The sequence below is a fragment of the Pinus tabuliformis genome, chromosome 6 (genome assembly GCF_031772625.1).
Source record: "Pinus tabuliformis cultivar Carrire ecotype Pingquan chromosome 6, CPIR1, whole genome shotgun sequence".
Lineage (NCBI taxonomy): Eukaryota > Viridiplantae > Streptophyta > Pinopsida > Pinales > Pinaceae > Pinus > Pinus tabuliformis.
Genome location: NC_142292.1, coordinates 982,710,036 through 982,782,124, shown reverse-complemented (window position 1 = coordinate 982,782,124; position 72,089 = coordinate 982,710,036).

Here is a 72,089-nt window from a genome sequence, read left to right as displayed (position 1 = left end):
AAGCAGATTCTCAGTTTCTCCCTGGTTACAACTTTTGTTAACATATCTGCAAGATTGTGGCTAGTGTGTATCTTTTCCAACTTCAACTGTCCATCTTCCAATGTTGACCGTATGAAATGGTACTTGAGTTGTATATGTTTAGTCTTGGAATGAAATGCAGAGTTCTTTGCAAGATGTATGGCACTCTGGTTGTCACTGTATAACCTGCCCAACTCCTGCTTCTTGCCCAATTCATCCAGAAACCTTTGTAACCAAATCATTTCTTTACTAGCCTCTGTAGCAGTAACATACTCTGCTTCTATTTTTAAAAGTGCAACAACACTTTGGATTTTTGAAACCCAAATGATAGTTGTTCCACCTATAGTGAACACATACCCTATTGTGCTCCTCCTATTATCTCTATCACCTACCATATCTGCATCAACATATCCCTGTAGAGTGATGTTTGAACCACCAAAGCATAATGCTTGATTTGTGGTACCTCTCAAATACCTGAGAATCCACTTCACCGCCATCCAATTTTCTTTTCCTGGATAGTTCATGTAACTGCTTACAACTCCCACTGCATGTGCAATATCAGGCCTTGTGCAGACCATTTCATACATTAAGCTTCCAACTGCTGATGCATATGGAACTTTAGACATATTAGCCATTTCTTCCCGAGTCTTGGGACACACCTCCTTACTTAATTTGAGATGGCTAGCCAAAGGTATACTAACTGGTTTTGCATTCTGCATATTAAACCTTTTCAACACCTTTTCTATGTACTCACTTTGAGACAATGTTAATTTGTGATTCTTCCTGTCTCTAGTTATTCTCATACCAAGGATTTGTTTTGCAGCGCCCAAGTCCTTCATTGCAAATGTGTTTGTCAATTTCCTTTTGAGCACATTTATTTTCTACATGTTAGAACCTGCAACAAGCATATCATCTACATACAATAACCATATAATATAGCTGCCATCATTTTGCCTTTTGAGATAAACGCAATGATTAGAGTGACATCTAGTATAACCTTGTTGATACATAAACCTGTCAAATTTTAGATACCACTGCCTTGGAGCCTGTTTCAAGCCATACAAGCTCTTCTTCAACTTGCACACTAGTTTCTCCTTCCCTTTTACCTCATATCCTTGTGGTTGCTGCATATATATCTCTTCCTCCAAATCACCATGGAGAAAGGTTGTCTTTACATCTAACTACTCAAGATGAAAATCTTCAACTGCTACTAGACTTAAAATAGTTCTCATTGAAGTCATTTTAACAACAGGAGAAAATATCTCATCAAAATCAATACCTTTCTTCTGTGAAAACCCCTTCACTACAAGTCTAGCTTTGTACCTCTGTTTTCCTCCATCTTCTTCCTTCAGCCAATAAACCCATTTATTCTGCAATGTTGTTTTACCTGCAGGCAACCTGACTAAGTCCTAAGTCTGGTTATGTGCTAAGGAGTCCATCTCTTCTTTCATGGCTTTATCCCACTTCTTCTTGGTTTCTACCTACACTGCCTCTTCATAACATTCTGGTTCACCAGAATCAGTCAGAAATACATAATATAATGAAGGATAGTATTTTTTAGGGGGTCTACTTATCCTGGTAGATCTTCTAACACCACTTTCAGGTGTTTGAAGTGCTTGTTGTTGTTCTGGCTGTTGATCATTATGATTTTCAAGAACCATCACTTTTCCTGTGATATCATCAAGCATTGTGTATTCTCTGTTTTCTTTTTCTTGTTTCTTTTCTTGCAATTGATTCTTATACAAGACCTTTTCATTGAATATTACATCTCTGTTCCTAATGATTTTGTGATTTTCATAATCATATAAGAAATAACCAAAATCATTAACACCATATCCAATAAAGGTACATTTCTTTGATTTTTCCTCAAGCTTTGTTCTATTTTCTTTGTTAATGTGGACAAAAGCTTCACAACCAAAAGTCTTTAAAAATGAGTAGTTTACCTTTTTACTTGTCCATGCTTCCTCTGGAATACCACCATCCAAGGAACTTGAAGGCCCTCTGTTTATTAGATAAACAATAGTATTTACAACATCTGCCCAAAATTGTAAAGGCAATCCTGCATGCAATCTCATGCACCTTGCACGCTCCATGATTGTCCTGTTCATCCTTTTTGACACGCCATTTTCTTGTGGTGTTCCTGGAATTATCTTCTCTCTGCGAATTCCATTCTCTGAACATTACCTATCAAACTCTTTGCTGCAATATTCACCTCCATTATCTGATCTAAGACACTTCAATCTTTTCGTTGTCTCATTTGCAGCCAAAGCTTTCCGTTTCTTGAAAGTATCAAATACATCAGATTTATTTCGAATACAATAAATCCAGGTTTTTCTGGTTGCATCATCAATAAAAGTAACATAATAATGAGAGCCACCAAGAGATGATACCTGAGCAGGTCCCCATACATCTGTATGCACAAGCTCTAATTTTTCTATCTTCTTTTCTTTCCCAACTCTAAGGAATCTGACTCTCTTCTGTTTTCCATAAACACAATTCTCACAGAATTTTAAATCAACATGCTTCAAACCTAGCAACAAGTTTCTTGAGTGAAGAATCTGCATCCCCTTCTCACTCGTGCCTGAGCCTATGATGCCACAATGCCATATCTTCTCCTGTAGAGGTTAAAGCATTAAAAGAATTAGAAATGCCATTGCATAAATACAATGTACCAACCTTTTCTCCTTTCACTATTACCAGGGATCCTTCACTGACCTTCCAGGTTTTATCTGTGAAAGTATTTATGTAACCTTCACCTCCCAACTACCCTGTTGAAATCATATTTTTCTTCAGATCTGGAACATGCCTAACCTTCTTCAATAGCCACTAATTTCCATTTTGCTATTTTATGAAAATTATACCCATTCCAACGATTTTACAGGGTTTATCATCACCCAATCGAACTTGTCCAAAATCCCCTTGAAAATAATCATGAAAATGTTTCTTATCAGGTGTGGTATAGAATGAGACCCCTAAATCTACCACCCAGGCATCAATAATATTTTCTAATGAAAGAATCAAAGCATCTTACAACACATCACCTATTACATTCGCTTCATGATTAGTTTCTTGTTGTGCATCTCCTTCTTTTCCCTTCCAAGACTTGCAATCTTTCTTCAGGTGTCCTTTCTTCCCGTATTTCCAACACACTATCCCCGATCTGGACCTGGATCTGCCTTTTCTTGACTTACTGCAATATCCTGGGCTCTTTCCTCTTTCCATTTTTTTTCCCCTAGTCTCTGCAGTCAAAGCATTACCTGATGTCTCACCGGAGCTTTTCCATTGCATTTCCTCGCTAAGGATTGCAACGACAACATCATTAAACTTTAAAGTACTAGATCCAGAGACAGAGTTACTAATGGCCATAACTAAACCATTCCAACTTTCTGGCAATGAGCACAAAAATAACAGAGCCCTAACTTCATCATCAAAATTTACCCCTACAAAACTTAACTGACTTGTAACTGTATTAAAATCATTTAAATGATCTGCAACAAATCCACCTTCTGACATCTTCATATTAAATAAACGCTTCATAAGGAATACCTTATTTGAGGCCGAGGATTTTTCATATAGTTTGGCCAATGCCGACATTAAGCCCTGTGTTGTCGTTTCCTATGAAATATTAAATGCTACCAACGCTGCTAAGCACAGTTGTGTTTTTCCAAGTGCCTTTCTATTTAGAATATCCCATTCTATGTCTGTGATACTCGTCGGCTTCTTTGTCTTTCTGCTCAATGGTAGGTGTTACACAGTAATTTTTCACTGTCTTCACTCCAGTCTTCCTACTGTGTCATGTGTCCAGAGTCATTCATGCTCATGTTAGACAAATGCTCTCTGACGTTGCTAAATGACCTACTTTTCCAAAGGTTTCTGCCTCATCGCATCTGTTGGCTAAATAAACACACTGATGGGCACTCCAAAACAGTCCAGAAGCGCTGCCATCGTGGAAGTACACCTGATTCCCATGATGGTCGGATTTTATGTGCCAGCGTGACTGTCGCTTGTAATCCTGAGCGATGATCTGACTAGCTACGTTATTCAATAGCGATGTCAGCGCGGAAGGCCAGTTATGTGCCCGCGATGATCCAGATTGGGTGAATTTGTTCCAACAGTCGGCCTTCCAGATGACTCCAGACCTGGTTGTTGGCCTAGTTTATGTTGCCCTCCTTTCTCTAGTTTGGTTGTTCCGTCAATTGTGCTACCTTCCTTGGAGAGAAGCTCATCTTCCCACCTTTCATGGAGACTCCTTCTCCTATTTAAACTCTCACCATTGCTATGTGATGCTAGTTCTTTTGGAGTTCTTAGTCTTTGGAGTGGTTGCTGATAGTACTGTTAGTGCTTGTGATTTTGCTAGATAGATAGTGTGAGTGTGACAAGTGTGGGATTGTTGATAGCTTGAGGAAGGTTGTGAAGTGCCCTTAATATTGTGTAAAACTTGTGAGTGAGAGAGACTTGTGTTGGGAGATCCATCTTCAAATAGTGAATGCTTGAGGAACATGCTGGCTAGATCCCTCTGAGAAGGCTTGTGACATCAAGACTTTGGTTGTAAGCTTACTCTTATTTCATAATTAATGAAATCAACGATGTTTTCCTATGTCTTGTATGTAATGTACTTGATAGCTCATGACTTCTTGACTTTGTGAGTAAATAGATCATTTGTTGTTGCAGTTACGTGCTTTGTTGTATTTCCTTTGCATTGTTTCAGGTTGATCACTCATTAGGAGAAGGAGGCAGAAGCTGGAGTAGCGCAACGGAACTCCATCGACCACCGATTGTTTGTGACTAGACCCACTCTAGGGCTAGAGGGGTTGCCTCTGTCCACAGAGGGAACACTTTCCTACATCACAAATTAGCGACTCCACTGGTGTTGTGGGGAAAAGTATCCGATGCGGATGACACTAACCCTTTCTAAAGGTGACAGACTTTAGCAACAACTGAATGACAAAGTTTTCATGTTCATCTTTATGAAAGCACAGAGAGAATAGAAAGAGGATCAACCAACCTGGTGTCTTGCGCTTAGTCGATCCTTGTCCTTCTCGCTTTGTATCCCGTTCCCAGCTCTTTACTCTCCAAGCCGATCCAGCTACACACAGAATCTGCACAACAAAAGGGAGCAAACTACGAGATACAAGCAATCATAATTGAAGCATGGATTAGGTTGCATCAAATATACATGTAAACACAAAAGCATCTATGTAAAACAAGTATATAGAAGAACATGCAAACTTTATTGATAGAAAGTAACAGGGTTCCAGAGGAAGTTACAACCAATGATGTTGGCCCCAATCCAGCAGCACCTCCTCGGCAGCAAGAACTCTCTTCTTCACCTCTAGTAAAACAATCACCCAATAATCCTGGCAGTATACCAACAACACCTCCTTGCTTATACAAAATTCCAGCCTCCTTAGACCTCATAGAAGAGCTCTATATATAGGAGAGAAGAAGAGAGGATGAGTCAGCTTGAGGCTGGCATAGAGCTGACTAGTGTCCTCTCCCTCTTCAGTTAATCTTCAGTTCTTGAGTCCACTTGGAGATCCTTGGTTACACATGGTGATCAAGTACCTCTTACTCATCACAAGGCGAATCTGATGAACCAAGTGTCAGTTTGGAAGCTTCCTGGGCAATTGACACCTTGCAGGAGGACTGTGCCACTTGGCCAATCTCGCCCAGCGCAGGTAGCCTTCATTGTTTTTGACTTCCAGCGCAGGTACAGAGTGGGACAGTTGCAATACAGCGCAGAAGCTCAGTTAAGCAGCTGACATGATCCAAAATAAGCCTGTTTTGAAGTGTTTTCAGGTGGAGAACTGATTGGAAGTGCTGTTGATTGATGACCTTGTTCTTTTAGGGGTAAGAACAACATGTTTAGGGACTGAGGATCCCTGTAATTATCGACATTTCCTGCTCCTTGACGCGAGGCACAAAAATGTCTATAACAGTTGCCCCCTAAAGTATGAGGCCGTTAATCGGGTGAAATGCTTTAGCTAGAGGGTCCGAAGTTCGTTCCAGTGCTGAGGAGAGTGCCCTGTAATACAATACAATACAATACATTATCTTTCATTCATCATTATTCTCATGATCTAGCTGAGGCGGGTATTCCCATGCTCAGCTTTCTATAAATACATTTTGGTACATATGACAGACGATCGTCTGAAGACAGACTGATAATCTTCCGCTAAAATTATCATCCTTTGAGGAGGATGATCATCTGCTGCAATGATGTACATGGCAAATGCTTTTATATTTCCTGAATATATATCGCAGCTCGGATGGATGAAACTAGATCCGGGGTCTTCAAACTCGTTCGATCTTCACTCTAAGTACAAGTCGATCCATGTGAGAATTACCCTGAAGTCGAACATGGAAAGACATCGCTTGATTACCGGTCAATAATGAAAACCGTTAACAAGAGCGAGAGGAATCACCAATAAGGACGATGACCCTCAAGGTACGGCAGTACAATTCACGTGGCGTGAATAAAGGACTTGGTGTCGAACGCCACGCAAAATCTTCTGGTCGAAGGTCATTGATGTATACCTGTCGCCGGAAGTGAGAAACTTGCCATTGAGGCATGCAAGCTTCAAAGTACTGATGGGGGTGTTCCTAGATCGACTTCTTGGATAATGAGCTGATGTCGACAAGAAGCGATCCGTCAAAGGAGGGCCTTAATGAATCCCACATCAATGACACGGAACGGAGCTAATGATTTAGTGGAGGTGAAACAAACTGTGACATATGATTCAGGGTGGCGATCATGAAATGGATGAAGGAAAATGTATGGTAGTGGATGGGACACGGTTGACACTTTCTGAATGACCCCTCTTGAACATATAACGACACTGATGCGATGGATCGGTAGCATTACCCCGAATGGATGGTGTGGCGAGGACCATGGTGATGAAACCGGTGAATGAGACAACCCAACCCGATGTGATACGGAGGAAAAGTGTCATGTTCAAGAGTGACTTGCTACCTCTAAACTTTGATGTTCTCCCAATTTTTCCCCAGTCATTTCTGACCAGTACCTCTTTATTTTTGTCAAGCTTGAGGAGGATAACATATGCTTGTTCTATAACCTACCCTTCGGGCAAGCCCATCGCTAAGATTTAACGAGCCTAGCGATAGGGAAACTCGTTCTCGTCTAAAGACAAGTTTGTCGCTATTTAATCATTTTAACGAGTCTAACGACAAGGAAAACTCGGTCCTTTTCATTTTTAGAGAGTCTAAAAAGGTACAGAAAGTCAACTCCATAATTCCTTTTTCGTCAGCTAATCCCTTAAGTCCGAAAAAGTATAAAACAATACAGAAGGGATGGCTGTTGGTATTTTTAACGAGCTGAACCAGGCAAGCGCTCGATCCTTTTGTGCAATAATCCCTCAAGTCCAAAAAGATTAAAATTTAGAGGAGGGATAGCGTTCCGGTCATTTTAACGAGCTGGAAGGCCAAAACTCGGCAAACTTTTCATATTTTACGAGTCAGTGAAAAGAGCTGAAAGAAGACTCGTCTTTTGAGGAACAAGTGATAAACAGGGATAGCTACAGATTCCAGGTACAGGTTGGAATTTCCAATCACGGCAGTGTCACAAGGATGGCTAGGTGAAATCACTCTTCGCAGCTGTTTCTCAAAAGAGGTAAACACACCAATGGAAGTGAATGATCGGCCAAATGAACGGTGGAGGTGGTGGATGAAAACACGATCAAGGTTCTTATGGCTAATGAATTTACGATCAAAAGGTTATTTACCGGTTCATTTTTTCCATGAGCTTGAACTCTGGGGGAAACATTTGCTCACACTTTTCTATTTTTTAACGAGCATAAATTCAGGCCTAAAACTGCTCGAATTTCGTGTTTATTTTTTAACGAGCATGAACTATATGCTAAAACTGCTCGATATACCAGTCATAAGAATGCCTCCTATAAGGACCAATTTTTATAGAGCTTATGCCTTACTACAGCTATGCTCTTATTTTGGCAAATTTTACTTCTGCCCCACAGGCTTTCTTTCATGCAAGTTTGGAAACGGCTAATCTTAAAACCAGATAAATAACCGCCCCTAGCTTGCACTCCAGAAAGTTTGCATGCTCCAAGGTATAGGATAGAATTTCGAGGTTGCCCCTCCTCTCTCCTACTTCTGCTTTTCTTTGGGTGTTCACAGTTATTTGTCATCTTGCTAATCTAATGCTAACGATACTTGTCTTCTCGTTATTTTAAGGGGTCTTACGCAGTACTCAGACTTCCTGTCGGCCCACTTTTTAACAAACAGCTATTGTGACAATAGAAGAACACTACTCAAAGATAAAACATTGGTATTATCGAGGGAGGCTTGCCTCTTTCTTATTATCCGAAGAGTGGTTCTATTCGCTGCCGCAAATCAATCTCTTTCTTCGGCGGTGTCTATCATTGGGTTGTCCAAAGATGGTTACCCTCTGTCATAACAATACGGTCTCCTTCTTAGTTTACTGCCCCTGCTTATCCTTCAAAACATATGTTTCGATGGGCGAGGCTTGAATTTAAAGATGGTGACTCTTGTTACAATAAGGGAATTCCTACTTGGGCATTGCCCACTTTTTTAGACAAAGGTGAATGATTCCCAAACACATAACTTTAACAAAAGATCATTATTCCAGAACAACCCCACTTCCTTCGGACGGGGTACGGACTAGTCATGTTCTCCTGCGGAAATTCTTCCTTATACCCGGAGTTTCTTCTGCCCGAAGCAGACCAGGGTGCATGCCCCCTGGGTCCTAGTCTTTCTTTCCGAATTACTCGCGCTCATCGGGAAGGAGGACTGGGGGCGGAGGCGAATCTTGAGTGAACAGACCATTTAGGATTGGTATTTGACTATTTGCGATGCGAGATCCCGGAAATGAAAGCTGGTCCACGAGCTTGACCACCCTTCCTTCGTGTGGAAAACACATTACTCTAAAGAGTGAGGAGACTATCGCTCTCATGCAATAAATATAGTCGCGTCCAAGGAGTAGGTTATAATCCAAGGGTCCTTGAACTACCAACACGTTCATCCTGATGGTCTTCCCCTTCAATGTAACAGGTACATCGGGGAGGATTCCTAATGGTCGACTGGTTCCTTTATCAAAACCTGAGAGATTTCTCAACTCAGGTAAAAGCGCTGGGGAACCCAGTGCTTTCCAAGCAATAGAGGAAAGGATACTCACAGACGCCCCTTCATCAATGATAGTACCAGCCATAACCATTCTATAGATCTGGACAATGATTCTAAATGGTGTACTGGCTGGTAACCGGGGTCTGCCTAGTTGATTCCAATCAAAGGATACAACCAGGTTGCTTGGTGGTGGGACCGAATATACGGCCGGATACGACTCAGATGATGTTCCTTCCTGCGATAAAGGAATGGGCGCATTGCCCGGATGCTCGTCGGAGTCGGTGCTGATAAAGAGAACCTGGATGGTGTCATCCTTGTTCTCATCAGTGAGGGTGTCACATGAAGACGACACTTCGGTGACGGTGTCATTTGAAGACGGGTCTTCAATGACGGAGTCATTGGACGATAGAACCTTTGAAGGAAGAACCGGGTCAACTGCCGTTTCGACCTTTAGACTTTCGTCTGGTCTAGATTCAGTAGGTTCATTCTCAATGACTGACACATCAGCTGACCACTTGAGTGGTTCAACTGGATTTTCAACTATCGAGGGATTAGGCGCGAGTTTTCGGTATCCAGGCGGAAGTTGCACCGGTGACACCGGGCGATCTTCCAAAACTCTCTTTGCCTCATCTAAGAATGGACATTTGTGGATGGCATGGTGACCTTCACACAATAGACAGGGTGATCTTGGTCCCCTTCTTCGTCCTTCACTCTCGCTAGTTGAGGGAATGCAATCAACTTGACAACCAGAGGTTGATGCTACCGGATTGTGCAACCTCGGGGACCAGTCCCTTAGTATCCGGGGAATACAAGGACAATCACGATGGAAATGGATCCCTTTGCAAATGACACATGGTGATTTAGGCCCGGTCGGTGCAGTGTGTGGGTTTTTGTCAGTTTTCTTCTGCTTGCCCCCAGTCGCCTTCGCCAGAGGCTCCTTCTGCTTCTTCCCTTTCTTCTTCTTTTCCTTCTTCTCCTTGGGAGGCTGACTTTTGCCGGCTCTACCCTGCGAAGATGAAGGATCAGAGGAAGTATCACAAGAGGTAGAAGGCTGGTGGGTAGTTCTAGATTGTTCTGACAGTTGATTCGACTGCTCAGGATTAGTGGCGATTTGGACAACATTAGTTGAAAAGAGCCAAACAGGAAGGCCGATTGTCAATCCTGGAAGTGACAATGTAGCCATATGAGGCGCACCAACATCTCCCCAAGAGGAGAAGGGATTTGGACTTCCGCCAAGGTTACTTCCTTGGTTGGTGGGCTCCATACTTTTCAACTGAAAGATCAACGTGGGAATAACAGGTGATTATGTTCCGCTTTAAAATAAGTTTTATTTACGACGCTTTTAGACACAAACTTGCTTTTTCATGTCTTAAGAGTCGAGAAAAAGCGAAAGATGACTCTAGTCGCCTTCGATGTATTAGCGAGCCCGAAGTGACAAATGCTCGGTTGGACCTTTTCAGTTATAGAGTTTGAAAAAGGCCAAAAGAAACTGCTCTGGAGATCTAGGCAGAGGGTGTGCCAAACCTTTCGCGAAACCACAGAATACGTTTTACGGTACGGGTGGTCGATCTTCGTGAATGCTGTGTTCACTGCATCGCGATCAGTAGGGTGGCCGACACGGTTTCCTAAGGATAAAGGATAAAAGCCTATAGGGGTCTCCCAATATACGCGACGGTACGCGGGAGCTCAAATCCGTGTTAGTGCCACCGACTCTCAGGAGGAATCACCCACCTTCGTAGAGATCGACAGTCACTATGTTTAACGACGCCGGAACACGTCTCTACCTAGACCTCTAGATGTTTGCGTTAAATTCCAAAGCGTTGTTATGTAAATTGAGTTTATTTTAATGTTGATCTTCCTTAACAGTTTGCCTTTCAGGTTCGCCACGAGATGTATATATACAACTTCCTACATGCAATCTAAGAATGAGAAGCAAAATCTTTTCAATCTTTCAACTTTGAAAACCTTAATCTACTTGAGGAAAGAGCAAGACACAACTTTTTCCACAGATCAAAGAACACACACTAAAATGCACATTTTCCTAAATCGTCAAGCATACAGTCAAATGCAAAATGCACAATGCATGTATTTCTTTTCGTTATCCTTAATGTTGATGCTTAACAAAAGGAAACTGTTGTATGATTTTTGAATCAACTTTCAAGTAAAAATAAACAAGCTTGTCCACAATCAAAAGAACACCTTATGAAAGACTTGTTTTAAATTACAGGAAAAGTATAGATTCAAACCATAAAGTGAGAAGCAAACCAATCCAAAACAGCTATGAACAGCAATAACACTAACTCATAAGATCGCAATCTAAGAGGCCACAGCTACTAGGTTCGCTTTTCACAATGGGAAATTGTAACTGAAACAAGAAATACTGAAAGAACGTTTACAATTTCATCACACAACTGAGGCGGAATAATGTCAAGGAGAAGTGGTCTACAGCAAATACAATAACCAGCAAGCAATCAGCCAAAAACAAGTGCAAACAGGGCCAAGACACAAAGGAAGAGCTGAGCCAGACTAAGGCCAACTGGACCAGCGCAGGCACTGGTCTGCCAGTTTCACTCTCAGCGCAGTTCCCGAAGGGAGCACCTGCGCTGTAATGCAGACTGCCTGTGGACAGCCTGCACTGACTTACGAGAGTTACGTCTGCTAAGAATTCCGGGTCATAAAAAGCTCAAAAATGTACTGTTTTGACTGAAATAAAATGCTATGGGTTAAGTACAGGCTAAGGGATGATCAAGAGGATAAAGATCTATCACTAAGAGTAAGGATTCATCTGTAGATTAGCTCTTTAAATCTTGAATTTGCTCAGCAAAGGAGCAAGAGTAGAAAAACCCTCTACTTCGCTTTTGATAGAGTCAAAAGCTTTTCGATTCGGTACTCCTTTCTTCAAGAAATGAATAGCAAAATACTACAACAACAAGATACTAGGATCTCCCCAGTGGAGTCGCCAGTTTGTTGTGGGGAAAAGTATCCGATGCGGATGACACTAACCCTTTCTAAAGGTGACAGACTTTAGCAACAACTGAATGACAAAGTTTTCATGTTCATCTTTGTGAAAGCATAGAGAGAATAGAAAGAGGATCAACCAACCTGGTGTCTTGCGCTTAGTCGATCCTTGTCCTTCTCGCTTTGTATCCCGTTCCCAGCTCTTTACTCTCCAAGCCGATCCAGCTACACACAGAATCTGCACAACAAAAGGGAGCAAACTACGAGATACAAGCAATCATAATTGAAGCATGGATTAGGTTGCATCAAATATACATGTAAACACAAAAGCATCTATGTAAAACAAGTATATAGAAGAACATGCAAACTTTATTGATAGAAAGTAACAGGGTTCCAGAGGAAGTTACAACCAATGATGTTGGCCCCAATCCAGCAGCACCTCCTCGGCAGCAAGAACTCTCTTCTTCACCTCTAGTAAAACAATCACCCAATAATCCTGGCAGTATACCAACAGCACCTCCTTGCTTATACAAAATTCCAGCCTCCTTAGACCTCATAGAAGAGCTCTATATATAGGAGAGAAGAAGAGAGGATGAGTCAGCTTGAGGCTGGCATAGAGCTGACTAGTGTCCTCTCCCTCTTCAGTTAATCTTCAGTTCTTGAGTCCACTTGGAGATCCTTGGTTACACATGGTGATCAAGTACCTCTTACTCATCACAAGGCGAATCTGATGAACCAAGTGTCAGTTTGGAAGCTTCCTGGGCAATTGACACCTTGCAGGAGGACTGTGCCACTTGGCCAATCTCGCCCAGCGCAGGTAGCCTTCATTGTTTTTGACTTCCAGCGCAGGTACAGAGTGGGACAGTTGCAATACAGCGCAGAAGCTCAGTTAAGCAGCTGACATGATCCAAAATAAGCCTGTTCTGAAGTGTTTTCAGGTGGAGAACTGATTGGAAGTGCTGTTGATTGATGACCTTGTTCTTTTAGGGGTAAGAACAACATGTTTAGGGACTGAGGATCCCTGTAATTATCGACATTTCCTGCTCCTTGACGCGAGGCACAAAAATGTCTATAACAACTGGGGATGCCCTTGTTCTTTTCTTCTTTATTCTTGTCTTGATTTTTTTTTGGTCACTTTTGAAGTTTTGGGGATTAGTTACTAGTCTTTTGAGTTTCCTGGCCTGATCTGGGAAATGCCCTTATTCGATTAAAGATTGATTATCTTTGATTTGGGAGTTTTTGGTTTGCCTGTTACTGTTTTGGACATCATCATGGATTTTAATCTAACAGTCACGTTGTCATTGCATCACCCCTTTTGTATTATCCTATTCATCGCGTAATTATACCTAACAGTCGCGACGGTTCTATAAATCGACCATCACGGAAAAGTCGTGTACTTTCGTGCTGACATCGCTTTGTTGCTGCAATGTGCTTCCTATCGGCGCTTGTTTCTTGTGTATCACCCACGCTGATTGCTGTAGAATTGATTTTTTCAATTCTGCCTCCTGAATCCATCAGTTTTGCTAGTCCCTTGTTGTTCTCACTTGTTTGATAACTTGTTTTTCACTATTTATAGGTTGAGGCACTCTCTTGTGAGCTTTGTAGAATGAATCTAGTTTTTCTTGCTTTGTGACCTAGTGTCATTATTTCAAGTCTTTTGGATCAGTTTGGCTTGGTTGCTTGTTTGTAGAGATTTGTTTGCAGCTTGCTGTTGGTTTGATATAGCCTTCCCCTTTGCTTACTTTTGGTTGATTGTTTAGTGATTGTTATTGGACCAATCTCGGTATTGATTCGATTTCTCTTCACTACCCGGACATAGATTACAATTGTTTGGACGAACCATTTTTCCACATTTGTTTGTTGCTCATTGGTTTCTTTTAGATAAGAGACATCAAAATCAAAATATTGCATTTCATTTAACATGCGAAAGTGAAAGTGAATTTGCATTTCAAGTTGTATATTGAAAAGTGAAGGATTAAATCTCTCATTAGTAGTATCCGTGCACTTTAGGAATTGATGTCTGTTTGCATTGAGTGACTGTTTTTTTGCCTTGGTTTTCTTGGTTTGGGAATGATCTCTCTACCCTCCCATAGGTAGGTGTTCATCGAAAAAAAGGATATTTCATTCATTCTAGCTGCATCCTAGGTTCTGTTATATACATACGGTAAGGCCTAAAAACTGAAACATAATCCAAGATCAACTTTAAAATGAACTGAATAAATCTAACAATGCATTGGAACATAATGTACACATTTAGAGGTCTAGGCTAGAGATGTGCTCCAACATCGTTAAACCTAGTCACTTTTGTTTCCACTCAAGGTTGGGTGATTCCTCCTTCAGTGACTCAATAGTGGTCTAGCACGGATTTGTGCTCCCATGTACCATCGAGTATATGCTAGGAGACCCCACTAGGTTATCATCCTTTATCCATAGGAAGTTGTGTTTGCCGCCTTACAAGCTGTAACGCACCAAACACAACATTTAGGAAGATTGACTACCATACGGAAAGTCCTTGGTTTTCATATGACTGCCAAGGTGTATATGCAGTTTTACGGGTTGTTTAGTAAACCTTTTGCCTAGTTATCTAGAGTAGTCACTTTCGTTCCTTTCCGAACTCCCTAAAAGAAAAGGTCCATCTGAGCACTTGTCCTTTTAGGCTCATTAAACCTCGAAAGAGATAGAGTCATCTTTTCGTCCTTTTCTCAACTCTTTAAAGATGAAAAGGTCTAGTTTTGTTCCTGCGTCATAAAATTTACTGCCCACGAAATATTCCTGGTAACAGTTAGAGTTCTTCATTACAATTTGATTGTTTTTTCAGGTTCATTCCCGATGGAGACATTCCCTGAGTCTACCGGCCAAGGTCTTTCCCTAGATTGGAATCCCAGTCCATTTCCTCCTTTTGGGAATGTCGGTGCTCCGTATATGGCAACACTGTCCTTGCCTGGGTTAACCATCGGTTTACCAGTTTGGTTGTTTTTAGCCTCGATGGTCCCGAGTGTCATGACTCCTATTCCACCGTCTCCTTCATCCAAACCATGACATGTTGATTCCAAGGTTGAGCCTACGCCTTCTTCCCCTATTTCTTCCTCCTCCTCTCCTCCTTCGCTTGGTGAAAGTTTCACATCTAGTAACTAGGAGACTAAGAAGAAGAAGAAGAAGACGAAGAAGAAGAAGAAGTCCAATAAAAGTGAGGCCACCTGTGCAGCTACTGCTCCAAGTACATCTTAGGTCGGAACACCTTCTACTCCTTCGCAGAAGGTTAAGTTTCCTTGTAAATTGTGTAAGGGTGACCATATTCTTCATGATTGTCCTGGCATTCCTAGGATCCTAGAAGTATGGTCTCATGATCTGGCCCGTCCCTCATCATCCTCTAAAGCTCATGACGATGCCACCCTATCAACTGGAAACGGCAAGAAGAAAGGGAAGATTCGATTCCCCTATAGGCTATGTGAAGGCAACCATCCCCTTCACCTTTGTTCGCTAATGGATAAAGCTTCCGCCATTTTGGAAAGTCTTACGACTTCTTCACCCCAACTTCCCATTGGTTATCAGAGGCTCTCTTCAGACCCTCCCTCCATCGACAAAGAGATTGACTTAGATTCTTCTCTTTCTGTCCTCCTCCTTCCGAGCCTGGCTGTGCTAAGCCTGTTCCAAACACCATTGGTCGGGGAGAGTGTCAACTTAGGTTCACCACCTATTGATCACTCTGTTTCGGAAGAGTGTCATGCTCATGTTCTTCTTGTCTCGTCAGATTCTCCTAAGTCCAAGAACAACCCTTCGATCCCTGTTGATCATGAGTGTCCTTCTTCGGTTCTTGTAGAGTAGGGAGGCAATCATATGATTCCCCCACCAAGTAGTTCAGTCGTTTCCTTCGACTGGAGTCATTTGACTACATTCCACCTTCCATCCTATGTGCCTTTCGAGATTACAGTACACACCTACGATAAGGCAGTACCTGGCACTATCTTGGATGAGGGTGCATCTGTCAGTCTTATGCCTTCCACTACTTGGCAAGCTTTGGGCTCCCCACAGCTTGTGCTAGTCACACAAAATCTGTTGGCGTTTGACGGAGGAACCAGTCAACCTTTAGGGATCCTCCCGAAGTTTCCTGTTACTTTGGGGGAAAAACCGTCTATATAGACGTCATGGTTGTCCCAAGGTGCTTTAGATTTCAGTCTTCTCCTTGGCCGTGACTATGTTTATGCCATGGGGATCGTGTATCTTCACTTTTCCATGTGGTTTGTTTTCCACATGATGGAAGAATGGTGACCATAGATAAATTATCGTTCTTTAGTCCCCCGGTGCCTCCTGCACAACCATCGTCCCCTCTCAGTTCTTGCTCGCAAGTAGTACCTTCCTTTCCACAGGTCAATTATATGGTTACCCATTCCATCTCTGCCTCTGCTAATGATCATGCAAATGGTCTGGTACATCATGTACTGGCGGCGTTGGAACCCGATCTGTCATTGGTGCATCATGACATGTATTCCTCCCAGAGTGTGTTTCTTCCATCCCACGAAGGCCTCTTGGGCGCCATGTTCTCATATGGCCCATGAGCAGGTGTGACGAGGATAGTATGTTCCTGTCTCAACCTCGTTAAAAAATGAAACAAGGTGTGTTGAGCATAGTTCCTGATCTTGTGTCAAGCTCATTAAAAATGAAACAAGGGTTATGAGGATAGTTCTTTTAATGTGTCAACCTCATTAAAAAATGAAACAACTCCCTTTCCAAATTGAGTCTTTGCTTAAGATCTCGTAAAATCCAAGTCGAGTCTTTCCAAGATATCGAAAGTGAACCTTCATTCCATCCACCTTGTTGAATGCAATGAAGCTTTGGGGGCATGTACCTCGATTTGCGTCATTATGCTGGGGGCATGCGAACTTATAACGAGCATAGTTTTTAGTTTCAAGCTTGTGTAATCATGAAAGCGAATCCAAGTAGAGCTCTCCATGGTTCAAGCTTGTGTAAAAATGAACCCATACCTGATTTACACCTTGTGATTGTCGTTTATCCGCTAAATTCTGCTAGATGAGCCTTGGTCGTTTCATTCCATTGCCACCATCTCTTTGGCTGATCATATGCTTTCACTTGGTTGTTTTCCTTTCCTGAGGAACCACAGCGATGAGTGGTTTTATTAGCCAGCCTCTTGACCATTACATGTTTTGAGTAGTTCTACCATTGCCGGAACCAATTGCTCCCCATTATACCACTCATTCCTCCAGGACAAGTCTCCTTTAAGCTCTTTTCTGACTCGTAAAAGATGAAAAGATTACCGAGTATTTTTCCCTTTTTGACTCGTTAAAGAGAATAAAAATGGGGGTCTGCTTTCAGCTCTTTTCTGACCGTTTAAAGACAAAAAGATTGCCGAGTTTTCCCTTTTGACTCGTTAAAAGTAATAAGAGGCAGTCGCCTTTAAGCTCTTTTCTGACCGTTTAAACACGAAAAGATTGTCGGGCCTTTGTCATTTCAAGCTCGTTATCGGTTACGAAATGACATGCTTCCGACCGCTTTTCTACTTTTTCGGGTTGAAGTCACTAGTTACGAAAAGTACTCCTCGATCGTAATGGTCGGGCAGTTCTTTTGAGTATCGTTTTATACTTTTTCGGGCTCAAGAGACACAACTCTACGAAAAAGGACCCCCCTGGAGTTTTCTTTCCTGTGTCTTTTTCAAACTCTCTAAACATGAAAAAGACTCCGAGTTTTACCTATGTCAGACTCATTAAACCCTGACGACATTGGACTCGTCACCATGATGAGACTCGAGCTTCTCCTTCCTAGGGCTCGTTAAATTATTACTAGGTTGGACTCAAAAGTCGGTTTATCATTGATTGTCTATGGCAGCTAGTCACTCTTGAACATCAACACTTTTGCTTCTTGTCAGGTTGGGACTTCCATACATCGTCATTTGGCCTTCTGTGGGTTTGGGTTATCATTCTGGCCTCATTCCATTTGATTCATGCCGTCTCTATCGAGCCTCTGATCCCTTGGTGCCTGAATGCTACCACCCTCCAGAATCGTGTCACCGATATGTTCAAGAGTATAATCCTGCTGCAGTTTACACCCTCGTCTTTTCCTCTGGTACTTTGTTTCACCATCTACCACTCATTCCTTATCTCATGTCATTGATGGGGGAAACATTATGGCCCTCCTGCAACAGGTCGTCTCATGTTGACTTCAGCTCATTATCCAGGAGATTGATCTAGAGATCCCCTTTGGTACCTTAGAGCTTGCATGCCTCAATGGCAAGTTCTTCGCACCTGACGGTCGACTTTCATCATTGGTCATCGATTGGCTGATTCCGCAAGTGTTTGACTTCAACCCCTTTTTCACACTTCGTGGATTGTGCTGGATAGTACCTTGAGAGCCATTGGCATTATTGGTGGTTTCTCTTGCACTTGTTAAAGATTTTCATCATTGACCGGTAATCAAGCAATGTTCTATCATGCTCGACCTGAGCACATTTATTCGCATGTTAGAATTTGTACTATGATCAGATGCGTTCAAGACCCCGAACTCAGATTACACATGTTCGGGCTGCGTGGATTGGTTTTATGATTACATCACTCATTGATGGATGGCTGCAACCATACCTAAGTCTTCATGGATGGCTGCGACCATACCTTTATCATCATCATGGTCTCATTAGCTGGATGGCTGCGTCCATACCACAGACCTATTTCGTATGTCTTTTGGATGGTTGCGCCAATGCCTAGACTACATGTACTTCATTATCAAAGATATCAGTTGTACTTGCATGCAGGTTCTTCCATATGGTGTTCCAGTTCAGTCAGTTTCATAAAGAATTTCACCCCTCCCTCTCTCTCGGGATTCATACTTTAGGGGGCATCTGTTACACAGTAATTTTTCACTGTCTTCACTCCAGTCTTCCTACGGTGTCATGTGTCCAGAGTCATTCATGCTCATGTTAGAAAAATGCTCTCTGATGTTGCCAAATGACCTACTTTTCCAAAGGTTTCTGCCTCATCGCGTCTGTTGGCTAAATAAACACGCTGATGGGCACTCCAAAACAGTCCAGAAGCACTGCCATCATGGAAGTACACCTGATTCCCGCGATGGTTGGATTTATGTGCTAGCATGACTGTCGCTTATAATCCTGAGTGATGATCTAACTAGCTACGCTATTCAATAGCGATGTCAGCGCGAAAGTCCAGTTATGTACCCGCGATGATCCAAATTGGGCGAATTTGTTCCAACAGTCAGCCTTCTAGATGACTCCAGACCTATTTGTTGGCCTAGTTTATGTTGCCCTCCTTTCTCTAGTGTGGCTATTCTGTCATTTGTGCTACCTTCCTTGGAGATAAGCTCATCTTCCCACCTTTAAACTCTCACCATTGCTATGTGCTGCTAGTTTTTTTGGAGTTCTTAGTCTTTGGAGTGGTTACTGATAGTACTGTTAGTGCTTGTGAGTTTGCTAGATAGCTGGTGTGAGTGTGATAAGTGTGGGATTGCTGATAGCTTGAGGAAGGTTGTGAAGTGCCCTTAATCTTGTGTAAAAATTGTGAGTGAGAGAGACTTGTGTTGGAAGATCCATCTTCAAAGAGTGAATGCTTGAGGAACATGCTGGTTGGATCCCTCTGAGAAGTTTTGTGACGTCAAGACTTTGGTTGTAAGCTTACTCTTATTTCATAATTAATGCAATCAATGATGTTTTCCTATGTCTTGTATGTAATGTACTTGATAGCTCATGACTTCTTGACTTTGTGAGTAAATAGATCATTTGTTGTTCCGGTTACGTGCTTTTTTGCATTTCCTTTTCATTGTTTCAAGTTGATCACTCATTAGGAGAAGGAAGCGGAAGCTGGAGTAGCGCAACGGAACTCCATCGACCACTGGTTGAGGTAGGCCTCCAACTATGACTGTTTAAGGAAAGCTATTGCTGATCTGTCCTTTTTTGTGACTAGACCCTCTCTAGGGCTAGAGGGGTTGCCTCTATCCGTAGAGGGAACACTTTCTTGCATCACAGTAGGTAAAAATCTCTCTGATACAGATAATCTTCCATATGCATCTTCCATAGCTAGTAGTTTTGGCCGTTGAATTTTTTGACCCTAAACCTACCATCTTCCGCCATTTCTCCCACTCGAACCAAGAACCCTTCTCTCCTGTGAGTTTATCAGCCAATTAGACCTTCGGCTCTGATACCCGTTGTTAGAAAATTATATATTACGGAGCAATGAAACACATAAAATATTGCAGAAATATAAACAAAGAAAACACATAAAACAAGAGAGACATAGATATACGTGGTTCACCCAGTTTGGGCTATGTCCACAGAGAGACAACCGGTCCTTCCTTTATTATTATCTAGCAAATTGAAGAGATACAACCTATAGCAGATCCACTGTAACACCCTCTTCGCTCTCAATCTCCTCTCTCTTCCTCACTCGGAATCTAGATATCCATAAACACAATACAATTCCCTCATATATAGTGAAGGGTTGCCTTCTAGGGCAAAAAACCATAAATTAAACATAACTTCTACCGTTATATCATTCGCCTAATGAACGACCCATATTGACTAGAAATTACTAGACTTCTATAAGGCAATTTTACATCTATTTTTAGCATCGGGGGCACTACCCCTACCAGGGGACCGCTGGCCCTTGAACCCCCGTGAGGGGGACAAGTATTCACCCATTACATATTTGTACCAAAAACCCAAAAGTTTTTCTGCCTTTCCCTCATAGAGCCTTGCTCTATTTATACTTTTCCTTGGCCCGTGATCTCACCATGGGCCAACTCTATTACTATTTCTTTAAATTATTTGCAGGCAGATTACCATTTGACTCAACCTACTATAGCTCGTGCTCCGCACTTTTCCTGGAGTCTTTTACCATGCTATTACCCAAAATTCTGGGCTTCGCACCCCACACTCATTCTGTGGGGTTTCCGCTACCCAACACATCACATGCCTTACAATATGCTTTTGAGTCTTGATGGAGGATTGACCACCAAAACCCTGTGCATAGAATCTTCTACGCAATTGCTCTCCCTACATAATTTCCTCCCATAGTGCCTCCATGAGTGTCTGAGAGGATGCTGCTTCTTTTGAACTCAGGTACATACAATCGCAATATCTCATCAGTCACCATCTTATACAGATGCCCATCAATGACAGAGAAATCTGCCGCGCGCACCACTGATTCCTTTTTCTGCTGGAGAGTGTATCCTTCTAGTGCAATACCTGTTGTTAAGAAATACACTATATCCTCAAAATGACCATCCACGACGCACACTGCAAATAGCTGTGTGTCAGGAAATCCTTATTCCAAGTTAGTGGGTCCCTCCCCTATTTTGATGTGCGACAGGTGGTCGGGTCCCGCGTTTAGTCATCTAGGCTTCGCAACAACTTCAAAATAATATTTCTGGAACAATAAGAGCCACTTGTATATTCTCCCCCTGAACACAAGCTTATTGACCAGGTACTTCAGCACAGAGTGATCTATATACATCTTAAAATGGCCTCCCAGCAAGTAGTGCCTATGCCTCTGGAGCACATACACCATAGCTAGCCCTTCGCGCTTGGTGGCAGAATAATTCTTATCCTTTTTGGATAATATTTGGGTTGCAAACGTGATATTATGGTCCAAGCCTTCTCCACTAGCCTATGTCAGTACTGCTCCCAGTGCTATACATGACGCATCGAGATGTACATGAAACTCTTTCTTCCAGTTCGGGAAGACTAGAATTGGCATGATGACCATCTTTTCTTTCAATATATCTAGGCTCTCCTTATAGTCATCATTCCAACAAAATGTGACCTCCTTCTTCAACAGTTTCTCCATAGGTGTGGTGATCTGAGCATAGCCTTTGATAAACTTTATGTAATATCCCGTATGTCCCAGGGTAGCACGTAGTTGTTTCACACTCCTCTGCGCATCCAAGTTTAGTATCACTGTGATCTTCACGGGGTCTACCATCAGTCCTTGTCTGCAAACCACATACCCTAACAGGTTCCCAAAAGGAACAAAAAATAGACAGTTCTTGAGATTGAACGCGATCTGGTATCTTCGATAGGTATCTAGCATCAGGCGCAAGCTTGCCACATGGCATTTAACCAGCCCAAATATAGTGCAGCAATCAAAATATACCTCTAGGAACTTATGAATAAATTCCTTGAATGCGTAAATAACTATGCACGAGAATATCGCAGGTGCATTCTTCAATCCAAATGGCATTACAGTGTACTAAATACAACCCTACTCAGTCGTGAAGGTTGTCTTGCTCCTACCCTCCAGCGTGATTTTGATCTGGTGGTACCTAGAGAACCCATCAGTGAACAGAGTTGGGAAAGGATCATGTACACAAGCATCATTAAGCTTTCTGAGATCCATGCATATCCTTATTTCATCCTTCTGCTTCTTTTCCTATACCACCATTGGACTTACCTAGTCAAATTCTTCCATAGGCTCAATGATGCCTGCCGTGAGCATCTTTTCTAGCTCTAAGCAGACCTTTTCCATATATTTCAGATTGAGACGATAAGACCTTTGCTTAACCAACTTCGCATCGGGTTTCAATGTAATCTTCATCATTCCTAGGTCCTTGATTATCCATTTCAGATCCATAAACTTAGTAGGGAATAAATCCTTGTATTCGTGGAGAAATTCAGCGACCTTATCCACCATCATGTCATCCCAGTAGTCTCCAATCTTCACGAATTTGGGTTATGCCTCAGTACCAATGTTTACTTGTTTTGTTTTCAATGGCACGGTTATGTCAGGGTTCTCAATATGCAGTCCTTGAACCTCACAGTGACCTTCTGTTTCTGGAATGTTAATCTTATGTGGATCCTTGTCCTCTTCTTCAGCAGTTACATTATAACATTCTAGCGTGTGACTCAGCTAAGTATTCCATTTAGGCTGAATCAGATCTAAAGGATCCAGCGGTATCCTAAAGATTGATGTCTTCACCTCTTGTAGTGCTTCACCAATACTATCAAACCCATCCTCAAAATTGAATGTTATCATGAATCCCTCGCACAAGATATCCCATTCTCCTATCCTATGGCAGAGCTCAGTTTCTATATACCAGTTCATTGGGACAATATCTAGGGTGTGACAAAAAAAGTGTACCCATTCAGGTTGGGGCTTTTCTCCATAAGCCTGGGTCCATTTGGCCAAATGCGCATGTGGATCATCCTGCCCATCATACTTTTCTGTCATTCGGATATTCGGTTTCCCAAAGCGAGTTCTCATCATTCTCCTACATTCATGCCAATCATCGAAACTTCCCTTGTGTGTACCCCACCATCTTGCGGACATAGCGCGTAGTGCCTAGTCCAATGCCTAGAAGCACCGCTTTTCTGGTAAATCCCTTTCAAATGCATCCAAAAATATATCTACCTCATTTAGGCCATCATAAGTACGTAGATTTCTGACCTCTGAGGACACACAGTGTAGCGATCGAGTCATCATGTTGCAATTCAACATAGTTACTTCATGTAACCGATTCTACCAGTGTTCTAACTCTTCATCGGAGTCTGAAGTGCAGGAAGTCTCACAATCCCATGTAATCCATCCATTCATAGGGGGATTCACCCAATCTTGGTGTCATGTTGTTATCTTATAGATACAGTCCAGATTATCATTACTCTCATAATTGCAGACTGGTTTTGTATAGTGCGATCCTTTAGCAGGATCAAGGGGTATTATTACATGCAATGGTTTCTTCTCAAAGATCAATTTTCAATTCTTCATATTGATTACCCCATTCATATCAGTGGCCCAGTCAATTCCTAGGAGTAGAGGATAGGGATTGTTGGCATCCACTATCTATATTACTTCAAAATAAGCTAGCATGCTCGTTCCCTGTATATCCATGGCCACCCCCTGTAGCCGCCCCATGGGGATGCTATTCCACTGATTGGCCATCCTTAGTTAAATCAGAGACCATTGCAGTGTGGGTGTACCCCCTACAGCCACCCCATGGGGATGATATTTTGCTCATTGGCCATCCTTAGTTGAATCAAAGACCATTACAGCGTGGACATCCCCATTCGTTCCCAAGTTTGCTTCGGTAGGGTTCGCGTCTGAACCCAGGTCCAAAAGAACCTGATCCATTTCATACTCTCCTATCTACGCGGTCAATCTCATCTCTCGTCTTATCCTTGTTTTATGCTTGCCAATATTTCATACTACACGCGTCTCACTCGGCACGATTCCAATGCATCTATTGATGAGCTCTTGTAACCCTTTCACAACCTTACTATCATGCAGTAACTTCATACAAGTCTCAAGGAAAGTTGTGAGCATAGAGGGGTCCATCTTCTGCTCGGGCTTATCCTTGCTTCCTGAGGTGGAGGCCTCGACGAAGCTCTTCTTAGCTACAATGAAGGTTTCACGTGCGCGCTCCAAATCAAACTCATCCTCCTTCGTCGGAGCTTTGCGAACCCATGTACTATCTTCTGGCTATTTCCCCTTGTCATCTCTTGTCGCAATTCCACTTCTGAGCACTATATTTACATTTGGATCCTCTTCGCATGGCTTAGACCTCATCATCTATAGGTTCTGAGTTGGTAGAGGTGGTAGCGCCCCTTTGTCACATATCTTAGCTATCAGCGTATGTTAGTCTTCCATTTCATGATCAAACAATGTGAAATACTTGCACGATGAACACATTGGATTAGTGAAATCATGGGCATAGTGTTCTAGTCCTCCACAATTGTAGCAAATCAACTGTCCCTGACCTCTGTCAAGTTCTCCTCCACCTTGGCCTCGTCCGTGCCCCTGAAATCCTATCTGCGCCATCCCTACACTCTAGTCAAGGGGTCGCGTTTCAGCCTGAACCCTATAGGCGGGAGTTCTATCCATCATTAATTCATAACTCTTGTAAGTACGCTCATCATTCCCTACCGACCTACAAAAGTTGCAGAACAGTTGTTGCAGTGTCTGTACAAACTTCTGTAGCAAGTGACAGTTATCCGTGGCATGTTTTCCGACTACATGACAGATAGCACACCATAATGTAGGCCCCACGCTTAGTCCTACTTGAGCTTCTAGCCTTAAAGGCATTGGTCCCCCACCTACAATATAGTTCGCAAAGACCGGGCAATGGTCTTTGTCATGACCCTGACTCTTGCATTTCAAGAAACATACCTCCACGCGCACCTCTGGTTGAACCATGCTGTATTGCTTTAGACTTTGCATCTCAAGGCATAAATTCTTCAACTGCGCATGGACCTATTGAACTCCTAGATTTGGATCTTGCATCGGAGTTTCATGTAGTCTCATGGCAATCTCCAAGGCCTCCGCCTGAGTGGTTATCTTCTACTACGATAGCGCAACCCTTAAGTGTGGCAGAAGCGAAGAAATAAACCACTAGCGATGTTTTCCATATGTTAGGTTCATGCTGGCTTCACGGGTTGTACATTTCAACCTCTGATCTAGTTCCCAAGGCATCTCACCTGTTTGCATCACGATTTATTAGAATCCAACAATCGACTGTGCCTCATATTTAGGCCTATTGAATTCTCTATTCAGTGCTACCTGGATGTCTGCCACTCCAGATTGGGTTATCATTAGAGTACTTAATATACTAAGTTAGTGCGTGAGCTTGCAGAGCGCTAACCAACGTTGCCTTCCTTATATGATCATCTATAACACCTTGAGCTTCCCATACAACCCTCACAACGAATGAGAATTGGTCCGAGTCTTCATTTCCCAAGCCTTTGAACAAAGGAAGCTTCATTGTATTTGCCATACTAAACTGTGGTGGAGGTGGAGGTGGTACGGGTGAAGTTGGAGGTGATGGTGGTGAAGTTGGACGTGGTGTGGGCGAAGGTGGTATTCACAGGAATCCTTGTCTTATTAACTGAATAGCACTTCTTGGAGAAACCTTCACTATCTCTTCCTCATCAGTTCGTGGAGGTGAAATACACAGACTATACTCTGGACCCTTTTTTCCTTCATTCGTGTAAGTTTTTCCACTTCAAGTAGTCCCGAACATCAAGGTAGCTACATAACCTGTTTTTCACACAATGGCATTTTAATCCAGGTATTCAAATATTTTGCGTACTTACCTCATGGTCCTTTGAAAAAGTGTTGCTCTACCTCACTATAGTTGACTGAGGTATCGACTGTGAATTCAGTCACAAATCCTTCTATGACGTGTTACACTAAAATTTGTCACCATGACTATTTGCAGTCAGTATGGCTCCATCAATAACCATACTGTCCTCCTTGGCAAGTCTTATACCTCTGCTCCTCATGTCAAACTCCAAAAAAGAGAGAAAGCCTTTAAAAATCAATATAACTCTGGTTCCGCACTTTCTCTTACTCTTACCTGCGTGTACGCACCTCAAGTACATAATACCTGCGTACTTGTACGCTTTTTCTGTAAAGGGGTGGGTGCGTACCCCTGTAAAAGTCAAAAGGCGCAAGTTTTACTTCAGAAAACTTACTTGCGGTCGATTCTAGAGCGTTCTAGAAGATGGTTTGACGTGGATTGAGCGCCTCCAGATGGTTCATGCATCCCAATGAAAGAGGAACTTATCCCATGAAGAGGGGAGCTATCCCTTTGAAAGAGGGGCTTATCCCATTGATGGTGGACCTGTTTAACTTCCTCCAAAGCATTATAAATACAGGCATTGGGCCAGAGGGAGGGGAGGTTGAAAGCTGAACATTCCTAAGGGTAGATGCTGCTGAAATTAGGACTCCCTTATAGAGCTTGAGAGGAGAGATTCCAATCCTTTCTTAGCTTCATTTGGAAGTGGGTGAGCTGATCAAAGTAGAGGAGAGCTCTTGCTGGACCCTGGGAGGGACCTGCACAACACCAAGGCACTGTTTGTAAGGTTTCTTTTATTTCCAATTAATACAATTAAGTTCATTTTTCTCAACAAGTTGTTATATATAATTTGTTTCATAAACTCCTTGGTCTTTATGATGAATATGTTTTATTATATGAGTTATTCAGGTGCTATGTAATCGTTTGCTTTTAGTGAATGCAGGCTTCAAGGAGAAGGAGCTCATTTGGATCGAAGAAGCTTGGCTACTACAAAAAATGTTGGACTAAAGGTAAGCCTTAAACACCTGGTTTCTTTTATTTTAAATGCATATTTAGGGAAAGATAGTGCTTGATTGTTTTGTTTGTCACTAGAAAATCCTTGTTTTCTAGGGAGGTCGGTTTTGTCCGCAAAATTGACTTTTTCTGCATGACAAAATGGCGACTCCGCTGGGGACTCCATGGATTTGATTGATACTTTGATTTGAGAAACGTTGATTTGTTTTTGTTTTTGACTTGATGATTGTGGGATTGGGTGAATTTAGTTAATTTTGAGTTAGTTTTCATTTTTCATAGTTTTGGGAGAGGTACGCACCCTCTGATTTAAGCACAGTGCGTACCTGTACGCACTTTTTCTTTGTGCACAGAGAGTGGACGCACCTGTGTAAACAGGTTACCTGCGTACTCTGTCAAAAATTTGAAAAATTTTAAATTTTTCTCTTTTTTATCAGTTTAGGATTTGTTTATAGGTTTTAGCCATTGCCCAGACCTGCTTGTTCCCTGTCAAAAAACTTTCCTTGGTTAATTTCATTGGCATTCCTGCTCTAAGCTTTTATCAATTGGGTGTTTTGAGTCTCTTTCTTGAGAAATTCTTGATTTGTTTTCCTTTGGTCATTACTTGGAGGTTTCTCTCAGTATTTTCACAATTTTGCATCTTTTTGCTTTTGTTTTTGCAAAAAAAATTCCCCCCCATTCGTCGGGGGGGGGGGCTAAATTGTGTATGAGTGTTAATCGCCTTTGAGTGTTTTTATTTTTTGATCTTTGGAAATCTCACCCAATTTTCTCGACTTGCACTTGATTGGTTCTTAGATTACATTAGAATCGTCTTGTATTTGAGAATTCTCTTGCATAGATCACATTTGCATAATTAGAATTCTCATTTTCAGAATATGAATGAAAAATGTGCATAGATTACATTTGCATACTTTTCAAGTGAATTGTGCATAGATTACAATTGCATAGTTTATATTATGAAAAATCAATCGTAGATTTAGATCAGTTTTCTTTGATTTGAATTTACACAAAAATAAAAAAATAAAAAAAAAGAACTATTTTGGAATTGATTTGCATTAGTTTTTCTTGATGAAATTAGTGCATTAGAGAATTTGTTATATTTTCTCTTAGTGATCAATTTTTTGCATTGTTGGAAGTGAATGGAAACTCTCTCCTTACTTTAGTTAGGATTCATCGAATTGAAAGGATTACATTATCATATTCGATTGCATTCAGTTTTGAGTCGGGTCATAACACCATTGGTTTCGTATCCATTTACCCTTTTGAGTAATAACAACCTAAATAACACAACGCTTAATTAAAATTCATCTAGTAATTTTTACATTTCTAGGGCTCTGATACACCAACATAGCTTAGGCTAGTGTCTTGGAGTAGGGAGTAATTAACTCTCCAAGACAGTAAAACAAACAAGTAGCTGTATCTTGCGGTAGGAAGAAATCCAATTGTTGCATTTATACTCTGGGAAAGCTCCTCTTAAAGGAGAAGCACGAGATCGTGTCTGAACCAGTGTGGGAATCAATCCTTCCTCATTGGGAACGACACCAGATATTCACGTATTTAAAACAGTAAACCTCGGATTAACCATTGTTGAGGAGCCTGGGGTCACTTGTTGGTAAACCTTGGATTATGTCAAGGAGCCTTCAAGGGGATTGAGCTTGCTACTCTGCCCTTGCGTGCGTATCGGATCGTAGACTGTTCCCCCAGGTATATTTGTTTCAGTTGGTAACCTCAGTGGCTATACTCTTTAGGATTCTTCCTAAGGTGACAGTGGTGGGAAGATCCCACTGTACCTGGAGTAGACGTCGGCTAGACTCACTTGGATTTTCTGGGGGGTTCACTTCACTCGAGACGGTTAAAGTGGAGGAACTTGGTCCAGTCTATTCATTAAGCAGGTTGCCGGGGTAACTGTTCCAACCGCCATTTCTGTATTGAACTCTGCGACGTTGGATTTCATCACCAACTAGTGTTTTCGGTACGGAAAGTTACTGTTTGTGTGTGGTTTGACTCCTAGATTTGATAGTGCATGTTAATTTGTTTGTTTTTACTTTTAGAGACCATAGGTGTGAATTGTGAATTTTAATTGTTAGGTGTGAATTGTGAATTGTTAATTTTAGTTTTAAATTGTTAATAAAATTCACTGAAGTTGGATATAATGGCAAATGTTCCGGAATTTACCGACCAAGGAACCCCTCTTAACGAGGATCCTAGTACTTTTCCTTTCTTTGGAAATGTTGGTCCTCCTTATATGGCTACTTTGTCATTACCTGGATTTACAATAGGTTTACCGATATGGTTATTTTCAACTTCGTTGACCCCAAATACTCCAATTGTTCCACCTCAACCAAATGCTTCACCTCAACAGAGTTCACCATCTCAACATCACCAACCTTCTGTTGACCCTTTACCTTCTTCGCCTAATTTTTCTTCCTCCATTTGTTCCTCTTCGCTTGGTAAAATCCTTGATGCTTGTAACCAGGTGGCTAAGAAGAAGAAGAAAGGAAGAAGAAGAAGAAGAAGAAGAAGCAAGATAAGAAAGAAGTCAACCAACCAACCACGACTGTAAGTGTTAGTTTTGTTGAGGAAAACTCCGACATGCATCGTAAACCCAAACACCCTTGCAGGCTTTGTAAGGGTGACCACTTCCTTATTAATTGTCCTGGTATTCCAAAGGTCTTGGAAGTATGGTCAGAAAAATCTCATCAACTTTCCATTGATCCATCAACCAGTGATAGTCAGGTTCCTGGGAAAAAGGGTAAAGTTAGGTTTCCTTGTAAGTTATGCAAAGGGAGTCATCAAACTCACATTTGCCCTCACATGGATGAAGCCTCAAAATTGTTGGAAAACCTTACTGTTCCACAGCAAGAATTTCCAACTGGTTACCGTAAACTTTCTCCCAACCTACCGTCAACTGACAGAGTGGTTGATCTAATTTCAAGTACAGTTGATCACACTCTTCCATCGGAGAGTGAAACTCATGTCACTCAGGTTGATGATCCATTAGTTGATCAAGTGGTTGATTCAATTTCACTTTCGGTCGATCCCACTTTCCCTTTAAAAAGTGAACTTCATACCGCTCAGGTTCTTTTTGTTACATCAGATTCTTCTATGCCGAGGGGCATTTCACCTATTTCTACAGAACCCCCTCCAATTACTGAGGTCTTTTCCTTTGATTGGAATAGACTGACAGAACCTCGTCTTCCTTCCTCCATCCCTTTCCAAATCATTGTCAAGGCTGGTGGTAGGGACATACATCGTACTCAGGTAGATGAAGGTGCTTCTGTTAGTATTTTATCCTCAACTATTTGGAAAGCTTTGGGTTCCCCTCAGCTTGCGCCTATTACGCAGAATCTGAAAGCTTTTAACAGAACCATTAGTGAACCTTTAGGGATCCTTCCTAAGTTTTCTATTAGCTTGGAAGGTAAAACTGTCTGTATTGATCTTATGGTAGTTCGAGGTCCCTTGGATTTCAATTTACTCCTTGGGTGAGACTATGTTTATGCAATGAAAGATGTCGTATCGACACTCTTTGGCGTGATGTCTTTCCCTCACAATGGCAGTATTGTGACTGTAGACCAGCTTTCGTTCCCTAGTCTTATTTCAACTACCAATAATATGACACCCCTAAATGTTCCTGATTCTAAAGTGGTATCTACCCTGCCACGGGTTAATTATGTGGCAACTGGTCCCATGTTTTCAGTTACCGATGTAAGTGAGCCTCTCACTGTTTGCTCATCTTCCTTTGATTTAGATCCGGTAATTGACATGGAAAAATCTATGGGATTTTTTGAACGTGATGTTCTTATCCCTTTTGAGTCCCTTGACATGTGTTCCTTCCAGAGAAGTATTCTTCCTTCTGATGAAGACCTCTTGGAAGCCATGATCAAGGTGTGTCCATTGACATGTCTTTCTTCCAGTTGGAAGCCATGATCAGTTGTGAGGAAAGTTCCTTTTACTGTGTCAACCTCGTTAAAAAATGAATTAGTGTGTGCGAGGATAGTTTGTTCCCGTCTCAACCTCTTTAAAAAACGAAACTGGATGTTATGAGGAAGGTTCTTTTCCTGTGTCAACCTCGTTAAAAAATGAATCATTTGTACGAGGAAAGTTCCTTTTACTGTGTCAACCTTGTTAAAAAATGAATCAGTTGGTCAAAGGATAGTTCTTTTTACTGAGTCAAACTCGTTAAAAAATGAATCAGGGGTGAGGATAGTTTGTTCCCGTCTCAACCTCGTTAAAAAATGAAACTAGATGCTGTGAGGAAACTTTTTTCCCGTATCAACCTCGTTAAAAAATGAAACAGGTTGTCATGAGGACAGTTCTTTTTACTGAGTGAACCTCCTTAAAAAATGAATCAGGTAGATTTTTAGGTTATATAGGTAGATTGTAGAAAGTAGGATTTCGAGGAAAGTTCCTTTTACTGTGTCGACCTCATTAAAAAATGAATCAGTGAGTCATGAGCATAGTTCCTTATCTTGTGTCAAGCTCGTTTAAAAAAATGAAACAAGGGTTTTGAGGACAGTTCTTTTCCTGTGTCAACCTCGTTAAAAAATGAATCAGGTATGAGGATAGTTCTTTTCTTGTGTCAACCTCCTTAAAAATGAAACAACTCCCTTTTCAAGGTAAATATTGAAAGTAAACCTTCATTCCATCCACCTGGTTGAATGCAATAAAGCCTGGGGGGCATGTACCTCTCTTTGCATCATTATCCTGGGGGCATGCGAACTTCTTGAGCATAGTTCCTTATCTTGTGTCAAGCTCGTTTAAAAAATGAAACAAGGAGTTATGAGCATAGTTCCTTGTCTTGTGTCAAGCTCGTTAAAAAATGAATCAAGGATTTTAGAGCATAGTTCCTTGTCTTGTTTCAAGCTCGTTAAAAAATGAATTAAGGATTTTTAGATTATAGTTCCTTGTTAGGTAGCTTGTAGAGAGTAGTTATGAGCCTAGTTCCTTGTCTTGTGTCAAGCTCGTTAAAAAATGAAACAACTCCCTTTTCAAGTCGAATCTTTACAAGATCTTGAAAGTAAACCTTCATTCCATCCACCTCGTTGAATGCAATGAAGCTTGGGGGGCATGTACCTCATTTTGCGTCATTATGCTGGGGGCATGCGAACTTATAACAAGCATAGTTTTTCATTTCAATCTTGCATAAACATGAAACCGAATCCGAGCATAGTTCTTTTCCTGTGTCAAGCTCGTTAAAAAATGAAACAAATCCTCCTCTAATTGAGTCGACAGTTTGACTAGATCTCATAAATGTTAAGTTGTATATTTAGGTTAGTTATTTCAGTTTTTTGCATAATTTTCTTACAGTTTTAGGTCGAGTCTTTCAAATGATCTCGTAACTAAACCTTCATTCCATCCAGCTATTGATTAATGTACTTAGTTGAATGAAATGAAGCTGGGGGGGGGCATGCGCTCTAGCAGTTATGCTTAGGGTGTTGGCATTATGATTCAAGTGTTGTCCTTGATGGCAACTCACTCAGAGGTTGGTACAGGTGTTCAGAGGTTGGTACAGGTGATGGCAACTTAATCAGAAGACAGATCTTAGTACAGCATGCCAAGGAAGTTCATATACGCAGGTTCGTTAAGCTCAAGTCGCGTGTACACGCTAGTTGGATTCAGAAAAAGCGCGTGTATGTGGAAAAGTACCTTTTGGTCCATGGTGGTTAGTCCTTGGAAGTTGTGCCTATGATTTCGGACCATTGTGTCTCGACGGGCGTGTCGATCCCTAGTTTTGAAGTTGATGGTATTGTGTTACTATGGTTTTGGCTCTTGGTATTGAGCAAGGCCTAAGGCTATATAAGGAGAAGAAGATCATTAGGCAAACACATCTTTCGACAAGGCTTGAATATCTAAGAGAGAAAGAGATCTGATATGCAGGTGCTGGGTTGCTTGATCTAAGCCAAGGAGAGATCACATCGGTTGATGGAAGACTAGATCTAAGGATAGATCGGGATCTAATGGTTTGAAATGCACTATCATGATATGGGTGATTATGCGTATTTCTAGATCTGCATATTGTCGCAATGTTATGTTCTGGGTCTAACTGATGTCTGGTACAGCTGCAAATTGAGAAAATTTATTTTTAGATCTGTACGCAGGTTGGCTTCGGCAAAAGCGCGTGTATACGCGGGTTTTGCTCATTGAAGTAGCGTATATATTTTGAAGCTTGATTTTGGGTTTACAGTGGGGTCTGACTGTTATTGCAGAGTTCTGTAGTCTGCTCTGTGTTCTGGTAACTGGTGATTGACAGGGTTCAGTGGTTCAGTGATTCAAAGTTTGGTTGTTTTATGCTTCAATGATCTGTTGTGAAAATTGAATGAATTGGGGTCTACAGATTGTAATGTTGTACTTCAGGAATATCCAGTCTGAAAATGTATGAAAGGTGGTACCTGAAGGAAAGAAGATTGTAGGTCAGCACCTACGTACTAGTATCTTGGCTAGTACAAGAGCAAAGGGGGTTGGAGCTCCCTTCCAAGGAATTTTGGAGAACGAGAGAAGGTTGTAGCCTTCTGCAGGTTGTAGCCTGCGTACTGATATAAGGCTGCACCAGTACAAAAGATTGTAAACTGAAGTTTCATATTAAAGAAAGATAGAGACAACTTGCAGCAGGTGGTTTTCACCCACATTGGGTTTCCACCTTACATCTTGGTGTTCATGTGTGTGGCTTTTGATCTATTCTGTTATACTGCACCTGTTTACTATTAATGTGGTGAATAATGTCCTGATGAACTTAACTGAAGAATAAGCTAACTAAATTATGAGTTTTCTTCTTATACGCTGTTTTGTTTAGTCATAGTGGCGTGTACACGCTGGTTCACCTAACTGAAGTAGCGTATATGTTTCTGAGCATTGAAAAAGTTTGATTGATCTGATAATACTGATTCACCCCCCCTCTCAGTATTATTTCCAACAATTGGTATCAGAGCAGGTCCTTCAGAGAAGCTTGATCGCTTGAAGGTAGATCATTCATCATGAGCAACTACGAGAAAGAAGCATCAATCAGGCCACCGATTTTTGATGGGACAAATTTCAATTATTGGAAGGTAAGAGTTACTGCATATCTTCAATCTCTTGGTACAGAAGTTTGGAATATTGTAGAAACAGGCTATGCTTTTCCTTCAGCTACTCCTACAGATCCAGCTGAGAAAAAGCAGTATGAAACAAATGCAAAAGCAGTCAGTACTCTATTAGGAAGTATATCCCAAACAGAATTCATGAAGGTCATGCACTTCAAATCAGCAAAAGAGATATGGGACAAAATGATCACTAGCTATGAAGGAGATGAACAGGTAAAGCAAGCTAAACTTCAAACTCTCAGGATTCAATATGAGACTCTCAAGATGTATAATGATGAAAGTGTGGCTAATTATTTTCTTCGGGTAGATGAGATTGTTAATTGCATGAAAAATTTGGGTGAAGAAATAAAAGAGACTATAGTAGTTCAAAAGATTCTAAGATCATTATCCCCCAAGTTTGAATCTAAAGTATCTGCAATAGAAGAAAAAGAAAATCTCCGTGTTCTCACTATGTCTCAGCTACATGGAATTCTAACTGCTTATGAAATGAGAAAGGGAGGTCCATCTGACAGAAGGGAAGCTGCTTTTAAGGCATCAGGAAAAGAAGATTACTATGAAGCAAGCCATGTTCCAGAAGAAGAGGAAGAAGAATCAAATTTTGTCAGAAATCTTCAAAGGGGTTCTGGAAGGTTCAGAGGTAAGCTACCTTTCAAATGCTTTGCTTGTGGAAGAGTAGGTCATTATGCTGCAAAATGTCCTTATAAGGATAAAGGAAAAGAACCTGCTAGATGGAACAAGAAACAAAGTGCAAATAAGAAAAGCTACTACACCCATGAAGATAGTGATGGCTTATCAAACAGTGATGAAGATGAACAAGGTAATAAATATAAGCTGTTAATGGCATTTGAAGATGATGATTATGAGGATGCTGTAGATGTGGATAATCTCTATAATGAAATTACTAGACTCAAGAGATGCATAGAAGAAAAGAGTGTGATCATTGATACTTTGCAATTTCAAATTGATGAAAAGGAAAAACATCTTGAAAAACTAGAAGGTGAAATTGTTGGTCTCAGAAAAGAAATTGAGAAAACAAAAACTATTAATCTTAAGTTTGTCAAAGGATCTGAAACTTTGGATGAGATTATCAATGTGCAGCGGTCTCCTCTAAACAAGACAGGTTTGGGCTATAATGGAGAAACCTCTCAAGCATCCACCTCAAAAAGTTATCTTGATGCAGCAAGAAGAAATGAGCAGAAGAACAATGAAGATAATCAGGTAAAGCAGGGACGAATTACAAACAGAAACTATCAGGGACAATCCTTCTTAAGGGTGAACAAAAGCTACAACCAACCACAGGTAAAATCCTCTCAGTTTGGCTCAAGAATAGATGAAAATAGAAATTACAATCAGTTGGCTGGTAGATTCAATAACCGCAGAAGCTTCTTCAATGGACAATGCTTTTCTTGCCATAACTTTGGTCACAAAGCAGCTCAGTGTGTTGCATATAAAACAATCATGACTAGGGAAGCTCAAAAACAAAGAAGTATGACAGGGATTACAAAGAGGACCTATAACAACTTTTCGGTTCTTGAAAATGAAGTTGAATGTTCTATTTGCAATAATTTTGGTCATAAAGACTCTGAATGCAGGAGCAGGTTTCAGGAGAAAAAGGAACAAGCCACGAGCACCAAAAAATGGAGAATAAAGGAACCTCAGACAGAAAGATGTGGGATAGCTTTTTATGCAGAAGGACAGGAAAATCTATGGTACATTGACAGTGGATGTTCGAAACATATGACAGGTGATAAAGAAAAACTTGAATCTTATTCTACTTTAGAAAAGGGAAAGAAAGTATCTTTTGGAAATGATACTCCTGCAACTATAAAAGGAAAAGGTATTGCTCCTTTGAAAGAAAAGGTCAAGGCTGGAAATGTTTTGTATGTTGATGGATTGAAGCATAATCTACTAAGTGTCAGCCAGATGTGTGATCAAAAAACCGAGGTTATTTTCAGATCGAATGGATGTCTTGTTCGTGATCTTGATACAGGTAAAACAGTTCTCAAAGGCAAAAGAACTCCAAATAATCTGTACATATTTGAAGAAGGACAACAACAATGCTATCTTAGCAAGGATGAAGAGCACTGGTTATGGCATCGAAGGTTGGGACATCTAAGCTTCTCACAAATAAGGAAAGCATGCAAATATCAGGCAGTTCGCGATCTTCCAGATATCAAAATTCCAGACAACACCATATGCAAATCTTGTCAGTTTGGAAAGCAAACCAGAACTAACTTTCCAGAGAAGGAAGGATCAGCTAGCTTGCCTCTTGAGCTAGTCCATACAGATGTATGTGGTCCATTTAGGAAAAGGACACCTCGAGGAGAAGAATATCTGATATTATTCATTGATGATTTCTCAAGGTTTGTTTGGTTAGGGCTTATGAAGCACAAAGATGAAGCATTCGAAAAATTCAAATCCTTCAAAGCATTGGCTGAAAATGAATCAGGACACAAAATTAAGTGCCTCAGATCTGACAGAGGTGGGGAGTTCACATCAAATGAATTTTTCGATTTCTGCGATGAACATGGGATAAGAAGAGAATTCTCTACAGCTAGAACTCCTCAGCAAAATGGGGTTGTGGAAAGAATGAACAGAACTATCCAACAAATGGCTCGTGCTATGCTCGATGAATCAGGTACTCCTGCAACCTTCTGGGGTGAAGCTGCACATGCTGCTGTTATTATTCTTAACAAAACAAATGTCCGAGTAAACAGCACTCAAACACCTCATGAGCTTTGGAGTGGTAAAACTCCTTCCGTGAAGCATTTCAAAATCTTCGGGAGCAAATGTTATATTAAGAATACTGATGAGCAACTTGGCAAACTTGAACCTAGAGCAGATGAGGGCATTCTTCTTGGTTATTCTCCACATAGCAAAGCATACAAGTGCTACAATAAAAGACTTGGCAGAATTGTTGACAGTATTGATATAGTGGTTGATGAGAAGGGATATATTCCTAGGCAAGTTCATCATGAAGACATTGAAGAAGATGAAGGTTACTCTCAAAGGCGAAATGATGTAGAAGAAGAACCTCAAGAAGAAGAAGAATCTCAAGAAGAACCAGAGGAGCAGACAAGAATAGAAGAGAAGACTCCATCCAGATATGTCCAAAAGAATCATCCAGAAACTCAGATTGTGGGGCAAAAAGAAGCAGGAGTACAAACAAGAAGGACACTTGCAGAAGCTTCAAGCTACTTGGCACTACTCTCCTCCACTGAACCACAAAATGTGAAAGAGGCATGCAAAGATGAATGTTGGGTCAAAGAAATGGATGAAGAACTTGAGCAAATCGAAAAGAACAACACTTGGGAATTAGTTCCTAGACCAAAAGATAAGAATGTAATAGGAACAAAATGGGTCTTCAAGAATAAATTAAATGAAAATGGAGAAGTAATTAGAAACAAGGCCAGACTTGTTTGTAAAGGGTATGCACAGCAAGAAGGAATAGATTTTGAAGAGACCTTTGCTCCTGTGGCAAGACTAGAGGCCATCCGAATGTTCCTTGCTCTCTCAAGCTTTCAAAACTTCAAGGTATTTCAAATGGACGTGAAATCAGCCTTCCTGAATGGAGACTTAGAAGAAGAAGTATATATTGAGCAGCCAGATGGCTTCATTCTTGGGAATGATCCAAACCTTGTATGCAGATTGAAAAAGGCACTCTATGGACTCAAACAAGCTCCAAGGGCTTGGTATTATCGGTTGGACAAATATCTTCACCAACAAGGCTTTTCAAAAGGATCAGCAGATAGCAATCTCTATATAAAAGTTGAAAATAACAAATTGCTAATTCTTGTTGTTTATGTAGATGATATTATTTTTGGCAGCAATGAAGAGACTATGAGTCAAAACTTTGCCTTGGTTATGCAGAAAGAATTCGAAATGTCACTTCTTGGAGAATTGACATATTTTCTTGGATTGCAAATCCAACAAAATGAAGGAGGTATCTTCTTGTCTCAAACCAAATACCTCAAACAGATCTTGAAGAAGTATGGCATGGAAGAGTCAAAGCCAGTTTGTACACCCATGGTTACAGGATGCAGCCTCAGTGCTAATGATGAATCAGCAGCAGTTCACCAACCCACTTATAGATCCATGATTGGGAGTTTGCTTTATTTGACAGGTACTCGACCAGATATTACACATGCTGTAGGAATGGTTGGAAGATTTCAAGCCAACCCAAAGGAAACTCATCTTCAGGCAGTCAAAAGAATCTTCAAATATCTTCAAGGGACCCAAAACTATGGCTTATGGTATCCTAGAAATACAGATCTCACTCTTCATGCTTACACAGATGCAGATTGGGCTGGAAGTGTGGATGATAGGAAAAGCACAAGTGGTGGTGCTTTCTTCATGGGTTCCAGATTAGTATCTTGGTTCAGCAAGAAACAGAGTTCGATTGCCTTATCTACAGCTGAAGCAGAATATGTGGCTGCGGCATCTTGTTGCACACAACTTCTTTGGATGATGCAGACCTTGCAGGACTTTCAAATCACTTGCACTCCACCAGTTTCTATCTTATGTGATAATACTAGTGCAATCAGCATTTCAAAGAATCCAGTCATGCACTCAAAGACCAAGCACATACCAATCAAGTACCATTTTCTCCGGGAACAAGTGCTTGAGCAGAAGGTCAAGTTGGAGTATGTTCCTTCTAAGGAACAAGTTGCTGATATTCTCACAAAACCACTGCCCAGGGAAACTTTTGAACATCTCAGACAAAAGCTGGGAGTAGTTGATGCTTCATCCTGCTGTTGAAGCTTGTCTGTTCTACAGAAAAGTTGGTATACGCAAGTTACGTAAGGTATATATGCGTATACACGCGGATTTATGATGGGAAAGTCGCGTGTAAGGTGTACGCTTGTTGCAGGATTATATCCGCGTACATACGCTGTTTCATGCAGGAGAAATCGCGTATATGAAGTTCTGAACAGCAAGGGCAAACTCTGGAGTTCTGAACAGCAATGGGTATGTCAGAATTCTTCAGGCACGGTTTCAGGGGGTGCAGCAGGCACAGGTTCAGGGGGAGCAGCTTAAAAGTCTCATAAAGCATTGTTGGCATTCAAATGTTTTGGTTGTTGATTTCAGGAAAAGGAGCTCAGAAAGAAATCCCGGTTGCTGATCTAAAAAGATGTTTATCATATGCTGCTGGTGACTTTCATAAGTCTTGGTCTAGATCTGTTGTCTCTATGTCATGTATCTCTCTTGCGATGTCTCTTTTATGGTGTCAAGGTCATGTAACGGCCTATGTTGGTTTCCCCACTATGCCTGGGATGAATGCTGTAATATAATTGGTTGTTTCTGTTATGTCCCCTCTTGGTAGGGAGTCTGGATGTATGTATTGAGTCTTTTGGTGATAGGAAGGTCCCTTATGGTGTATAAGTCTTGGTTCTTGTTGAAGAACATCTTTTGCAGATCTGGCCTACTTTCAGGGGGAGCATGAGTCAGCCAAGCAGAGGTATCAGCATGTCCTCAGGGGGAGCACAGCCCTTTGCCCTTGATGTCAAAGGGGGAGAGTGACTTGGTGTGGTGGTTGCCATCAAGTCCAAAGGGGGAGATTGTTGGCATTATGATTCAAGTGTTGTCCTTGATGGCAACTCACTCAGAGGTTGGTACAGGTGTTCAGAGGTTGGTACAGGTGATGGCAACTTAATCAGAAGATAGATCTTAGTACAGCATGCCAAGGAAGTTCATATACGCAGGTTCGTTAAGCTCAAGTCGCGTGTACACGCTAGTTGGATTCAGAAAAAGCGCGTGTATGTGGAAAAGTACCTTTTGGTCCATGGTGGTTAGTCCTTGGAAGTTGTGCCTATGATTTCGGACCATTGTGTCTCGACGGGCGTGTCGATCCCTAGTTTTGAAGTTGATGGTATTGTGTTACTATGGTTTTGGCTCTTGGTATTGAGCAAGGCCTAAGGCTATATAAGGAGAAGAAGATCATTAGGCAAACACATCTTTCGACAAGGCTTGAATATCTAAGAGAGAAAGAGATCTGATATGCAGGTGCTGGGTTGCTTGATCTAAGCCAAGGAGAGATCACATCGGTTGATGGAAGACTAGATCTAAGGATAGATCGGGATCTAATGGTTTGAAATGCACTATCATGATATGGGTGATTATGCGTATTTCTAGATCTGCATATTGTCGCAATGTTATGTTCTGGGTCTAACTGATGTCTGGTACAGCTGCAAATTGAGAAAATTTATTTTTAGATCTGTACGCAGGTTGGCTTCGGCAAAAGCGCGTGTATACGCGGGTTTTGCTCATTGAAGTAGCGTATATATTTTGAAGCTTGATTTTGGGTTTACAGTGGGGTCTGACTGTTATTGCAGAGTTCTGTAGTTTGCTCTGTGTTCTGGTAACTGGTGATTGACAGGGTTCAGTGGTTCAGTGATTCAAAGTTTGGTTGTTTTATGCTTCAATGATCTGTTGTGAAAATTGAATGAATTGGGGTCTACAGATTGTAATGTTGTACTTCAGGAATATCCAGTCTGAAAATGTATGAAAGGTGGTACCTGAAGGAAAGAAGATTGTAGGTCAGCACCTACGTACTAGTATCTTGGCTAGTACAAGAGCAAAGGGGGTTGGAGCTCCCTTCCAAGGAAGTTTGGAGAACGAGAGAAGGTTGTAGCCTTCTGCAGGTTGTAGCCTGCGTACTGGTATAAGGCTGCACCAATACAAAAGATTGTAAACTGAAGTTTCATATTAAAGAAAGATAGAGACAACTTGCAGCAGGTGGTTTTCACCCACATTGGGTTTCCACCTTACATCTTGGTGTTCATGTGTGTGGCTTTTGATCTATTCTGTTATACTGCACCTGTTTACTATTAATGTGGTGAATAATGTCCTGATGAACTTAACTGAAGAATAAGCTAACTAAATTATGAGTTTTCTTCTTATACGCTGTTTTGTTTAGTCATAGTGGCGTGTACACGCTGGTTCACCTAACTGAAGTAGCGTATATGTTTCTGAGCATTGAAAAAGTTTGATTGATCTTATAATACTGATTCACCCCCCCTCTCAGTATTATTTCCAACATAGGGGGCATCAAGCACAGTTTTATCTATGTTTCAAGCTTGTGTAAAAATGAAACTATTTTCAAGCATAGTTTTATCTCTGTTTCAAGCTTATGTAAAAATGAAACTATTTTCAAGCACAGTTTCCTCTCCGTTTCAAGCTTGCGTAAAAATGAAACTACTTTGAAGCATAGTTTTTCTCTGTTTCAAGATTTTGTAAAAATGAAACCTATCTCGAGTCAATTTCAGTTATTTTCAAGACTCGTTAAACTCATGAAAATCCCGAGATTATTTTGCTATTTTTCATTCTCGTAAAACAAATGAAAATGCCGAGTTCTTTCCATCTTTTCCTGCTCGTAAATTGAATTGAAAGTCGGCCATATGAGTACATTTTTATCATTTTTTCAAACTCGTTAAAACTTACGAAAAATTGAAAACCATGAGTACATTTTTATCATTTTTTCGAACTCGTTAAAACTTATGAAAAAGTGAAACCTTAGAGTCACCTTTAAGCTCTTTTCTGACTCCTAAAACATGAAAAGATCGCCAAGTTTTTCTTTTAAACTCGTTAAAATAGAATTAAAAGACGGTCTACTTACAGCTCTTTTCCGACCGTAAAAACACGAAAAGATTACCGGATTTTTGTCGTTTCAAATTCGATATTGGTTATAAAACGACGTGTCGTTGATCACTTTTTTACTTTTTCGGATCAATGACACTAATAACGAAAAGTACTCCTTGGTCGTAAAGATCAAGCGGTTCTCTCAAGTATTATTTTATACTTTCTCGGGCTTGGGAGACACAAATTTATGAAAAAGGTCAACCCTGGAGTCTTCTTAAGTTTTTCAGACTCTCTAAAATTGAAAAACGCCGAGTTTCTCCTATACTGGACTCGTTAAAATTTCACAGTAAAGGGCCTGTTCAATTACAAACAGGAACAGACCACTCCTTCTTAGGGTTCGAATCTAAACTAAGTTGGACTCATCCGAAGGATGAACTTATAATCAAGCAAATGTTATCCTCCTCAAGCTTGTAAAAAATAAAGAGGTACTTGCCAGAAATGGTGGGGGAAAAGAGAGGAAAATGAGCCTATTTGTTATACTTTATCTCGAAAAAACCTTATCACCACTCTTGAACATGACACTTTTCATTCACCTGGGTTGGGAAATCCTTTGCCTAACAGTTGATCAAACCACATTGAAATTCTTCAGCCGGTTTCTGGGTATTAACTTTGGGTCAATTGTCACCAAACCATCTATTGTGTCGTTATGTGTTCAAGAGGTCACTGCAAATAAACCATTCATCTGCAAAATACCTGTCATCCATCTTGACCATCCCTGAGTCAGTCCTTACAACTACATTTCTTCAACTTGATTTATGATTTCGTGTTGTGGGCTTGCCTACGACGGATCGCTTTCTATCGACATCAGCACATTATCTAGAAAGATGATCTAGAAATCGTCAGTACCTTGAGATCTGCATGCCTCAATGGCAGGTTTCTCGCCTTTGACGACATTTTACATCATTGACTTTCGATCAAAGGATTCCGTGACATGTTCGACATCAACACATTCATTCACATCTCACAGATTGTACTGGGTACTTTGAGAGCCATTGACATCACTGGTGGTTTCTCTCACACTTGTTAACAGTTTACATCATTAACTGGTAATCAAGTGGTTTCTACCATGTTCGACATCAACTCATTTATTCGCATGGATAGAATCGTACTATTTTGGGAAGCAGAAATGAAGACCCTGGATCTAGTTTCCGCCATCGAGGCTGCGAGGAGTTTTGTATTCATTATATAGTAGACTAATCATAAACTGATGGTTGCATCCATACTGTGTCTACATATGTCTATGATTATGATGTATTGCAAAATCATTCCTATATCAGAGCAATAGTTAGTTTGTTAGTTAAGTTTTTGATCTGAGTATGGGAATGCCTACCTCAGCGATGATATGATCTCATATATGTATTTTGTGTTGAATATTTGTAGGTTCCGACTGGGCTCTCCACAAGATAATCCTCGAAATGATAAAGTGCTTCACCCTTCCTAGATGATATAAAACCCTAATCTACTACAGACCACGCACTTTAGGGGGCAATCTGTTACACTAAAATTTGTCACCATGACTATTTGCAGTCAGTATGGCTCCATCAATAACCATACTATCCTCCTTGGCAAGTCTTATACCTCTGCTCCTCATGTCAAACTCCAAAAAAGAGAGAAAGCCTTTAAAAATCAATATAACTCTGGTTCTACACTTTCTCTTACTCTTACCTGCGTGTACGCACCTCAAGTACATAATACCTGTGTACTTGTACACTCTGTCTGTAAAGGGGTGGGTGCGTACCCCTGTAAAAGTCAAAAAGTGCAAGTTTTACTTCAAAAAACTTACTTGCGGTCGATTCTAGAGCGTTCTAGAAGATGGTTTGACGTGGATTGAGCGCCTCCAGATGGTTCATGCATCCCAATGAAAGAGGAACTTATCCCATGAAGAGGGGAGCTATCCCTTTGAAAGAGGGGCTTATCCCATTGATGGTGGACTTGTTTAACTTCCTCCAAAGCATTATAAATACAGGCATTGGGCCAGAGGGAGGGGAGGTTGAAAGCTGAACATTCCTAAGGGTAGATGCTACTGAAATTAGGACTCCCTTATAGAACTTGAGAGGAGAGATTCCAATCCTTTTCTTAGCTTCATTTGGAAGTGGGTGAGCTGATCAAAGTAGAGGAGAACTCTTGTTGGACCCTGGGAGGGACCTGCACAACACCAAGGCACTGGTTATAAGGTTTCTTTTGTTTCCAATTAATACAATTAAGTTCATTTTTCTCAACAAGTTATTATATATAATTTGTTTCATAAACTCCTTGGTCTTTATGATGAATATGTTTTATTATATGAGTTATTCAGGTGCTATGTAATCGTTTGCTTGTTAGTGAATGCAGGCTTCAAGGAGAAGGAGCTCATCTGGATCAAAGAGGCTTGGCTGCTACAAACAGTGTTGGACTAAAGGTAAGCCTTAAACACCTGGTTGCTTTTATTTTAAATGCATATTTAGGGAAAGATAGTGCTTGATTGTTTTGTTTGTCACTAGAAAAGCCTTGTTTTCTAGGGAGGTCGGTTTTGTCCGCAAAATTGACTTTTTCCGCATGACATGACGCGATCGAGCCAATGATCATTAGCGTGGATGATATTTTCCTCAGATGCTTCCAATTTCTGTATTAGCTTCGAGGCCCACATAATAGGACCGTCAAGTTTCCACCTTTCTTGGCTATTTTCTAGCTTCGCGATCCACTCATATAGATCAATTGGGAAGGAGCAGAAAAATATCTCGTGGATCTTTGTATACAGGTATCTGTCCAACCACTTCTCCTTTGCCAGTCGCGGGTTCTTGTTCTCCTACGCCGCGAATTCGTGCATCTTTCTATCGAACCAGTCTCTAATCTCCTTCTTAGTTGGATTCTAGTGATATGACATCAAACATCTCTTATGCTGATTCCGGTCCCGGCAATGGAACCATTTTTTGGCTTGAGGGGACCTGACCCAGGTTCAACATTAATTAGCCAAACAAATCCCTACACTACTGGCCCTTTCGGCATCACCCCGTGGAGCGCGGACTGAAGTCTCACCCAAAGAAGTATGGGGGGATGCTAAAACCAAGTTTCTACACCCTGAGATGGTTATGATGTTGTTTGATTCCCTCTACCCCTACCTTCGCACAGGTTTCTTTGCTCTAGGGCTTGCAAGACAAACCCTCTATTCCAGCCTTTAATACCTCTGCGAAAGGAGATGATCGAACTTTGTGCAGCCCTAACCTGCTTCTCAGATACTTTCACATTGCTATGACAGCATGTTGTTCAGATTCCCCAATTACTCTAAGTGACTTTCTTATCTTATCAAATAATTATAGTTAACACCGTGTAAACATATTATTGTAATTGTGTTCAATTATTCAATGTAATTCCATTCATTCGCACACTATATAAGTAGAATAAAGGAAATTCATACATAAAATATCTAGATGCATCAACAGAATGAAGACACAGAAATTTCCTAATAATTCCCTTTATTGATAACTTCCAAGTGATTGCAGACTCTATCTACCCTTCGCACACAGCTACAGGGGTCCACGCACTCAGCTGCGGACTTCTACCCTTGGTCTCTACGCACTTAGTTGTAGAGCCTCTACCTATGCTACAACTCAAGACTTAGACTTCTTACTTCAGATCTATGACTCTCTTACATGATTTGCCATTGTATCTTCTTAAAACTACTTAGAGCTGAGCTCTTTTTATACAATCCCATGGTCTGTGAACCATCGGTAGATCTCTTATAGTCAACTTTACTTTACAAAACTAACGGAAGACTACCCTTTATGACACATTACACCTTCACACTCTATGACTACAAAATGCGGAGACTTTACTATTTTATTACAAAACATAACCCAAACATGGGCTTTTAGCCCCAAAACGTCCCTTGGGGGATCTCGCTCTCAACACAGCGATAAAGGAACTTCCATTGGATTGGTTTTCTTCTACTATTCCACTTGGTCAAAAGGTATAAGAAAGGTATAAGCTAAAAGTTTGTTGATGTACTTTCTAAGCCTATAGTTTGTATAACTACTTTCCTCAAGCATCATGTTGTTTTACATGAAAGTTGTGTTCAGAAAAATACATACTTTCAAGATGTATATTCAAGCTTGAGTCAATGGAATCAAATAGAGGAATTTGTTTACCATTTGCATCATAATTTATTGTATCATCTTGGTAATAAGGATGTTGCTACTGATAGTAATATGGAAAAAGCCAAAGATTTCATTGAACAACTCCAAATGGTGCATCAAACATTGAAGAACAACTTGAAAAGGGCAATGGAAAGTACAAAGCATGGCATGAAAAGCATCGTCAAGATCACAAGTTCCAAGTTGGTAATGAAGTTTTGCTTCACATTAAAAAAGAGAGGCTCTAAGGAGAAGGTAAAAAGCTAAAACCAATTAGATATGGTCCGTTTAGAATTTTGGAAAAGATTGGTAACAATGCCTTTAGGTTGGATTTGCCTTCATATATGCAAATTTATGTTGTTGTTAATGTTGAGAATTTAAGGTTGTATGAGCCTCCTTTGATGGAAGATCAAGGAGAGAATATTTAAATTCCATCTATTGAAGACTTTTATCCAGAATTCCTTGATGAGCTTCAGCAAGACACCATACATGACAAAAGAACAAGGACATCAGAAAAGGGGAGTATCAATTATATTCGAGTGGGGCTCAAGGGTAAAAATACTTTAAAATCCAAATGGATAGAGGTTGGAAAGGTGAAGGAACTGTACCCTCACCTTCTGGAAAATTGAAAGTGATATTTTGGGGTCCAAAAGGCTTCCAGTGGGGAGGGGTGATCAGGTGCTCAAAATTAGGCTCAAAATACAAAGTGGCAAAATATCGATAAAATTAGCTTCATATCGAATTGTTCATTATCTTGATTCCAATGGTGTGAACGACACTCGAATCCGAGATCATATGAAGAAATTAGAGCAAGTCAAAGTTCAGGTTTGACTTGGAGAGATGGCAGAAAAAGATGAAGTGGCATGACTCTTTAGCGAATGGGGAAGCACCAAGTGGTAGGCCACCATTGGCCTTGCATTTTGTAAATCACATATCATAGGCAGGGTGATGTTAAAGAATCAGCCCTAGAACAAGATAGGGTGCGATGCAATAATCACAATTGCACATCACAAAAGGGAAGTGTTACAAAATCAGCCCCGATAGTATCAGGTTGCGATTGTGATATCGCAATCACATATCGCACAATGAAAGTCTCGTTATATGTATTACCTTGGCTCCACCAATTGTGATATATTTCGGATGTGATACAGTTATACTGTAGTTGATAGTTCGTCAGGTTCGCCGCTTATCAAAATCGCACATTGCCCACACCGCGTTCACAAACCATAAGACCAGACGATTCTCTTTGATTGCAATTTGCGATGGAGCTGTCAGTGTTGATAGTTTATGGCCATCGCATGGCAAAATTTTCACCCAGTTAATGCTTTTCAGAGAGAAATTGTAAGATCATGTCAGAAATGGTGCAATTTGTGGAGCGAATATTTGAAAAACTAGGAGAGGTCATAACTTCTTTAGTTTTCCACCAAATTTGATGAAAAAAGAGGCTATATAGTCATTTTTGGATATGATGATCTCATTGGAGTAGGTTTAGGAAGCATTTTGAGCATTGTAAACACATATTTTTACACCTTTGAGCACAATAGAGAGGCCCAGGCCAATGGAAGCTAGACCAAGGAGACATAGCCCAGGAGGGGTGAACTCCTTTATCATGTTCCTATTGTATTGTGTTTTTGATGATGTTTTGTACATGTTTATGTTGTTTTTAAGTCTCTTATTTATGCTTAATTGCTCATAAAATTAACATAAAAACTCATTTTTCACTTCAAAAAATTCATGAATCCTTAAGCACAATGAAAGCATTTTTTTCTAATCTTAGCACAACAATCTAATTTTCTAAATCCAATCACACACACACACACACACACACACACACACACACACACACAGAGAGAGAGAGAGAGAGAGAGAGAGAGAGTTGGAGTGGGAGAGAGAGGGAGGAAATAAAAATACATAGAGAGATGGAGGTGGGGAAAGAGAGGAGGGAGAAGGGAAAGATGGAGAGAGCATGAGGGAGAGAGGAGAGAAGGGAAGAGAAAGAAGAGGAAAGGAAAGAGATAGGGAGAGAAGGGGAAGGGAGAGAGATGGAGACATAGATATGGAGAAGGACAGGGAGGGAGGAGATAGTGATAGAGTTGGATGGAAGATAGAGAGAGAGAGGGAGAGTGATTTGGGGGGAGAGATAGAGGGAGGTCGGAAATAAGGGATAGAGGGGAAGGGGGATAGAGATGAGGAGAGAGAGATAGAATTGGAGGGGGCAGGAGAGGGAGGGAACAAGAAAAACATAGAGGGAGAAAGGTGGAGAGAGAGAGGGGGTGACAAGGGAGTCATGGAGAGAGAGTTAGGGAGAGAGGAGAGTGGGATGTAATAGAGAGAAGGATATAGATAGAGAGGGAGGGAAGGGGAAGAGAGATAGGTAGAGAAGGGGAAGAGAGGGAGAGAGAGTGTGTGTATGTTTAGGGGGAAAGATAAAGAGAGGGAATAACAAAGAGACAAAAGTACATATACAGATATTATATAGTACTATATAACCAACCTAGATCCATATTAAACCTATAATTATCAAGTGCTGAGAGGGATCCAATCTCTTGAGGTACAAACATTTCCTCAAGTTTTGCACTAGAAAAAAAGTTTGCACCTCGAGAGATTGGACCCCTCTCGGTGCTTGATATATCTGGGGTTAAGATTGATCTAGGTTAGATAATATGAAACTAAAGTAGTTTTTATTTGATATTATAATCTTCAAAATTAAAATTTCTCTTCAAATTAATTTCAAATTGGAACTAGATCCAATTAGATTCAATGAATATATTTTTAAAAAATACATAAAATATTTTTTTTTACTAAAAAGTATATTTTTAAAATTACAAATTATTAGAGATAAGTCATTCAAAGTTGGCTCACCTATACACCAAGTGAGGATGAAGAAGTGTTTAAGGAAGGATAACCTTTCAACCAATCTTTAACAACCTTTCAATCCCCTATCACTTCTAAGTTTAGATTGCTTGACACAATTAAGATGACTAACATAAAAACCAGATTCATATTATTGTAGTACTTGTTAGGTAGTTGTATTTCTATTCTTAGACTAAATTATTCATTCATGTTAGTCATTTTTAGTTGCATTACTTATTATCTAGTCACATATTTTAACCCGTGACTAAATTAGGGATTTATGTTAATTGTTTTTAGTTAGATAACTTAAGATTTCTCATTTTTGGTAGTATTTCACTTGGAAAAGTTGTGGTGACTAACTTTTTTAGTCACCTAGTCACTAATTTCCCATTTTATTCCAGTAAGTAGAGGGAAATACCTCGTTGTGAATAACCCCAATGTGAGAAATAAATTGAATATTTCTGTTATGAAGATGTTGGATAATGCGAAATGACAGGGAGTGGATCCCCTCCATACCAACCATAGCATCTAGGCCAATCAAAATTTTGTTGCCCCTTCCAAATGTCCATCTGAGATTGCTACAAAGCCAAGGTTAAACTTTTATCAGGCTGCACAAAAATAATGAGGCCGTAATCTTCACTGGAGCACCAATGTTGATCCAATCCTCCAATTGGGCATTGCATATATATTTTTCTCTGATGATGTTTCTCCAAATTCCCTGACCCACCAAGGCCCTCCAAATGTTTCATGTGCGTAGGGAACAATTGAAGAAATATGTGTCCTTAATACATCATCCACCGGATTTAGTCAGTTTATAGATGTTAGCAAATGAAGACATTCTTATTTTATTTTTACCTCTGGAGCCAAACCAAATGAAATCAACCATAATAGGTTTGATTCTGTTAATGAAAGACACGTGGAGGCGGAAAAGGTGCATCTAATAGATATAAATTCATTGAAGGACTGCCTTATTCATAATCATCCTCCCTCCCAAGGAGAGCCACTTATTTTCCCACCATGATAATTTCCTTTCAAATTTTTTTAAGATCCGGTTCCAATCACTTCTCATATAGTTATAGGTTTTCTGGTAGAAGCCAAAGTATTTGAACCCTTTAGGAAGGGGCTTGACTTTAATACCCAATAAATCAACTATTATTTTGACCTCTATGTCCTCCACATGGTATGCAATCAAATATGATTTTTCCTTATTAATGAGTAGGCTAGAGCTGCTGCTAAACATGGCTAATATTTGGGAAAAATCAAGCCATTTATCTAGATTGTACTCCCCAATCCCAAAGACGTTGTCCACAAACATTATGTGTGATTAGGAGATGTTTCTTGAAATTATGAGTCCCTTAATACTTCCCTCATACCTGGATGCATTGCGTGCCCTACTGAGCCCATCCATCACATGAATAAAAAGCAAAGGGGATAGAGCACATCCCTAGTAGAGGCCTCGATGGATTATGAAAAATTGAGTTGGATGCCCGTTAATCAGAATATCTATGTTTGTAGAGGAGACACATGCCATGAACTAGTCAACATGTCTCCTTTGAAACCAACATCTATGGAGAATCAGTCTTAAGAACTCCCAATCTACCCTATCTTATTCCTTGATCGGGTCTATCCTCAAAAGGAATGCATTCATTTTCTTTGTGCAGATGGAATGAAGACAATCCTGGGTAAACCCTACTACATCTTGTATTCTTCCTACAAGAAATATAAATTGCTCCATAGTGATATGTTCAGACAACATCTATTTAATTTTGTTAGAAATCACTTTGGATATCATTTTATAAACTACGTTACATAAAGAAATTGGTCTATAATTAGAGAAATGGTAGGAATTAGGATTTTTTAAAATGAGAGTAAAGAATGTTGCATTTATAACATATGTGATATTCCTTAGGAGGTAAGACTCTTCCAGTATTGCTATAAGATCAAAACTCAAAAGGTTAAAGAAGAACATGAAAATCTCCATCGACTAACCATCAGACCTAGAAATTTTATCCTTAGCAAGTTCACTTAAAACTACTTTTAAATCTTCAATAGTGACTCGATTGACTAAATGATCATAGTCTGCCTCACTGATCCAGAAGGGTAATAAATTATCTAGTTCCCATTGGTCTCTGAAATTTGCATCAGTCGAGGCTTGAAATTTCTTGCTAAAATGTTATACTGCCTCCTCTTGTATATCCTTCAATGACGTAAGAGTCTCATTTTGTTGGATCTGGATTTTCCAAATTGAATTAACACTCTTTCTATTGGATGCCAACTTATGAAAGAACCTAGAATTATTATCCCCTCCACTAAACCATGCCATTATGATTTTCAAATTCCATTCATGCTCTTGTATTTTGAGGATTTGGTTCTTCCTACCTACCAGTACAGATAAGGTCCTTTTGTTTAGTTCATAAAATTTTCCAATAATTGTTGGATCCATCAGAAAGTCTATGTTCAATTATATCTCTACTAATTCTTTAGGAAGCTTCAATTTCCTCTTACGGATCTAGGATTCCACATCAGATTTCAATCTACTAAAATTTTGTGTAACTAATTCCATTTTTTGAACATAAGGTATTTCCATAGGCATTGTCCAGTATTTGTTGACCAAGTCCACAAATTCCTTGTCCCACAACCATGTATGGTTGAATTTGAATGGAAGAGAAAAGAGGTCTTATTCTCCAACCCATTCGAGGAAAATGACATTGTGATATGAGGTTCCCAGATAAGAATTCCATGATTTGAGGTTCAAAATCCTATCATAAAATATAAAAGTGGATAAAAAGGAAGTCCAACCTTTTCATAATCCCTTCTACTCTAGATCTGTTGTTTCTCCAACTGGGACAAAGCCAAGGAATGATGTCTCTGAGGAATTTTTTGTGATAACAATGAAGAGAAATATCCATCCAGAGGATCTAGATTGCAATGTTTTGCCCATATCTCCTCAGAATTCAATGCAAGGTTCAAGTCTCTAGTTATAATTAGGTGATACAGATCTAAAATCCCACTGTTGTCTAACTCTTTCCAGAAATGTTTCCTGTTAGCATATGGGGTGTAGATATTTAAAATACACACCCTATGGGGCAAAACCTTATATAATCGAGAGAAAACAATCCTTACAAAACTTTTTTATGCTTTGAGAGAAAAAAATGATGGGTTCCACATTGCAGCAAGGCCACCATAGTTTCCAGTAGCAAAGGTGGGACACACAACCCAATTTTGGCATAAATTTAAGAGAAATTTGATGCCTTTATCTCTGTCCACCTTCATTTCCTATAGTAGAATCAACAATGGTATTTTCGATGTTATTGTGTTATACTGTGATCGTCGAGATAGAGGTGATATAATTCCTTTCATATTGTATGAAAGAATCATCATTTAGGATGTGCAACCTCGAGGATACCTCCTCTAAGGCTATGGTTAAGCATATTATCAAAAATTCCCTCCTTATCAGTTGAGCAACCCAGATGAATTGTAGGATAGATAGTTTCTTCCAATGTCTCGGTGAACCTATTATTGAGATCCTCTGCGTGATCAAAGCATGTGGATATATTCTTATATTTGAGAGGCTTTCGTTTATTGGACGATCCTAGTTTCAGCCTCTCAAGACTAGAGACCACTTCACTGCTTTGAAAGAAGGATCATTTTATTGTCAGGGGTTCCAAACCTGTCGAGTCCTCATTAACAATGTATTCAAGATCATAATAATTAGGGGGAGGGAAAATTATTTCTCCATGCGATACTTTATGCCATGAAAAAGGAGAAGGGTGAGACCTCCAATCAGTATAAGCGACCCCAATCTTGTCTTTATGTCTAATAGTTGGCAAGGAAGGAGCCAATCGAGAGTAATTGTATTGTCTTTTTTTCCACTCACCATCCATGACGTCATGTTGTGTCAACTCATTTGCAAATATATTTTGATTGGGGCTCTGTAGACTATTGTCCACCCGATCCTAGGAACTATGGGAAAATGGAACATCCTCTAAGGCAAACATATTATGAGGATCTAGAGGATCTTGCGAGTTAACCCGATGTCCTTGTAGGAATGCATGAGTCTGATTCTTCTAGAGGGAACAACCTTTCCTAACATTAGGTATCTTTCAAAATCTCCTGGGGCACTCTGATATCAGATGTATGACTTAATGGCAACCTAGAAATCTAACATGAATCCCCCAATAATCCACCTATTGCCTGATTGAGAATGTTCCCTAGTAAATATCTAGAGTAGCTAGGATCCCTTTGGAAAAATCTTCTTCAATTGGAAACCATGCCACTCTCTTATCCAACAATCCTATTCATCCTTCATCCTTGTAATAAAAACAATACCAATATTTTTTGCAATCCTACCATCATGTTGTATACATTTTTCAATCATATCTTAATCCAGACAATATTGTTTGCAATGTGCATATGTAGTGCATCCCACTCTCTACCAACTTTAACAGAATATCATAATCACCAACAAATATTAGTTACCATGGTCAATATTAATAATTGATGAAAGAATAAAAATCAAATAAGTATAATATAAATAAAAATGAAAATTCATATGTATTATAAATATCCTCCACATTAAATGTTTAATTACGTCTCACTTTGTCTATTCTGCCTTTCCCAAATAGGTGCTCCCCTTAAAAAATTTTGATGGAGTTCACATCCCAAATGTGATCCACATTCATATTTGCTACTAATTAGGAAGGTATTGAATAATATATATTGTGGATTGATATATCATATATTCCTCTACCATAGAACCCTTAGGACATGATCTTTGTCTAACCAAAGTCTTCAATGGTTTCAAATACCTCTCCACCATCCACATTGACCTTGTTTGTACGAGGTCAACACAATTAAATATCCTCAACTTGGTGTATGAGATAGTGTTCTTGTGCATTGAAAAATGTCAGAGGTATATACTTTTTCATTTCACACATTTGGAAAAGAATTTCTTTCTTCCAATACTTTATATCTTCTTTATGGTTTTATTTCAATGAAAACCACCTATAGATGATATAGTCAAATAACATGTTTAAAAAAAAAATAGTATATTACATTGCAAGTAAAACACATGTCATCAAGTTGAACAACAAATTAAAAAAATACTTTGCATCTAAATCGTTACTTTCCTAATGTATTTCCCAAGATCATATATAATTTGTTTGACGTTGTTGTCGAAGTTGTCTAGGAGAGATAGAGGTAGACCAATTTGTAACAATAAAAATGAATATTTTGGTATTGCAACATCAAATATTATCGCTCTTACGGCGATATATAAATTACTATTGGAATTAATACAATATCAAGGAATGACATTGGAAAATTGATGAATTCATGTTGATTAAAAAAATTAAAAAATATTGACATTAATTCTTATAATTTTCAACGGTATAACCAATCTTAGCCGCACCGAAATACTTTTCCATTGAATTATATGACTATATACTGTAGTGATTATGGTCAAAGACCAAGATCTTTTCCGATCCAAAAGAGCCCTCATTCCTAGTGCATCTTTATAACATGCACTAATAAGAAGAAGCAACATGTCACCTTTAACATAATTGGTATGGGATAAATCTCTACCATGGGCTCTTCTTCAACATTTATCTTGACCATAATAATGATCTAGATTTTCCCCATACACAACTTTGAAACATCATTAATTATTGATGTTGATGGTCCTTACTTCTGTGAACCCTAAATTTATTCCACAATTGGCACTAGATTGAATAGTCTGCAACCCCAACTTTCTTAGCGTTGACCTCTAAGTGCAATGGAAAATGTAACAATTGTTATGACCAAGCGCTAAAGTCAAAATGTGCAAGCCTTTTAATATTGGTGACAATACTTCAAATTGACATTTTTTTACTAATCAAATCCTAATAACGCCAACGATCCTGAGACCCTAAGACTGAGAGATGGTATGAAAACTAATCAGGAATTCCCTAAGACTGAGAGATGGTATGAAAACTAATCAGGAATTCCCTAAGACTGAGAGATGGTATGAAAACTAATTAGGAATTCACTGTCTATTAGATTCATCAAATAACATGTTGGTCTTTAAGTTTTAGATCATACTTTGTTTTTTTTCTTGGACCCTTGCAAGACTTATCACCTCCCAGGGTTTCATTGCTGAGGAATGACACAACACTTAATGCCAATATTTTTATCTCCTTAGCATTATCAATTGACATATCGAGGTTATGATATCAAATCAAATCTAGAAGGAATTCTCACTACTCAAACAACTTGGTGGTAGATGAAAGTGGGAAGGCTCTATTAGTTTTCATATTTTGATGATTTCAGATTGACACCATGGATTTTATTTTGTGAACCTTGAGATATCACTCAACTTGGAATTTAGACTTTGAAGGTTGGAAAATTTAATGATTCAGCTAAGTCGACCTCTATGTTCACAAGATTTTAACCCCGTCCTTATCATGGCTCTATCTAGTTAAATAATAGCTCATCTCCACACTATTTATTCCTATGATTCAAGATATAGGGATTCCAACCTTCAAATAAGGCAATTATATATCACATAGATAAATTTATCTCTCACACACAAAATCTTGCATGCATACAGAAATGATCATATACATAGAAAATTCAACATTAAAATATAAATTAATTTTGGAAGACAAGTTATAACCCCATTAGCACAATATCCCCAAATTCGAATCTCTCCCTTAGCCACTTCAAAAATATGATTCTGAATTACATTAGAGAACTTTTAACAAAGCTCTCATACAATCTAACAAACCAATGTAATTCTTATTTTCTCTAAAAAAATCCCAAATTTATCTAAATTGTCCCTTTAACATAAAAAACAAATGATAGACGACTAACCTCCTAACAATTAATATTCTTCTAGTATATATTACAAAATTAAATAATTTTAGGCAAACCAAATTCCTTTGGAATATAAATTAGGGAACCAACTACCATAGTAAATGGGTGTTAACCTAAGAAGGTCAAAGGTGGATTCATATGGTAGATGCTCATGCATCAGTCTCCTAGGGAAGAAAAGAACCTTTCATCAACTCCTCAATATTTGTGCCATGCTTGATGATATCTAATTTTATATCCATGTAGCATATTCTATTGGTTATTGCTTCTAACCCAATATTTCTTCATTTCCCCTCTGAGCTACTTCGGGTAGTTGCTTCTTCCACTTGTTGGTCTGATATTTATACTCTAGAATTGCATCCACTAAACCATTGTTTGGTTCCTTGAAGGAGTATATGCCTGCTACATTGAAATGATATTCCAATATCCCAAGGGAGTTCTAATTCATAGATATCAGAAGAAAATTTGCTCAAAATTTTACACGGACCAATTTTATTGAGCTTAAGTTTGTTGTATGTCCCAAAAAGATACCTTTAGTTCCTCCAATATGCCATTACTAAGTCACCAACTTCAAACTACAATTGACTCCTTTTCATATATTCTCTCTCTTTGTACTTGTCGTTGTTCTCTGGTAGATGTTGCTTGACTCTTTCTTGTAACTCCTACTGCAAATTATTCGCCTTCTACACTTATGAGTTCCCTCTTTCCTAAATTCCTTACTTCATACACTCCCCTGGGGTTCATTCCACAAATTGTTTGGAATTGGTTTATTCGTATACTCCCGCTATGTGATTCATTTTAGGAAAACTATGCTTGAGAAAGTATCTTATTCCACTGCTTGGGATATTCATTCACCAAACTTCTTAGAATGTTTTCAAGACTTATATTCAACACCTATGTTTGTACATCTATTTCAGGTGACAAGATGAGTTTAATTTTAAACTAGTGCCTAGTTTCTTCCACAAATTTCTCCAAAAGTGGCTCACGAATCTTTTATCCTTGTCTTATATAATGCTTTTGGGAATTCCATGCAATCTTACAATTTATTTAAGGAATAATTTTTCCACTCTAGTTGCATCAATGGTTCATTTACAAGCAATAAAATGTGCCAATTTAGAAAACAAATGCACAACAACAAAAATGAAACATTACCTCTTTATGTTTGAGGTGAACCAAAAACAAAATCCATGCTAATGTAACCCCAAGGTCTAGTGCGAACTATAAATGGTTGGTACAATCTTGCATTCTGACTCCTCCCCTTTTCCTATTGACATACACTACATTGTTCCACAAAAAATTTCACATTAGCTTGCATACATGGCTAATAATAAATTTAAATTACTACGTCAAAAGTTTTATCAACTCCGAAGTGGCTTGCTAATCCTCTAATGTGCTTCTCCTTGATTAAGTTACCTCTCATGGAACATCTAGGAATGCAAAGCTTATTGTCCTTGAACATAAAACTTTTTGAATCATGTAGCTTTACCATTGTGTTGTGTTCATGCTCAATGGTTTTTTACATGCTCCATAAGCTTCTTTGAAATCAACATCACTTTTATACATTTCCATGAGTTCATCAAATCCCGAGACAGGGAACTAAAATTCTTGTAGAATTAAACTAATCTTACTTAATGCATCTGTTACTTTATTTGATGACCCACTAATATGCATAATTACAAAAGTCAAATTTTGTAAAAATTCCACTAATATCTGTCTCAACTTGAAATGATTTTCAAAAGTTTAGCAACTCTAAAATTGGTTTCTTTGTAATCCTTTGTTTCAAAATTTCAAAATCGTGATCTACTACTCTGGTCCAATTGAAAGGATTATTATTTTCCTTAATGCCTTCAATGATGGGTGCATACAAACTGTTGGAATTTTTAATAAATTTTATGTAAAAAATTGCAAGACGATGGAATCTTCTTACCTCAAATACATTTCCTAGAACTGACCAGTTAATTATCGCCTTCAATTTATCTTTTTCATCTTTAATTATCCTATGAAACTACAAATCCTAGGTACACCAACTTGGTCTTCATGAAGTCACACTCCTTTAAATTTATCGACAATTTCTCTTACTAGAAAGTGCTCAAAACTAGCTTGAGATGTCTCATATGCTCTTCTTTGTTTGGTTGTACACTGAAATTCCATCTAGATACACTATCACAAATTTTCATGTAAACTCCTTCAAGTTTTAATTCAGTAGTCCCATAAAATTATTAGGTGCATTAGTAAGACTGAAAGGTGTCACAAGCCACTCATATAGTCTGTGATCTGTCTTAAAGTTGGTTTTCCACTCAACTCCTCTAATTCAGATTTGGTGGTGCCCATACTTTAAATCATATTTAGATAAATATCTAGCACCACTCAGATAATTAATCAAGTCACCCATGTGTGGAAGTGGAAACTTATACCTAATATTAATACTATTTATGGCTCTTGAATTAATACTAATATTAATACTATTTATGCTTCTAATTCTTCAAGGAAATACTTTAAATTGGTGCCTGTAAGGATTAATTGAGGCTTCCCAACAAAAGCAATCCGTAGCTCCTCTTTCTTCACTTCTTGCAACAATTCTTTCCCACTCATCAAAAATATACTTGGACCAATTTCATAATTGGCTTCTTTATCTGACAAGGGTAACACGATATGCTTTTGACCATATTCCTTAAAATTATATGTTTTTCTTCTACCATCATGGATAAATTTCCTATCATATTTCTATGGCCCCCCCCAATAAAACATGACAAACATCCATTAGCATCACATTACATACAACTTCATCTCTATATTTTCCAATTTTAACTTTAACTTTGCATTTTTTATTAAATAAAACTTGACGACCCTTTTGTAATTAAGATGCCTTGTAAGGATGAGGGTGTGTTATTTTCTTCAAATTTATTTTCTCTACCATTTTAGTGGAGACTAAGTTATCGGTGTTAGGGGTATCAATTATGACTTTGCAGTACTTACCTTTAGATTTGCACATGGTCCTAAATATACTTCTTCTTTGAGCTAGTCCTTTGAATTCCTTCTCCTTTTTGATTAACGCTTTCTTCATCAAAAAAGACTCACCTTCTTTAGGAACTTCTTTAATTGTTGCTAAATTCTCATTCTCCTCCTTTTCTTTCACAACATGAGCACCTCTTTGGCCTACTAGTCTTTTCCCAAAACATTCCCAATGCATAAGTTCTTGTTTCCCACATATGAAACATCTAGGTTAATAGTATCTTCCTCAACCTATACCTCTAGAGAATTATTTTCTTCCTCTTGAATCACCTCCTCTTGGTTAATGAATGTTGGAGCTTCCTCCCTTAGTTTTGATAAATTGGACTCTTCCTCTTCCACTTCACTATCCTTTACCTCTTGCAAGCCTCCTTCCTCAATTTTTTTGAGTCTGCTTTTAAGAAATACTCTCTTATTCCTTCAAGAAAGCTTGGTATTGATCCTCAATAGTTTTAAAAGATAACAGAGTGATCTCATATTGAATATCAAATATAAAACCAATTATATCTCTATAAAATTTCTCGGCATCATCTTCTACATGAAAACCTCCAATATTTAACTTGCAGAACTCTTCATTATATTTTTTCATTGACATAGACATATTTTAAGGTTCTGTAATAGTTTGAAAAGATTAAGATGATAATATTTGGGTAGGAATTTAATTTTAAACTTTGCAACCATTCTATCCCAATTTATAATTCTATATTTTTCTCTCCCTTTTCATTATGACCATTCTTCATCTCGCCATAGGGATGCAAGGCCTTTGAGTCTAGTCACTTCATACATGACTTTGTTGTCCCCGTCAACATATTCATAATCAAAATATTTGTCTAACAAACTAATCTAATTCATTAATTCATGAAAATTAAGATTACCTTCATATATTGATAGCTCAATTTTTGGTGTGGCAGACATCTTGGCTATGATTTCAATATTTTCTCCTTTGCTGGTTCTTCCCTTTCTTCCTCATTGTAAGATTCTTCCTTCGCATGAATGGAATTTTCTATGTCAACTCCTCTCGTCAATGAATTCTCCTTGGATTCCATCCTCTCTTGAAGCCGCCTCAATTCTACTTGCAAGGTCATATTTGCTACATGTTGTCCTTTGCCTGCTCTTTCAGGTGCTCCTCTTGTCATTAATTTTTAGTTTTCCATCTATGAGACCAAAATTATATATGGCTTTGATACCACTAAATGGTGCCTTGATGGTCCTTACTGCTGCAAACCCCAAATTTATTTCATAATGGGCACACAAGGGCTTCACTTTGGGAGAAATACCATGGCACGTGGGTTCATATTGGGGGATATTTATTGAGAAAAAATGACATAATATATTGGGGGATATATATGGGGGAGAAGGTTTTTTAATTAGCAGGTATAAAAAATGGAGTTCAAAGTTAATGAAAAAATATAAAGGGGTATAAAAAATGTTAATGAAAAATGGATATCTACAATATCTAGTGAAAGTAGGGGTTTTTAAATTGTGAAGGTTTATTGGGTTTGTATTGGTAGGGGGTTAAATAATGTGATTTTTAGAGGTATTTTCCAATATGTAGTGAAATTAAGGGTATTACTTAATATTCCATGAATGCACGTGATATGTGAGAGGTTCATTGAGTGAATCCCTCATGAATGGGCATTGGACTGAATAGTTCACAACTCTAAATTTCTTAGCAATGACTGTTGAGAAAAATGGAAAACATAACCATTGTTATGACCAAGCCCTAAAGTCAAAGGGTGAAAGACTTTTCAAATTCGTGACAATACTTTGTATCAACAATTTTTTTACTAATCAACGCCTAAGAATGTGATTTACCTTGAGACCCTGAGACTAAGAGACATTCTGACAACTGATTGAGAACTCACAACCTTTCAAATCCATCAAAAACAATTGGAAGCTTAACGATACTAAGAGGGGGGTTGAATTAGTATTGTGTCAAATCACCAAAATTAAAAATTTCCCTTTCATTTCACATTAAATTATCATACATTCATTAGAAACATAACACAAAAGCATGTAAATCATAAAAAAATATCAAAGCATAATGTAATAAGAGAAACACATAAACATCATTACAGATGAGACATTGGATATAAGGTGGATATATTTCTGGGATAAAAACCACCATATGTTTCTAATTTGTTCTTCTTATTATTATCAAAATATTTTTGTTATTTTTCACTGGCCACCACTAGTGTGCAAGTCACAAAATTATATCATTCAAGGAAGTAAATGTTGTAGGAAACTACCTGATAGAAGCCACCACTTCTTGAAATTTGCAGGCCACCACCTGTTGGAAGCCACAACTCCTTCAACTATGCATGTCACCACTTACTGGATGCTCCAATGCCTAATAGCTTTTCCAGCCAAGTGGACAAAATCCACCACTCCCAGATGCTCAAGTCACAACCTGAAGGATGCCATTACACCTTGAATAAAAAATCCATCACTTGCCATTAAGCCGCAACTTTCCCACTAAAGGCCCCAATCTTTAAGCTCTTGTCGATAGCTTTTCATGCTTTTTCAAAATAGGATCCGCATGCAACAAACTCAATAAAACTTAGGCCTCGTTTCATCCCATTTTCACACTAGACCCACACTAAAATCTATGCTCATCAACTAACTCAAGCAAGATCTTTTCTCATACAATCAACTGATCATACTCTAAATCAAACCCTCTCATTAGCATAGATATCATGTCAACTCTCCCACTCACAACTTAGTCACATACAAAAACTATAATTCTTACTCATGAATAAGCTCATCAAATAGACAAATCAAATTTCAATACAAAGTTATGCATTTGATCAACAAATAGATCATCCCCTACTCAATACAATACATCATAAAAATCTATTAAAAATCTACTGGAAACATACAGATTATAAACCTTGACCTTATACATTAAATCTACAATCATGTAAATTACAATGAATATAGCATCAATCCATAGCAACCACTGCAACATAAACAATGTTAGCATACAACACTCTAATCCAAGCACACTAGTAGAGCACATGATATTTGTGTCCTCAATCTCATGATATTTGTAAAAACACTCTATAGGAATGTGTACATCCTTCATATTCATCCTCTATAAAAACACATCATCATACTCTGTTTCCTTTGTCCCATCTCTACATCTTGCATTGTCTAACCTCTATTATTTGCTCTACCTCTTTTTACTCCATGCACACAAGTATGTATTTATTTTTAGATTGAAAATTTACTCATACACAAAACTATATGTGAAGATATGTGAATAGACAATACTATAGGTATGCACATGTTCTTCTTGTAGCTTCATATCATTCTCCTTCTAACTATCTCACTAGATGCACACTATCTCTCCATCGAGCTGTGTGGCTTCATATATGTGTATCACTTAGATATTTAAACTTAATGCTAAACACTTCAACAATGGGCTAAATCGATTAATGCATTGGCTCATAACAATGAGAATACTTGGACCAAATCAACCACTACATGGAGGACCAAATCAATGTTACATTAACTCATGAAGACTAGATCAACAACTACCAAATTAATCAATGTTGTTACATCGACCAATTATTATATGGAGGACTAAATTAACCATACGTTGCACTACCAAGTCAAATGAACCATTGACATATTTTACCTTTACTTGTGTTGGTGCCCATTGTGTTCTTTTAACAACTACACGAAAGACTAATCAACCACAATGTAAAACATAGATAGGTACATATATATGTCTAAAATACATCTTCTTTTTAAAGCATGAATGAAGTAAGTCATACTAGGGTTACTCAACCAAAAATGATAATCATGAATAAGTACATGGATGCCACATCAATCCACTCAACAAAACTTACAAGGCTAAAATAAAATTCATTTCCACTCATAAATACAATAAATGCATATGCTATAGAAGATATGAGTGAAAAACATCATAGAAATAACATGAAAGACTTGAAACCCAATGCATGCATAGCTCCCCCTGAGCTCATCATTCCTTCTTGCTTTCTTGTTTATCTTGTGGACTTGATCATGCATGTAGGCTTTCAATCACATCATGCGCTCTCGATAAGGCTATGCACTCCTCATAGCTATTTTGTAGTCTTTTATGAATATATATGTCAAGTAACAATGGAGTGTAGTGGGGATGAGCTTCTCCTACTTCGTGGGTTGCTGCTCCTTCTTCCACACCTTCATAGGATACTCTTGACATCTACATTCTTCTCTAACTTTTTTCTATGCATACTTAGGATTTTCTACTCCTTTTTCCAGATCCACCTTGAAGAACCAAACAACTAGAAGTATTTAGCCATGTGACCAATGTTGTGACAAGTATAATATCTCACATTATCGAGATAAGATGCAAGGGATTCAAACCATGTTCTAACTATTCCATATCTACCTTACATAAAACATGTCTCTAATACATGCATGAGATCTGCAATCAACCACCTTGTGGCCAAATAGGTTACATGAAAAATAATAGCCATTAAAAGAAATTTTATACCTGATGGTTGATGTCCTTGGTTGTCCTTTCTACCAATATTGCTAATTAGGTCTAAACATTGTACTTCTACAACTGGATGCAACATGTCCAAATTTGTGGCAAATGTAGCACTCTACATCATCCATCAGAGTAAATGGATTATTTCTTCTTCTTTGAAATTTATCATATCTTCCAAAATATTTAACCCTAGGAGGGAATGGTCCTCTTGGCATAGGTGCTCCTTGAGGTTCTCTTCTTAGCTACTACTAGATCTACTACCTCTTTCCTCTTTTGTTGCTCTTTCTAGAGTCATTGCATGCTATAGGATATTTAGGAAATGCATCATTATTTGCATGTACCTGTGAGATGGAGTCTCCATTGCAAAGTCCAAGACCAGATCTATTCACGAGATATATTTATCTCTTAAGTATGATGTTTAAGGCCTTAGTTCTCTTCAACTGCTTCAACTTAATGTCTTTATGTTCTAGCTATTTTCTCATGGAGACAATTTCAGCTTCAAGTTCTTCAACTTGGCCCTCTCTCTCTTTTTTCTGATTGGTCTTTACATCCTCAATTTTTCTCACTTCTACCAAATAATTCCTCAAGATAATAAATTCTTCCTTTATATTAACCTTTTTGTCATCGCAGATATGAAAAAAACATTCTTGATCTCTACATGCAACTATCAACCTTCAACTATTAGTTTATGAATAATAATCATGGTTCTCATATTTAGCTTTAAGAAGCTTAACGTCATCCTCATCTTCACAAGGAAACGAAACATGGCTATCATCAGATCTATCTAAAACATAACTAAAAAAAATATCATCTTTACTTATACCTTCATATATGCTTTGTTGGAGCACACATGGTTCCACTAAACCATTTTTTGATTTCTCCTTATCAGTTGTTGAACTCTCACTAGGGGGATGAGACTCTTCCTCCCAAGATTATAGCTTCTGAGGGCCCTTCTTATTTTTCTTATTTTTGTTCTTCTTCAACTCTTCATTACTGCTTCTACTATTGTCTCCTCCATATAGGATCTATGATTTGTCCCATATCTATTTAGTGGATGTCAAGTCCACTATCCTCTCTAGATTTACATTATGGAAATTATCATAGATCACACACTTCACCTGTGTATTTGTTTTCTTCACTTTTTTTTGGGAAATATATTGACCATAGTATTCACACACCACCTTTGAAATGTTCGATCCAAAAGTTAATAATTCAGATTTGACTTTTTCTTACCCTACTTGGAAGTTTGCATCAGTGAGCAGATATAGTCCTTGATGATCCATTCCACATTTTTTTTTTTCAAATTTTCTCAGATCTACTTTCTAGTGATTAAGATACACCTAAACGCACCTTTTATGATACTAATTGTTGGAATCTTAACAAAACCTGAGTGGGGGGGTGAATCAGTATTGTGTTGTGGATCACCAATTTATTTATTTTTTCCTTTTCTTTCACATTAATTGGTCATACATTCATTATAATTATAACACATAAGAAGATCATAGAAGCATGAAAAACATATATAACATCAAAGCACAAGATCATAAGAGCAACACATAAGCATCATCATAAATGAGACACTGGATATAAAGTGGAAACCCTTTTGGAAGAAAAATCATCATCTACTTCTGCTTTGTTGTTCTTCTTTTTATTGAAATGTTTTTGTTACATCAAATCATTAGCCACCACCAGTGTGCAAGCCACAAATTTCTATTATGCAAGAAATCACTTGCTTCAAGCCACCACCTGATGGAAGCTACCATTTCCTAAACTTTACTAGTCACCACCTGCTAGAATCCACCACTCCCTCAACTATGTAGACCACTACCCACTGTAGGAAACATCTAATAGTTTTTATAGCCACCATTAGACAAAATCCACCACTCCCAAGTTCTTAGGCCACAGCCTCAAGGATGCCACTACACCTTGAATTAACAAGCCACAACTCGCCCATTGAAGGCCCCAAACTTCAAGCTCTATTGGACCACTTTTCATTATTTTTAAAACTAAGATCCATTTGAAACAAAATCAATAAACCACATGCCTCGTTTCATCTCATTTTCAGAATGGACCCACACTAAACTTTATGCTCATCAATTGACTCAAAAAAACTCTTTGTTCATACAATCAACTCATCATAGTTTGACTCAAACTCTTTCAACAACATACATCTCACATCAGCTCTCTCAGTCATAACTAAGTCAGATACAACAACTATGAGTCAGATACAACAACTATAATTCTTACTCATATGTAATCTCATTAAATAGATCACACAAACTGTCATACACAGCTTTTCCTATGCTCATAAAATAGATCAACCCCTACTCAATACAATACATCATAAAACTCTATCAACACTCTATCAACAAGATACAAATTATAAACCTTGACCTCATACATTAAAGCTACAACCATATAAATTACAAGTTATACAACATCAATCCATATAACCCTTGCAACATAAACAATTTTAGCATACAACACTTTGATCCAAGAGCACTAGAGCATAGGCTAGCTCTATCCTAAGTCTCACAATCTCTACAACAACCCTTTATAGGAAGTGTGCACATCCTTCAGATCGATCATCTACAAAACACATCATCATACTCTGTTTCCTTTGTCCCATTGCACCATATTGCACTATTTGACCTCCATTATTTTCTCTACCTCTTTTTACTCCATGCACACAGGTATGATTTTTTTATATTACTCATTTACTCATACATCAAAATATACAAGAGAGATCTTTGAATAAACAATACTACAAGTGTGTACACTTTCTACCTATATCATCACATTATTATCCTTCTAATTATCTCACCAAATGCACACTATTTCGCCATTGAACTGTGTAACCAAAAATATGTGCATCGCTTAGATATTTAAACATAATGATTAGCACTTGAATGATGGGACAAATCAATCATTGTGTTATTTCATATGAATGTGAACACTTGGAGCAAATCAACCACTACAGGGAAGACCTTTTGGTGTGGAGCTTTATTATCTTATTTATTTAGAGGTATCGCTGCATTGGACCCTAGTTCGTAATGTGGTGGAAATGTCACCCATATATGTATGTACACCGTCAGGGGGGGGGGGTGATGGCGATTATTTGGACCCTCCTGGTAGGGGATCGAGAGGGGGGGAGGGATAGCTACCCCTGAAGCTAAAAGTAGATGTAAAATTGCCTTGTAAAATTTTGTAATTTCGTAGTCAATCAGGACCGTTCATTGGGCAGAGATTTGACTGTAGAAGTTATCTTTAATTTAGGGTTTTTTTCCTTAGAAGGCAACCCCTCACTATATATGAGGGAATTGTATTGTATCTATGTAGATTTGTATTCTAAGTGAGAAAGAGAGAGGAGATTGTGTGAGAGAGAAGAGGGAATTACAACGGATCTGTTGTAGGTTGTATCTCTTCATTTTGTTGGATATTATAAAAGGAAGGATTCACTGTTTCTCCATGGAAATAGCCCAAATTTGGTGAACCACGTATATTTGTGTCTCTCTTGTTTTATGCATTTTCTGTGTTTATATTTCTTAAATATTTTAAGTTTTCCATTGCTCTGTAATATATAATTTTCTAACAATTAGTATCATAGCCGAAGGTCCATTTGGTAGAAAAACTCATAGGAGAGAAGGGTTCTTGGTTTGAGTGGGAGCAATGGTGGAAGATGGTAGGTTTAGAGTCAAAAAATTTAATGGGAGAAACTACTAGCTCTAGAAGATGCAGATGGAAGATTATCTGTATCAGAAAGATTTGTACCTACCATTGAGCAGAAAGACAAAGAAGCTGACATGTATGACAGACACAGAATGGGATATTCTCGATAGAAAGGCACTTGGAACAATATGGTTGTGTCTAGCAGCATCGATAGCCTTATATATTTCAAAGGAAACGAAAATAGAGGGTTTAATGTTAGCATTGGCCAAAATATATGAAAAACCCTCGGCCTCAAATAAGGTATTTCTTATGAAGCATTTATTTAACGTGAAGATGTCAAAAGGTGGATTTGTTGCTAATCATTTGAATGAATTTAATAAAATTACTAGTCAGTTAAGTTCTGTAGGGGTAACTTTTGATGATGAAGTTAGGGCTTTGTTATTTTGTGCTCATTGCCATAAAGTTGGAATGGTTTAGTTATGACCATTAGTAACTCTGTCTCTGGATTTGGTACTTTAAATTTTGATGATGTTGTCGATGCAATCCTTAGCAAGGAAATGCGATGGAAAAGCTCTGGTGAGACATCAAGTAATGCTTTGACTGCAGAGACTAGGGGAAGAAAAATTAAAAGAGCAAAGAGCCTAGGATATCACAGTAAGTTAAGGAAAGGAAGATCCAAGTGCAGATCAAGGATAGTGTGATGGAAATGTCAGAAGAAAGGACACCTGAAGAAAGAGTGCAAGTCTCGAAAGGGAAAAGAAGGAGATGCGTAACAATAAAACAATGATGAAGTGAATGTGATAGGTGATGTGTTGCAAGATTCTTTGATTTTTTCATTAGAAAATATTATTGATCCGAGGTGGTAGATTCAGGGGCCTTATTCCATGCCACACCTGATAGGAAACATTTTCATGATTATGTTCAAGGAGATTTTGGACATGTTCGATTAGGTGATGATAAACCCTATAAAATCATTGGAATGGGTACAGTTTTAATAAAAAAATAGAATGGAAATCAATGGCTATTGAAGGAGGTAATGCATGTTCTATATCTGAAGAAAAATCTGATTTCAACGGGATAGTTAGGAGGTGAAGGCTGTGTAACTACTTTTACAGATAAAACCTAGAAGGTCACTAAAGGAGCCCTAGTAATAACAAAAGGAGAAAATGTTAGTACATTGTATTTATGCAATGGTATTTCTAATTCTATTAATGATTTAACGTCTACAGGAGAAGATACAACATTGTGGCATCATAGGCTCAGGCACATAAGTGAGAAGGCGATGCAGATTCTTCACTCAAGAAATTTGTTACCAGGTTTGAAGCATGTTGATTTGAAATTCTATGAGAATTGTGCTTATGGAAAATAGAAGAGAGTCATATTCCTCAGTGTTGAGAAAGAAAAGAAGAGCAAAAAATTAGAGCTTGTGCATACATATGTATGGGGACCGACTCAGGTATCATCTCTCGGTGGCTCTCGTTATTATGTGACTTTTAGTGATGATGCAACTAGAAAAACCTAGATTTATTTTATTCGAAATAAATCTAATGTATTTGATACTTTCATGAAATGGAAAGCTTTGGTTGAAAATGACATAGGAAAAAGGTTGAAGTGTCTTAGATAAGAAAATGGAGGTGAATATTGTAGCAAAGAGTTTGATAGGTACTATTCAGAGAATGGAATTTGTAGAGACAAGACAGTTATAGGAACACCATAAGAAAATGGTGTGTTAGAAAGGATGAACATGACAATCATGAAGTGTGTGAGGTGCATGAGATTGCATGCAAGATTTCCTTTACAATTTTGGGCAAGTGTTGTAGATACTGTTGTTTATCTAATAAACAGAGGGCCTTCAAGTTCCTTGGATGGTGGTATTCCAGAGGAGGCATGGATAGGTAAAAAGGTAAACTACTCATTTTTAAAGACTTTTGGTTGTGAAGCCTTTGTCCACATTAATAAAGAAAATAGAACAAAGATTGAGGAAAAATTAAGTAAATGTACCTTTATTGGATACGGTGTTAATGATTTTGGTTATCGATTTATGATTATGAAAAACACAAAATCATTAGGAGCAGAGATGTCATATTCAATGAAAAGGTTTTGTATAAGGATAAGATGCAGGAAAAAAATAGGAAAAAGAAAAAAAAATACACAGTTCTTGATGAGATCATAGAAAAAGTGAAGGTGCCTGAAAATCATAATGACTAATAGCCAGAACAACAACAACAAAAACACCTGAAAGTAGTATTACAAGATGTACCAAGTTAAGTAGACCCCCTGAATGATACTCTCCTCATTATATTATTATTGCTAACTGACTCTGGTGAACCAAAATGTTATGAAAGAAGAGATGGACTCCTTAGAACATAACCAGACTTGGAACTTAGTCAGGTTCCCTGCAAGTAAAACAACATTGCAGGTGACCTTATACATTAAATCTACAATCATGTAAATTACAATGAATATAGCATCAATCCATAGCAACCACTGCAACATAAACAATGTTAGCATACAACACTCTAATCCAAGCACACTAGTAGAGCACATGATATTTGTGTCCTCAATCTCATGATATTTGTAAAAACACTCTATAGGAAGTGTGTACATCCTTCATATTCATCCTCTATAAAAACACATCATCATACTCTGTTTCCTTTGTCCCATCTCTACATCTTGCATTGTCTAACCTCTATTATTTGCTCTACCTCTTTTTACTCCATGCACACAAGTATGTATTTATTTTTAGATTGAAAATTTACTCATACACAAAACTATATGTGAAGATATGTGAATAGACAATACTATAGGTATGCACATGTTCTTCTTGTAGCTTCATATCATTCTCCTTCTAACTATCTCACTAGATGCACACTATCTCTCCATCGAGCTGTGTGGCTTCATATATGTGTATCACTTAGATATTTAAACTTAATGCTAAACACTTCAACAATGGGCTAAATCGATTAATGCATTGGCTCATAACAATGAGAATACTTGGACCAAATCAACCACTACATGGAGGACCAAATCAATGTTACATTAACTCATGAAGACTAGATCAACAACTACCAAATTAATCAATGTTGTTACATCGACCAATTATTATATGGAGGACTAAATTAACCATACGTTGCACTACCAAGTCAAATGAACCATTGACATATTTTACCTTTACTTGTGTTGGTGCCCATTGTGTTCTTTTAACAACTACACGAAAGACTAATCAACCACAATGTAAAACATAGATAGGTACATATATATGTCTAAAATACATCTTCTTTTTAAAGCATGAATGAAGTAAGTCATACTAGGGTTACTCAACCAAAAATGATAATCATGAATAAGTACATGGATGCCACATCAATCCACTCAACAGAACTTACAAGGCTAAAATAAAATTCATTTCCACTCATAAATACAATAAATGCATATGCTATAGAAGATATGAGTGAAAAACATCATAGAAATAACATGAAAGACTTGAAACCCAATGCATGCATAGCTCCCCCTGAGCTCATCATTCCTTCTTGCTTTCTTGTTGATCTTGTGGACTTGATCATGCATGTAGGCTTTCAATCACATCATGCGCTCTCGATAAGGCTATGCACTCCTCATAGCTATTTTGTAGTCTTTTATGAATATATATGTCAAGTAACAATGGAGTGTAGTGGGGATGAGCTTCTCCTACTTTGTGGGTTGCTGCTCCTTCTTCCACACCTTCATAGGATACTCTTGACATCTACATTCTTCTCTAACTTTTTTCTATGCATACTTAGGATTTTCTACTCCTTTTTCCAGATCCACCTTGAAGAACCAAACAACTAGAAGTATTTAGCCATGTGACCAATGTTGTGACAAGTATAATATCTCACATTATCGAGATAAGATGCAAGGGATTCAAACCATGTTCTAACTATTCCATATCTACCTTACATAAAACATGTCTCTAATACATGCATGAGATCTGCAATCAACCACCTTGTGGCCAAATAGGTTACATGAAAAATAATAGCCATTAAAAGAAATTTTATACCTGATGGTTGATGTCCTTGGTTGTCCTTTCTACCAATATTGCTAATTAGGTCTAAACATTGTACTTCTACAACTGGATGCAACATGTCCAAATTTGTGGCAAATGTAGCACTCTACATCATCCATCAGAGTAAATGGATTGTTTCTTCTTCTTTGAAATTGATCATATCTTCCAAAATATTTAACCCTAGGAGGGAATGGTCCTCTTGGCATAGGTGCTCCTTGAGGTTCTCTTCTTAGCTACTACTAGATCTACTACCTCTTTCCTCTTTTGTTGCTCTTTCTAGAGTCATTGCATGCTATAGGATATTTAGGAAATGCATCATTATTTGCATGTGCCTGTGAGATGGAGTCTCCATTGCAAAGTCCAAGACCAGATCTATTCACGAGATATATTTATCTCTTAAGTATGATGTTTAAGGCCTTAGTTCTCTTCAACTGCTTCAACTTAATGTCTTTATGTTCTAGCTATTTTCTCATGGAGACAATTTCAGCTTCAAGTTCTTCAACTTGGCCCTCTCTCTCTTTTTTCTGATTGGTCTTTACATCCTCAATTTTTCTCACTTCTACCAAATAATTCCTCAAGATAATAAATTCTTCCTTTATATTAACCTTTTTGTCATCGCAGATATGAAAAAAACATTCTTGATCTCTACATGCAACTGTCAACCTTCAACTATTAGTTTATGAATAATAATCATGGTTCTCATATTTAGCTTTAAGAAGCTTAACGTCATCCTCATCTTCACAAGGAAACGAAACATGGCTATCATCAGATCTATCTAAAACATAACTAAAAAAAATATCATCTTTACTTATACCTTCATATATGCTTTGTTGGAGCACAAATGGTTCCACTAAAACATTTTTTGATTTCTCCTTATCAGTTGTTGAACTCTCACTAGGGGGATGAGACTCTTCCTCCCAAGATTATAGCTTCTGAGGGCCCTTCTTATTTTTCTTATTTTTGTTCTTCTTCAACTCTTCATTACTGCTTCTACTATTGTCTCCTCCATATAGGATCTATGATTTGTCCCATATCTATTTAGTGGATGTCAAGTCCACTATCCTCTCTAGATTTACATTATGGAAATTATCATAGATCACACACTTCACCTGTGTATTTGTTTTCTTCACTTTTTTTTGGGAAATATATTGACCATAGTATTCACACACCACCTTTGAAATGTTCGATCCAAAAGTTAATAATTCAGATTTGACTTT